General features: G+C 32.8%; 1 protein-coding gene and 1 long non-coding RNA gene across 2 annotated transcripts; one reads left to right on the top strand and one right to left on the bottom strand.

Moving 5' to 3' along the window:
• Positions 1 to 12,153: 12,153 nt before the first annotated feature.
• LOC109123503 (uncharacterized) lies at positions 12,154 to 15,410 on the bottom strand. Its single transcript, XM_059741237.1, has 3 exons — positions 15,142 to 15,410; positions 12,525 to 13,313; positions 12,154 to 12,417 (listed from the first exon to the last, which is right to left on the bottom strand). The coding sequence occupies exons 1-3, from the start codon at positions 15,149 to 15,151 to the stop codon at positions 12,383 to 12,385; spliced, it is 834 nt and encodes a 277-aa protein (XP_059597220.1). The 5' UTR covers positions 15,152 to 15,410; the 3' UTR covers positions 12,154 to 12,382.
• A 22,753-nt stretch (positions 15,411 to 38,163) lies between these two features.
• LOC104881035 (uncharacterized) lies at positions 38,164 to 41,357 on the top strand. Its single transcript, XR_787078.3, has 2 exons — positions 38,164 to 38,709; positions 40,977 to 41,357. It is a non-coding gene; the product is annotated as an uncharacterized LOC104881035 (long non-coding RNA).
• The last annotated feature ends 30,732 nt before the right edge of the window (positions 41,358 to 72,089 follow it).

Genomic DNA, 72,089 nt, shown 5'->3' on the forward strand with positions numbered 1-72,089 from the left:
CAAAATCTGATAGTGTTGAAACACCTTGTGGTTAATTAATCAGAATGCATATGTCACCATAAGTACCTCTGCGATTACAGGATGCCTCCCTTCACCATTGACCAATTCAAGCAATTGAAGCTTGGATAATCAGTAGACTCTAGAAAGTAAGAGGAGGTTGAGTCCTGGTGACCAACAGAAAATTGAAATGAGAAGTGTGAGCTCTTCTTCCTTGCTGGGCTTCCATGGACAAACAATACAAGGAAGTCCACCGTAGGGAAGCAAAATTGAAGGGAAGTTAATTTTTGCAAGGTAGCCACCTCCTCCGTAACAATCTTTAAAACTTGACAAGGTTGAAATATTTATATGCATCTTCAAACTCATTTACATTGCAAGTGGGTTCTGACTGGAATCCTCTATTCCAATAGGAAATTTTTGAAATGAGATATCCGCTGTTGGGGCCTCTATTTCCTGCATGGCTGCAAAGACAAAAGGATTTGATGGGTCTAGACATATCTATTGAGGCCTCGCGTCCCTGGTGATCTACGTAGTTGCCAAATGGATGGACGCACGATCTCAACCAATATAGGTTCTTGATTCAGTCCTTCTACCTGCAAAAGGCGTTCGGACAGGGTGTCCGGACGCACCCTCCGATGGTTTTGTCAGCCATGGTTAGAGAGAGATAAATCAGTTGGCCTTTTACTAGGTACCTCAAGCTTACCTTCCTCTTTGTGTGAAGGTTCGTATATATAGTATCAGAAGCTTTGTTCTCCTCTTTAATGGTGGGGAGATATTTTGTGTTGTCATGATGACACTAGGTGGTGGCAGGCCATCATCACCCTACGGGCGGCTGACAGAGATCGTGGTAGGTGATGCAGTTGTCAGAGATCGTGGTAGGTGATCGTGGGAAGTGACTTGTTGTCACTTCATCTTGTCCTTTCACTCTGCAGGTGGCGGAACGTGGGCCATGACAGGCTGTTGTGATAACGTGCAAGACTTGCTTACTTCAGTCAATGATCTGGGCAACGTATCCGGATGGCCTGTGTTTAGTCGTCCGGGTGCATTTGTGGAAGTCGTCAGGATGTCATGCTTATGAGTGTCGTGTGCTTCTCCTTGAGGTAGTCCGGATAGGAGAAGCGCGCCACGTGTACTCTTGGGGAAATCCGGATGGGGTTGACCCCGGATGAGAATGTGTGCCACGTGTTATCAGGGGGAGGGGTCCCTACAATATCCAGAGCAGGAATCAAAGATGCCATCCCATCTTGGTTCTGGAGTCTGAATTTTGACTACATGAATCTAGCCTACAACCTGATGTATGGCACTGTTCCAAGCTTAACAGCTGCATATCAGATCCATCTTGGTTCAAACAAATTCAGTGGCCCACTGCCCCGTATCTCTTCCAAGACATTTTCATTAGATCTTTCCCGTAACTCATTTAATGGATCCCTTTCACCCATCTTGTGTCAACAGAACAATGAAGTGAACACTTTGAGGAGAACTTTCCGGAAACATTCACTCATTTAATGGACCTCCCCGGAAACATTCTATCAGGAGAACTTCCTGACTGTTGGGCGTCCTGGACACTACTCATGGTGTTGAGATCAAGAAATAATAATCTGACTGGACATCTACCGAGCTCAATGGGTTCCCTACTTTGGCTAAGATCATTGCACTTGCGCAACAACAGTCTCTCTGATACTTTACCGTGTTCCATGCAAGGTTGCGAAAGTTTAACAGTTGTAGACCTCAGTGAGAATGAATTCTCTAGAAGCATAACGATGTGAGTGGGGAAGAATCTGTCCAGTCTTATGGTTCTTGTCCTACGATCAAATAAATTTACTGGGAGTATTCCTATGGAATTCTGTCACCTCGAGTCCCTTCAAGTCTTAGACCTTGCAAACAACATCACTGGTTGTAAAGAGAACAGAATATGAGTACAGTGGTTCTCTTCCCCTTCTAACTGGAATAGGCCTCTCATGCAACAACTTGTCAGGGGAGATACCAAAAGAACTTACCAGTCTCCAAGGTTTGATGTTCTTGAACCTCTCTGTAAATCATCTTGAAGGACAACTTCCTATGGAGATCAGCGCCATGACATCGTTGGGGTCCCTTGATATCTCCAGGAACAAACTTTCGGGTGTTATTCCACAAATCCTTGCAGGTATATCATTGTTGAGCCATTTATATGTGTCGTACAGCAACTTCTCAGGCAGAATTCCATCAGGCACTCAAATCCAAGGCTTTAATTCGAGCTGTTTTATTGGTAATCTTGAGCTCTGTGGGCCTCCTCTTACAGAGACTTGTGTTGGAGATGATCTCCCAGAGGTTCCAATTCCAGGGCCTGCTGATGAAGAGGACAATGATGATTGGATCGAAATGAAGTGGTTCTATATGAGCATGCCACTGGGGTTTGTGGTTGGTTCTTGGGCTGTTTTGGTTCCATTGGCAATCAAAAAGGCATGGAGGGATGCCTTTTTCCAGTTCTTGGATAACATGAAATGCAAACTGTTTGGCTGCTCTCAGTATGGAGAGCAGTATTTGTGTTCCTTGAATACAAATATAAGCGTCCTTTTGGCTGTAGGCTCATCACACACGCCTAACCATTCATTGATGTTTCATGTGAGCTCCTTTTGGTTGCCGAGAAAACCTAGTCCAATGGGACAAAGTATGCTGGGAAAGTGCGTTATTCATGGTAACTTCAAGGAGAGTCCAGATCAACCCTTAGGGCCACTAAGAGAAGAGCAGGAGAATCAAGGGAATTAAGAATGAAGTGTTTTTAAGGAAGTAGTAGATTGAAAGGAAGATCGATTATCTTGCTCTTGGATTTATTGACCTATGTGAAAGAGGGAGATGACCATGTAATAAACACACAATACCTTCATAAACTGAAAAAAATCTGTTTTTCATATTTAAATTCTCAAAGAGAATTTCATTCCTAAAAACAATTAAGAATTATTTTTAAAATTATTATAAAAAACTATTGTTTGAAAAATATTTTAGAAAGCATTGTTAAACAGACCCCTAGTTGTTGATTTTCTATAAACACCAAAAGGACAAGCAATTATCCACAAACATTAGACACAATTCATCACTTCAATTAAATAGCCAAAAAGTATCAAGGCTGAAGGACTTACAGGGGACAGTTATAAACGGGAAGAATACCTAGGACATGTCCAAACACAAGACTCCTAAAGACTAAGCTATGAGGAGGAAAAAAAACCCCAAAATCATGTCAATAGAACAGAAGAGCAAAATTGCATACTTAAAATACTTTACACAATTTAGAGGAGAGAACTCAGTACTCCCATTTCCTATTCTCCATGCCATCAGGAGGGCTTCCCTCAACCTTCTTCGATCGAACTTCCTTCCAGTTTGTCCACAGCACTGTCCTGTTTTACTCCACAAGTTAAAAAATAGCCCCAAGAAAAACAATGTCACCTTTGAATCCATTAATTTGCTAATTTCCCTTTTATAATCCCATACTCAATTAGAATGATATCCTATGTAACTCCGGTTTTGAAGTCTTACAAAAGATTTTTGCATGGCCATTCTTGTGTCTTCATCTGCATCTGGGTAAATGTCCCGGAAAAATCTGTTCAGAGCTGCATCTCCATCCAGCTTTTCTTCTTTCTCCTGAAATTCAAACCACCAAAGAGTTGATCGCCATATAAAATTCCGATAATGAAAACCAAAGTAACAGCATCTAGACTGCAGGCAAACCTCCTTCTTGACTTGTGCTTCCAGCTTATCCCAATCTACCATTTTAGTCTTAGAGGACGGGTAAGTGGGCCTTTGAGATGCAACACCTGCAACTAGAAAAAGGAAATAAGCTTATTAGCATGAAAAGAAACTTTATGCTGAAAAATGGTAATAGGCTCATGATTTTCAAGCAAACAAATGCTCTGTAGGTAAACATATTAATAATCGATCACTCAATGTCCTCTGTTCTTCCAAAATGTTACAATCTTGGAGAAGCATCAACAGATTGATATGAAAGCAAAAGAAATACCAAATCTATTGTTGAGTTTGCCACGTTGAGTTTTGTCACTGCTGCACATATCACACAGCAATTCTTTTATGTGCTCTTCTCCAATTGTAACACTATATAAAAACAAAAATTGTATTTTGAGGATGCTGTTTATTAGTGATAGCAGTAAGTGAAGACTGCAACCTCAAAACTGCATTATGAGGAAGCAGCCTACCCTTGCTAGCAATCAAGTGAAGACTGATGATCCAGAAGTTGTGAAACAGATGATCCTGGATGTGAGCTTAACAAGGATGGACACACAAGTATAAGAACATCCTCACTAAATGCATTGGATAGATATCATGTCCAATGGGTTTTTATTTCCATGTAGATATAGAATAGTATTTTCAGGCTTATATCGAGGAGCAGTATGACACTGGTAGTGCAAATAACAGAGAAAGAAAATATAAAGTTTTTCTTTTCTTCAAGTATGGCATGATTTGTATCATGTATGAGCTGTGAATAGAATAAATAAAATTTAGATCACCTCTACCTTTGAAGAGAAAAAGAATGAAAAAACAACCTGACTGTTGAGATGGATTTCTCTCTTGCTTGGGAGCTAGAAGCTGATTGCCAATTTCCACTGAGTCATCAAATCAGCATCTGATTTAATGGGGACAAATATAGAATCCAGCTTATGTGTTAGAACTGATGTACGCCACTTCAATGCCCTCCACCAGTCGGCCTCTCCTATAATCACCTTCAAATTATTACTAGAAACTTCCATGATAGAAAGAGCTTCAATTCTTGGGCAATTATAGAAGCTCATCCATTCCAAGTCTGGTGCAATGTGTAGACCACTAGAAATGCTGCCCAATTTAGGTAAGTAATGAAGTGGTATCTTCTTCAACTTTGGAAGGTATGTTTTGAGCAGCGTATGTTCTGCAGGGACTTCACGAGTCACCAAGCTGTTTATTTTGGGGCAGTTTTCAACCACAAGCTCCTCTAAAAGGTCGAGATTTTCAAGCAAAGCCAAAGTAAAAGTGGTCTTCAATTGGGGGCATGCATACAATTCCAGAGACTTGAGACTGGATAGACAACCCTTCCTGATGGCCCCTTCCATATACTGCCTAAATTCTTCATGTAGTGAAGCCTCAAGTATCAGAGTGATCCAAGTATGATTTCTTGATGAACGTCTCCATCGTCTTTCCTTGTCTATAAGTTTCTGCTCTATCCACAAGGGTTTGAATCTTGCTACATTGCCCCATTACACAAAATTATAGTTTCATTATGTGAGTGTTTAGCTAGGTTGATAATTCCGGACAAAATACTTAAGTGTCCCCTAACTCGGCTTTCCAATTCCTATTTGGACTACTTGACTTTGAAGACTAAAACTTTGCTAAAAGGCCAAGGTATGTAGCCGAGTGTGTGGTGATTGGATGTGAATCAACCCAGTTTTTAATCTTTAAATGTGTTAGAAAGTTGGGAGAAATGGTTTTTGGTGAAAGGCTTTCATTCCCCTGTTTCTGGATCGATCCAAGTATAGGGGTGGATTGATCCAACTAATTTTTTTTTAGATCAAATCTCAACCATTAGATTAAGGGTTTCTTTTTACACTTTAAAAAGCAATCTTCTCTCATTTTTCTGAGATGTGACTGTAGAAAATGTGGAGAGAGCAGCCACACTCCTTGCATTCTTCATTTTCTCATTTTGTTTTCCTAATTTGGGGTTTTTGATTGCAAAGAAAATCCACTTCTCTTAATGTTTTCCAAACTAGTTTTTAATGGATTTTCTTGAGCAATAAATGGGTTGATTCATTCCTTCATTCACATCTCAATCTCTCATTCTACTTGGGTTTGGGTACATGCCCATTTTCTTTTTGTGTGGATTCAAGAAGAGGCCGGGATTGAGCTTGGTGCGGACTCCAAGTGTGCTCCGAAAGAAGAAGGTGAGAAGCTGAAAATGAAGGTACTAGTCAAGTAGTCCGGGAAGGATTGGTTGGCTTGATTTAGGTAAAACCTTGTACTCAGTTTTTATTCTTCATAGTGGAGTTTTTCAATCGATGATAGGCCTGTGGTTTTTGATATTCGGAGGTTTTCCATGTTAAAAATCTGATGTTCATTGTCTCTTTCTCTCACTCTACATTTTGATTTATTTTCTGTTTTTGATATCATTGATTACTTAGGCATACTTGTTGAATGGAAGAAATATGAAGTGATTTAAGTGTGATTATCCATTGAATGTCTTTAATAATTCTTCTGTTCACTTTGTTTAATGAGATCATGGAATCAATTGTTATGAGTTGAGGAGATAATTGTTCTTTTGATTTATTTTTGAGGAGTGTTGAAGCATTTGCATGTGTTTTGCATTGATAAATTGTTGAGAGAGTGTTGATGCATATATTCTTACTTGTGGATGTTATGCTTTGTTGAAAAATTGTTGGAAGAAAAGTTTCTTGACATTGAGATAGTCTAAATGTTTGTTGGGAGAATTTTTAAATTGTTCTAGAACACCTATTCACCCCCCCCCCCCCTCCTCTAGGTGTAGTCCATTATTGAGATTCACATTTTCGCATTATATTTTCAATCCCAAAGACAGCTTGGTAAGAGTTAAATGGCGTTCCAAAAGCAGACCGGTAGCATGCTGGAGTACCTTCTCAATTTCCGTTGGGACACTATTACCATTGACATACTTCAAGCCTTTTTTTTGCTGTTCAAATTTATTTGCAATTTCTGGTGGTAGTCGAGATACAAAGTGTTTGTGATGCCTGCCAATAGTAAACCTGAAATTCATCAATAAGAGGTTTATCACTGATGTTCCACTCCTCATGAACTCATTCACAAGTATAACCTCTGGCAAGTACAGTTTAAGAGTCTCAATGTGTTTGAAGCTGTGAACTTCCTTAACAATATCTTCCACGATCACATCCCATCACTGATCATCTGGATTCACATGTATGCCTAATTCTTCCAATTGAGTGAGTTCTGATATTGTGTTCGGGGGAATCACTGTGTCCAACGACTGGTCATTTTGTCCAGTGTGGTTACTGTACCCATAGAAGGACACTTTCAGGCACTTGAGGTTGGTCAGTCTTCTGATATTCACAGGTAGGTTTATAATTTCGGTCCCTTCAAGATCGAGCACCTCAAGATTTCTAAGTTCTCCAACATCAAGTGGTAACTCCATGAGAAGTTGACATCCTCTTGGAAGGAAAATTCTGAGTTGGACCAATTTAAAAAGAGATGGTGGTAACAATCTGATTCCAGTGTTGGACAAGTCTAAGATTTGTAGGACAGGCATGCCTTCAAAGAACATCGGATGAATAACTCTCAGACCATTATTGGCTTATAAGAACAGTGCCCTGAGTTGAGGGCAATCTGGACTTTTTGGTAGCTCAGATAGTTTATTGTTCATCAAGTGCACCTCACTGGCTTTTTCCCATTCCTCATCTCTTGGTGGCTCGGTTAATCCCTTTCCACCTAGCCAAAGATATAGTGACTCTCTTTCAAGTTCTAACAAATTTAGCAAGACCTCATGGATTTCATCCCGCATTTTGACAAGAACAGAATGTTCATTCCAAGAACTCTCGAACAAGAAGGCGTCAAGAAGATCCCGAACCATCTCTTCTCCTTCATCCACTTTTCTAATTACGCTGCCTGTAATCCACCTGCCAATCAAATCTACTTTCTCTAACTCTGTCCAGCGTCCCATGTGTACAAAGAACTTCAAACAATACATTGCTGAGCCCAAACGCCCACAGATGAATGCTAAGGAATTAAATAAGACATCGTTGTCTCTCAGCCAAGAAGTGGGTTGCAAGGCCAGTGCATGAGATGCATATTCCCATGTGTGAACCTCATTGACATCTCTCAAGGCTCTAGCCATTAGAACAATGGCAAGCAAATGACCCTCGCACTCTTTGACCGCACTCATTGCTAGGCATTGGATGCCTGAAGAATGCACAACATTGCCAACATCCAAGTTAACAGATGATCCTCCAACCTAATCTCCAAATCCACTTCTGTGTGATTAATTCTCCTTCCCATAGAGCTAATTGTACAAACCATCTTTTGAAACGTCTGAGTTCCACGAATTGGTCCCCACTTCGTTCGGATTCGTTGATGAAGCGACGTCAACACCATCAAGAAGGATCAAAAAGTTTTTGATTTTCAGCAATCCATCCACTTCCTGTCTGCTGGATGTTGAGAGACCCAGTTCTGTTGCAATGCCATCTTCAATATCTCCAGTAGTCTTACAAGACGAAGCCTTAACGTGAATGACAAGATCAAACATTCCCTTTTCTTGCTGTGGATTCTTCAATCTTGACATGAGGAACGCTGCATTATCTATGCCGAAGATATAAATCCTCTGAAATTCTGGAGTTTCTATATCTTGTATAATTTGGCGAATAGCAAAATCAATAGCCAAACTGTACACTTTTTGTAGTAGGTGTTCTACCCCATATAGTCGTCCTTTGCATCTCCTCAATGATGTGTGGTGGAACATAAGCTTCAATATCGTGGATTGAATGAGCAAGCAGTAGACTGATTCTAGAAAGAGCTCTGAAACATTGATTACTTTCTCCCTGTAAACTGCTTCTCTTAGTTTCTGATTAATCGCCAAAACATCAAGAATCCAACCTGTGACTTTCTTGTAAGCAATTCATAATGCATATAAACAATCTTAATTTGTAACTTATGCCATACTTACCTCCAGCCATTGTTGGGTTGCAAGTCTTTGGTTTCCAAAACTCTATCTCTCCTTATGGATGGTGTAGTTTCTGAAGATTTTCAGCAGCATGAGAGAGGAGCTCGGGACCAAGACCGATATTTAAAATACAAAGAAAACGTGGCTTCCCATCAAAGCCACGTTTCTCTGATTTGCCACACGATGAGCAGTTGAGAGAAACGTGCTCCTTAACAGCAGCTACATGATGAAGGACGTGGCCAAGTGTTGGACCACTTCAGGGCAGCGGAACGTGGGTGATTTGATAACATTCTCCCACTTGGTCCACACTTTTAACCTCATGTCCTATCTTAGATCATCATTTTTCCGCATTAAGTAACAAATATATGAATCATGGCGATAAGTCCTCTATATAACGAGTGTTATCTTCCATGTATTACAATGTATTCATTTCTTAACATTTTACTTTATGTGGCAATATTGCTTAATGAATAAACCCTATGTTCATTCTTGGTCCAATGAAGTTGAATTTTCTCAAAATTAAATAAAGGTGCACATCAATATGAGAAAACATCATAATAAGAGTTTGTACAATAAAACTACATAAGGGAACTAAGTCCCATGTTCATTACATGATCCTTGAATTTCAACGGTGGCATGCCCTTAGTCAAAGGATCAGCAATCATCAATTCAGTGCTAATGTGCTCAATAACCACTTTCTTTTCTTTAACACGTTCGCTTATGGCTAGATACTTAATGTCGATGTGTTTGCTTCGACTTCCACTTTTATTGTTCTTTGCCATAAAGACTGCAGCTGAATTGTCGCAATATATACTCAATGGCCTAGATATTGAATCCATAACTCTAAGCCCGGAAATGAAACTCTTAAGCCATACACCATGTGAAGTAGCCTCAAAACAAGAAATGAACTCAGCTTCCATAGTAGAAGTAGCAGTCATGGTCTGCTTAACGCTCCTCCAAGATATAGCTCCACCGGCCAATATAAAAATGTATCCAGATGTTGATTTACGTGAATCAACACAGCCAGCAAAGTCTGAATCTGAGTAGCCAACTACCTCTAAATTGCTTGTTCGTCTGTACATAAACTTGTAATATTTGGTTCCTTGAAGATATGTCATCACTTTCTTTGCAGCTTTCCAGTGGTCTATACCTGGGTTACTCTGATATCGTCCTAACATTCCAACAGCAAATGCAATGTCAGGCCTTGTGCAGACCTGAGCATACATCAAACTTCCGACTGCAGAAGCATATGGAATGTTCTTCATTTGTTCCCTCTCAAGATCGTTTTTCGGGCATTGGTTCAGATTGAACCTATCACCCTTCACTATAGGAGAAACACTAGGTGAACAATTCTTCATCCGAAATCTCTCTAAAACTTTATTGATATAGGTTTCTTGAGACAAACCTAAGATACCTTTAAATCTGTCTCTATCGATCTTAATGCCAATGACATAAGATGCCTCACCCATATCCTTCATGTCGAAATTTTTAGAGAGGAATTGTTTCACCTCATGAAGTAAACCCTTATCATTGGTTGCAAGTAAGATGTCATCCACGTATAAAACAAGAAAACAAACTTTACTCCCACTGACCTTAAGGTATATGCATTGATCCATAACATTTTCAACAAAACCAAATGAAGAAATTATGTTATGGAATTTTAAATACCATTGGCGGGATGCTTGTTTTAAACCGTATATGGATTTCTTAAGCTTACAAACCAATTGCTCACCATCACTAGAGGGGAATCCTTCAGGTTGTTTCATGTAAACCTCCTCCTCTAGCTCTCCATTAAGAAATGCAGTTTTCACATCCATTTGTTGCAATTCTAAATCAAAGTGGGCTACTAATGCCAATATAATGCGCAAGGAATCTTTCTTAGATACAGGAGAAAAGGTTTCCGTGTAATCGATTCCTTCTTTCTGAGTGAACCCCTTTGCAACAAGTCTGGCCTTGTATCTCTCAATGTTGCCTAATGAGTCTTTCTTTGTCTTAAAAACCCATTTACAACCAATGTTTTTCACACCATTAGGCAACTCAACAAGGTCCCAAACACCGTTGCACTTCATGGAACTCATCTCATCCTTCATGGCATTGTACCACAATTCAGATTCTTTGCAACTCATGGCTTGTGAAAATGATTCGGGATCATTTTCGGCTCCTATATTATAGTCAGATTCTTGTAGATACACTACATAATCACTAGGAATTGCTGACCTCTTAGTTCGAGCAGACCTTCTTAAGGTTGTACCAATATCTTCCGAGGAAGTATGAGGTTCAACTTGTTGTTCAGAAGTGTTAGGCAACTCCTGATCAACTTGGTCTACTGGAATGTTGTCAACAACTTGTGGAACTTCAATGACTGGTTGAACTTCATCGATTGTTCGTTCAACACCCGTTTGTACTTGAGGGGTGTTATGAACAATAAACAATCTATCGCTTGAAGTGGAAGGTTGAGACTCTGTATGATCAATATCAGAAACTATGTTCCTAAATTGATCGCTCCCACTGACCAAGTCATATTCAAGAAATTTAGCATTTCTTGATTCCACAATCCTAATGCTGTGAGATGGACAGTAAAATCTGTATCCCTTAGACTTTTCAGCATATCCAATGAAATACCCACTAATAGTCCTTGGGTCCAGTTTCTTCTCCTGTGGATTATAAATTCTCACTTCAGACGAGCATCCCCAAACGCGCATATGTCGCAAACTCGGTTTCCAACCTTTCAATAACTCAAATGGCGTCTTTGGGACAGCCTTGGTTGGAACTCGGTTTAATATATACACAGCTGTCTTAAGTGCTTCAGTCCACAAGAATTTAGGAAGTTTTGAGCTGCTAAGCATACTCCTCACCATGTCCAATAAAGTTCGGTTTCTTCTTTCTGCTACACCATTTTGGTCTGGAGAACCAGGCATGGTGTATTGGGCAACAATCCCATGCTCTTGAAGAAACTTCGCAAATGGCCCAGGTGATTGTCCATCTTCCAAGTATCTACCATAATATTCTCCACCTCTATCTGATCTCACAATCTTAATTTGTTTACCATATTGTTTCTCTACTTCTGCCTTGAAGACTTTAAAGGCATCTAAAGCTTCATTTTTATTATGAAGTATGTAGAGATACATGTATCGTGAGAAATCATCTATGAAAGAGATGAAGTATTTCTGACCATGAGAGTCCATGTCAAGACTACATATATCAGTATGTATGATCTCTAGTATGGTGGAACTCCTAGTAGCACCTCTCTTTGACTTATTGGTCTGCTTACCCTTAATGCAGTCCACACAAGTCTCAAAGTCAGTAAAATCTAGAGTACTAAGTACCCCATCATTCACCAATCTTTTGATTCTATCTATGGAGATATGACCTAATCTCCGGTGCCACAATGTAGAGGAATCCTCTTTTACAACACATCTCTTAATGCCAGTTTGGACATGCAATGAATTATAAGCGGTATCATTTTTTAAGAATATACAATAAAGACCATCAGACAAGATACCATTCCCAACACATTCAGATTTATAAATCAAACTGAAAGATGTTTCTGAAAAATGAAAGGAATATCCAAACGGTACAAGTCTAGAAACTGAAATCAAGTTTCGTGAGAAACTTGGTACATAAAAAGTCTTTTGCAATTCTAAAACAAAACCACTATTTAAAGTTAAATAACATATCCCTATTGCTTCCACATGCGAGCCCATCTTGTTTCCGAATAAGATGAATTGCTCACTTGTCACTGGCTTCCTTAGGTTTTGCATACCCTGCAAGGAATTTGAAATGTGGATTGTAGATCCAGAATCAATCCACCATGTGTTGGTGTTTACATTAACCATATTAGATTCATAGCAAACAAATGAGGTAGGGTTACCTTTCTTCTCAAGCCAATTCTGAAATTTCAGACATTTCTTCTTCACGTGTCCTTTCTTTTTACAGAAAAAACACTTTTCGTCTTTCTTAATGTCAGATTTGGGAGGAATTTGTTGCTTCCCTTTCTGACTAGCTTGAGATTTTCCTTTCTTTCCTTTCCTTTGCGTCACCAGCATGGCACTTTCTCCTTGTTCCATCAATAACCTTCCTTCCTCTTGAACACACATGGTCATCAATTCATTGATAGACCACTTATCCTTATGTGTGTTGTAAGAGATTTTGAAAGGTCCATACTGAGGTGGAAGAGTGTTAAGAATAAAGTGCACCAAGAAAGATTCAGACATTTCTACCTCGAGTTTCTTCAATTGAGCCACAATGTCCCTCATCTCCATGATATGTTCACGCACACCTCTTACACCGGTGAGCTTCAGGGATGTGAACTTCATAATTAGGGTGCTTGCCAAGGCTTTATCTGAAGTGACGAATTGCTCGTCAATAGCCTTTAGCAATTCACGGACATTCTCATGTTGCTCGATTGAACCACGTATACCAGCACTGATTTTTGTCTTAATATACATCACGCTAAGGCGATTAGATTTCTCCCAGCGTTCGTACAATAAAATTTGTTCAGGTGTGCTGGTATCTGTGATCTTATGCGGTTCATCTTTCCTTATAGCATAATCTATGTCCATGCACCCTAATTGAAGAAGAATTCTCTCCTTCCATATCTTAAAGTTATCTCCTCTAAGTTCGGGAACCTCACAACGAATATCAGATATGCTAGGTAAAACTGCACAAAAGGATTAGAAGCTTATTAAAAATTTGAGGCTTTAATATAAATTCATGCTTTACCAATGTAGAACATGCTTAAAATTGAATCTAATTTTACTAAAAATTGCCTGTGGGCTAAATCTTTAATTCAATAAGATTCATTATCTTTATGATAAACTTTATCAAACTATTTTATTAAATCATGAAATTTATTCTAAATATAGTTTGATATTTTCTGTCTATAATCTTTATGATAAACTTATTAAATTAATTCTTCCTAACTCCTGTGGGTAAATTAGAAAAAATTAATTTTAATATTTTATCCTAATTAATTATATAAACATAATGAAAACCCTGTGGGGTAAAACATCATATTTATATAGTTAATTACAATTAATGTCCATAATGCGATCCTTATTAATATATAATTTTTTATATAATTAAGGATGCTGTGGCTATTCCTTAATTATTTAAAAAATCATATGGATTCACTAGACATTAAAATCATATGATATAATTTTAATATATCTAACTAAATTTTAGGCAACATTTGCATGCATACTATATGATATAATCTTAATATATCTAACTAAATTTAGTCAACAATGTCAACAATTGCATGCATACTATATGATATAATCTTAATATATCTAACTAACTTTAGTCAACAATGTCAACAATTAGGCTATATTTTTACACATACAAACATATAAATTAAAATAAATAATTTAATTTGCATGTATAAAAATCACACATAATTTAGAATAATTTAAAAGGAATTCATATTATGAAAGGGTGCCTAAATCCATATAAAAACAATTAATTCAAAACCAATAAAATAATTTATCAGATTTAACCCATGGCCCAATACACAAAGACCTTTAATAATTTTATTGGTCACTAATAAGCCTAATGGGTCCAAAAGTAAAAACCCAATATCTCTCTAGTTTTTATTTATTTATTAATTTATGTGTTCCAACATTCAGCACGTTGGCATCATAACCACCCTAGTCTCCTGCAGCCGCATCATCCGCGGCACCAAAACAACACCTCAAATGGCGCTTCTAGAACGCCCGAAAATGGTGCCTGCAGCGGCGCTTGACTAGCTCCTGAATGGCGCTTGCAGTGGTGCCTGAATGGCACTCGGAACAGGCACCTGCATTGGCGCTTGAACAGCGCCTGAATGGCGCTCGTAACGGGGGCTTGCAGCGGCGAAGATCAGCGCTTGAATGGCACTGAAATGAGTGCCTGAATGATGCTGGAATGAGTGCCTGAATGGCGCTCAGAATTGGGGCTGAATGATGCTCAGAATTGGCGCCTAAATGGCGTTTGGAAATGGCACTTGCAGCCCCTTTGACCAGCACCAGCAGCAGCGCTTTAATGTCGCTTGAATGTGGGGCCTGTAGTGGCTGAAACTGCAGCCCCAAAAGCACCGAAAATGGCTCTTTTGGAACGCCTTAAATGGTGCCTGCAGCGACGCTTTGAATAGCACCTGCAGTGGTGCTTAATGGTGCTCTAAATGGGGCTCGAAATGGCGCATGCAGTGAATATATATATATAATATATGTATGTAGATAGAGAAAGAAATGGGTTTTTATGGTGAAGAAAAAATCTAGATCAAAGACGTTGTAGTTGAATGGGTGGCATGGCTGTAGGTGGAAGTAAACCACAAAAGCTGAACCATTTCACCCAATTTCTTGTTCTATTTGATTTTATTTCCAGAAAGGAAACAATTATCTAAGCAACTAACACCAAGGCAGAGGCAAGATTGCAAGGCTCTGATACCAAATGTAAGCAATTCATAATGCATATAAACAATCTTAATTTGTAACTTATGCCATACTTACCTCCAGCCATTGTTGGGTTGCAAGTCTTTGGTTTCCAAAACTCTATCTCTCCTTATGGATGGTGTAGTTTCTGAAGATTTTCAGCAGCATGAGAGAGGAGCTCGGGACCAAGACCGATATTTAAAATACAAAGAAAACGTGGCTTCCCATCAAAGCCACGTTTCTCTGATTTGCCACACGATGAGCAGTTGAGAGAAACGTGCTCCTTAACAGCAGCTACATGATGAAGGACGTGGCCAAGTGTTGGACCACTTCAGGGCAGCGGAACGTGGGTGATTTGATAAATCTTTGATGACAAAATAAGGCGTATGATATCTTTCTTCCTGTTCAGTTCCAAAGTTTTGTCCGTGATTCTGTGTGTGGCAGAAACAAAGCAAAATCATCGTCAGAGGATTAGTTTAGACCTGTAAAAGTTAGCCACTTATCATAAGTATATATAGAAACACAAAGACAAGAATCTCTTCAGAATCCATAAAGAACTAAAAATTTATTGTATTCCAACACTCTTTATGAATATTCACAGTTAATAAAATAAAAACTCTTAATAATGAATATGTAAACCTTATAAGATTTGACAACTCAAAAATAAAAACTAAAATAATCACTCAAAATCAAAAAGAAAAACCCTACCAAAACGAGAAAACCAACTGTAAAACTGCCTCCACATTGCTTCATACCAGAAATTATCAAAGACCTATTTCTAGAAAAAAGCAAAAACATACCTCCAAACTCTCAAATTCAACAAACAGAGGGCACTGACTGCGATCCCAAGAGACCCACTTCAGAAAAATGGAAAAAGAACGCCCTCAAAGCTTCAGACAAGCAAGAACTCAACTACTGCAACAGAAAAGATTAAAGTAGCAGGTTTTTTTTATCTTTTTTGTTTGGTTTCAGAGAAAAAACTCAGAAAAGTGAGAATGCGAGTGGGACAGATGTTGAAGATGGGTAGAAAAAATTTCTCAGAATTTTCCATAAATAAGAAAGGGAATCGGATTATTATGGAAGAGATCCATCTCATAAAGTGCTCTTTATTAAGCATTCTAAGAGTTTGTTTCTTTAGCAAATCTATAAAAAAGAATAAATAAATAAATAATAAATATATTTTCATGCCTTTTAAAAAATATTATAAATAAATAATTTTGATCCATGGGTTAATTATTCTTTAGAAGTATTTTTTTCCTTAGAAAATAAAAAATAAATAAAAATATTAAATTTGTTTTTTAAGAAAGTAGTATAAATAAATAAATAAAAAGTTACTTAATTGTTTGCAATTTTCTTTTTTTTTTTTTAATTAAAATTGTTTTTTAAGATATTGTTTTATAAAGTGATAAGTATTTTTAAATAAAATTTTTGTTTCTAATTTATGATAGTAATTTTTTTTAATTTAAAAAATTAAATAATATCCAAACTTTTTGTAAGTTTTCATGTTGTAGAGTGGATTTTGAAAAAAAATTAGAGAATATAAAGTAAAAGAGAATTTATGTACTTTTAAAATAAATAGTATAAATATTGTGTATCAATTTAAATAGGAAGGAATTTAAGGATTAAAATAAAATGAACATTTTTATGTTAAATTCTTTAAAAATTCTACTTTTCTTATTGGAAGAGTGAGTTTTTGGGGTATGGAAATGGATGGAAAATTTTCATTTTGATGAAAAAAAAAAAGACACCTTTAAATGACATATCTTGCATCAACCCAAGTGACATTTAGAAGGATAATAGGAAGAACTTTTTTCGGTACCTATTCCATTCCTCCCCTAATAGGAAGAGTTTGGAATAAAGATAAATCAGTTGGGGAGTGGTGTTTGGAAAGTTTTTAAAAACGCAAGACATGTTTGGATGAGTTTGAGTATTATTTTGTCTAGTTTTGTCTTGAATATATGTAATTTTAAATAAAAATTTAAATGGAACGTGGTGAGGTTGGTATGAGAGTTTTTCATATTTGTTCCACCCCATCCCTTTTTATTTAATATTTTTTTATATTTAATGAATTTCCGATGGGGAAGAAAAATGAGATGCTTGAAAGAGGAAAAAAATTAAGCGACAAAGGGAAGAAAAGAATAAGGTAGAGGAAAAGAAAGTGACAAAAAAAAAAAAAAAACACTAAGGGAATGACTTTTGGGTTAGTGTGAGAAAAAGAGAAATATTAGAGTTATGTTTGGTTTTTAAAAATGTTAAGAAAAGAAAAATATTGTTACAGAAAATATTTTCTCTTATTTGATCATATTTTGAAAAATACCAAAAAAATAAAATATAATTAAAATTAATAACAAACTTATGTATTTTTAAATATTTCATCTTTATATCCAAAAGTTAAAATAAGTTTAAAGTAGCATATAAAAAAAATTATTGATTTTAAATTTATTTTATTTTTTATTTACTTTTCCTTTTTTTTTTTCCCCTTTGTATTTTTCCTTAAATTTCTTAGGAGCCAAACATAACCTAGAGATTTAACATAGTTTGATGTGTTTATATTATATTATTAAAAAAATATTTAAAAAATAATACAAAATTATATATTTGGAAGGGAAAAAGGTGAGGTTGAAATAAACCCCCACCTATTTGTCTTACTCAATATGTCTTTATTTACTTTTCAAAGTCTTACTGTTTTTTTTTATATAATTATTAAGTATAGTGCTTATATGCAATATTTCTTTTAATTATTGTTGTAAGAATAATATATATATTTTTAGTAGATAATATTAAGCCCTAATCACTATTTTCAAATCATTTCTTTTATCTTGCTTTTAGATTAGTTGTTTCACTTTGATTTAGTGTCATAAATCAAGTCGATGCAAAGGTAATGAATGGATTTCCATATTATCTATTTAATCAACATGATGAAATAGATAAGATATAAATGATTGATGTCATATAATTTATTCTATTGAATCTGACATAATTTGGGGTTAATGATAGACATAATTTGAGGTTAATGATAGAAAAGATTTTTTTTTTCAAATGAAAGACCTTATATTTTGTATATGGGGTTTGCCCTTGTGGTTTAATAACGATATGATTTAGGTTTTGGTAAAAAGATTCTCTTGAAGCAAACTAACTCGTATATTTTACACAAGGCTTATACTATTGTTGGAATGAACATGAATTTGGTTAGAGGAGAGTTATGCCTCGGACAAACAAAATTTAGAAAATAAAATTTGGATACTTTGTATATGAGGTTTGCCCTTATGGTTTAAAGAACGATTTTTGATAAAAAGATTCTCTTGAAGCAAATTAACTCATATATTTTACATGAGGTTTATACTATGGTTGGAATGAACATGAATTTGGTTAGAGGAGAGTTAGAAATGCCTCGAACAAACAAAACTTAGAAGATAAAATTTGGCAGAAGCATGGTGTACTAAAATTATGTTGCATCATATTATAAATGACTAATAATATTTCATTGTCTCCTACAATTCAATTCAATTTTTATTGGTGAAAGAAAACAAGAAAATTCTTTCAAATAACTTATGAATTTCATTGAATTGCATGTACTATATAGAAGTCATCAAACACTTTCTTTGGATCTCTTGTTTAAGAAAGAATTGCCAAATTTTACTTATGATAATGTTATGTTTGGTTTTCAAACGTTTGAGGGGAGAAAAATTTTTAGTTGTTCATGAAAAAGTCGAAAAAAGCAACTTATATTTATGAAAATGCATTTTTCCTAATTTTATTTTCAAATTTGATCAATTATCATTTTAATATTAAATGAATTTTCAAATACCAACTATTATAAAATGTTACATATTATATCATTCATATATTATAATATATAATATGTGTATTATTATTTCTTATATCATTTTTAGGAAGTTTCCAATATTTTCATAAAATTTGATTAGTTTTTATTCTATCGATATTTTGTGTTAAAATATCCACCAATATTTCCCAATATATCCGTAAAATTAAGTTATCGATAGATTCCACCGATATTTTGTGTTAAAATTAAGTAAAACACTTTTGGTAATGGATTATGCAAATTCTCCATTTTTAGCCTTAGAATTCTTTTGGTAATGGATTATGCAAATTCTACCTTCTTAGTTTTTTAATAATTCCTTTTATAAGGAAGTCTAGACTAGAACTCTGGACTTCAAACCTTCTAATAATTACTTAATAATTTTATAAGTTACAATTTTATTTTTGCACAGAATCGTTAAACTTTAGCAAGAATCTTGTTTAGCTTTTGTAGGGAATCTTGTTAAAACTTTTTAGGGTTTTTTGTTCAACTTTTGTAAGGAATCTTGTTAAAACTTTTCAGGGTTTAATTTTGTTCAGCTTTTATAGCGAATAAAATTTTACAATGTATTAAGCTTTTGCAAGGAATCTTTTAGCTTTTGTAAGGAATCTTTCAACTTTTGTAAGAAATCTTATTCAATTTTTCATTCAAATTATAGGCTTGTTATTTGGTCCTCTACACAATCTTCCTAGTAATCCAAGTTATCAAAATCTTCATTGTCTTAATACAAATGAGTGCATCCTATCCATGGTTGAATAAGTACTCTATAGATATACCTTATTAACCAAAATTCATTTTTTATTTAATCTAAAAACTATAAATTTTCATAAGCTTCCTCTTGATAGTTTTGCATGTGATATGTATGGGTTGAAAATAACTGTTCAATGGATAGGGCTATGCCTTGTTCTCCTCTATGGCTATGATTGCATAAGGGAATAAGGATAGGGGTCTTGCCCTATAATTCATTAAGCCTCAAGATGAGGATGACCTCTCAAACAATCCTATGGCTTGTAATAATTTTCCTTCTATGATGGAAAAAACTACTTTAAGCAACCCTTTTTTTCTATTGCTTTATGCTATTATTGACCTTAATTAAGATTTCCATGGGGAAGAATATTATGATGTACCATGCTACTATGTATATAAATAGATTTGCTTCTTTTTGTTGTGAAAATGTGGAGTGTTTCCCATGGATGTTCTAGGTTTGGATTAAGAGAAATGCCCTTGTCCAAGATGGTCGTGTATACTCTAAAAAGTGTATTTCTAAGGATGAGAATGAGATAGGTTTTTTCAAGTACCCACCCCACCTCTAGTGAGATGGGTTTGAATTTAAATAAATGAATTTAGGATGAGATTGAGATTTTTTAAAAACCCAAGACAAGTTCAGGTATTGTCTTGTCCCGCCTCAATTATATATAAAATTTAATTTCAAAAATTAAATTAATTTCATTTTTATTTTCCTATTTTTAATATATATAATAAAATACTTTTAAAATAAGTCATGGAAAAATATAATATTTTAATTATTCATAAATATGTTTATTTTAATGTAATTTAAAAATTTTAAAATATTTAATTTTTTTTATAAAAAAAGGACAAACAATTTAAACGAGGCGACTATGAAAATTTCTCATACCCACCGCGCTTTGTTTAATTTTTTAAATGGGATGGAGATGAGAAATATTTTGAATAAATAGGACGGGTTGGGGATAGGGGGAACCTGTCTAGAACTCGCACTATTGTCATCCCTAAGTATTTTCTATAATATGATGGAACTTTGGAATAGGAAAATGGCTTCACTCCTACTAAAATGTCTTGAAAGTACTTCATTTGGTCTTATCATAAGATATCACCAAACCTGATATTCAAACTATCCCATGTACATATAGGGTTGAATACCTGAAAATGAGCACTCTACATATAGTCTATCCCAATTTCACATTTCTCGAGTTATTTCAGATACTTCAAAGCAAATGTGTTATTCCATAGATTTACCATGCAATGATCAACTTAGGATGACATGTTGACATATACATTCTTATATTTCTTCTTTATATAAGAATAATCATCTACCTCTTACAAAAATATTATTGAGGAACAAGGAAGGCTGAAGGTTGATTTCCTTTGGGAATTAATACTTGTTTCCTACAAGGTCAACCTAATATATAAACAAAAGTTTACTCATAATACTCATAAAATAAAACTCATATTAATCATGGATGGTCAACTATAAAAGAATAAGCATAGAAAGACAAGCTATTAAGGTGTCATTTGGATACACTATCTTTTTTCTATTTTTAAAAAAATTTAAAGTAATAATAACTTATATATAAAACATAATATATCTTATGCAAAATATATAAACTAATGTTATTTTCTTAAAAATTAATTTCAAAATTCTTGAAATTCGAGGTAGTATTTTCTTTTAAAAATCTAGTATATCCAAATCATGACTAAATTAAAACAAAAGAGCTAGAAATTATTCATAAGATAGATGGTACCAATTCATAAATATGCCCTTTCACAATTTGTTAACATTAAAAAGGGTTTTCTTAATAATTGATTATTTTTTCTCCTAAAACAAGAATTCTAACTATAGGCTATGATTTTCTAATGACTAGGTCATTTTTTTTTGTTCAATTGCTTCCAAAGAACTTTTCATGCAGACTTATACAAAGATAGAGAAAATTAGAAGCTTTGCAACTTATATGAAGTAAAGGAGATTTTTATTAATTTAATGTATTTTACATTTATTAACTCCATAAAACCAGAGTAATCATTTTACCTCAAAACTTAATCAATCTTATTGATTCCCAAAACAAGTATTTTTGATAAATATAGAATATGATATTATAATCAATATTTGCTTTAATATCTTTTCAATTTGGTTACTCAATGCCCTTTTTCAAGATTATACTCGTACACTTTCGTTAATTATATCATGCTTTGAATTTTTTTTTTTTGTGGAGAAAATTTATATTTAGACAATACGTTTAATTCACTAATTATGAAGTATCTAATTATCAAGTGCATCAATAGAAATATTTGTTTTTTTTTTTATTTGAACCAAAATTTATTTTTTGGACCCTTGTCATCAACAAGAAATTCCATTACTTTCTAAATTATCATTTGGGTGTTCCTTAGGCCCATCGATAACACCACCTAAGAGGATTGTTTGATATTTGAATGATCTCCTACATTCCAAACTAAGGAATAAAATATTGGAAAAAAAATTCTAGAGAAACTTTTAATGGAATAAAAATTGATCAAAACGTGTAAAAATATTGAAAAAACTAAAAATAATGATATGTGCTTCATAATTTTTTTCATATTTTTAAGACATAAATCATAAGAAAAGTATCAATTTTCTTGAAGAAAAACATCAAAAGAAATGAAGACATACCCATCATTATTTTTAATTTGTATTTTTAACACAAGAACCATAACAAAAGTTACCATTCTTCTCTGCCATTTGTCCATGAGTTGTTCATCTTCCTTGCTACATCTTTGGAAAATCAACCAAATATGGTGGAGGATTCCTCTCCATAACCCATATTTGGTTGAAAAGAAAAAACAAAACAAGAAAAACGGAAAACTTTATTGAAACTAAGAATGACGATGTTATCTCCTAAAATGCATATGAATCCTCTCCCAATGGTAAACAAAAGGTTAATAAATAACTTTCATGCCTAACCCGAATTGGAAAACACAAAAACATCGCAAAAAATGGCAAAGAAACCTTAAAAAAAAAAATCAAGTGTCATAATAAAATTGACAAAGTTAATTTAACTTTAATTTAAAAAAATTATAAAAAAATGGTGTTTAATTTAATTTACCCTTTTGACTTATGGGGTCCGAAAACAGTACTATTGGTGGGGAAGGTTGATGAAGAGTTGACTTTTGAAAAGACCCATAAGAACAAATTTTCATATGATGAGAGCATAGATATTAATGAGGGTTAAAATGGATATATAAACAATAAAAAGGAGGCATACAACAAATAATATGAACTACCTGTATTAGGCTCCACCCACAGCTTGTCAACTTCCTATAAGAGTAAGGCATGATTGAGAAGCGAAAAACAACCATTGGGATTTCAGTGGAGAATGCCAGTGATTTCGACACTAATGATCTCAAGGCAAATCCAATCCTAGGGAGATCAATGTGGTTACCGGCCCATGTCAGTATATATTTAGCTTGAATAGTTAAAATTTTGAAAAATGTACAAACCTCAATTTATTATTATTATTATTATTTTTTAAATCTTTTGAGTTATAATTTTAAATTTTTATAATTTGAAGAGTAAAAAATTTCAATTTTAAGCATTAAAATCTTATCAGACCAATCTAACTAGCTTTGAACCATTGCATGTGACTCAATTTAAGTTCCTTTGATTAGAAAAGCATCATGTTATTTTGAAAGAAAACCTAAAAATATCTAGATTTCATGTTCGGATCTTATTACTATATAACCCAAACGAGTTATAATCAAGCTTCAAGCTCTAAAGTTATGCTAATACATAATTAAATTTATGTTATAATTAAAACTACAACTTGGACGGATTAATGACTAACCCAAATCCAACCTGAATTAAGAAACAATTAATCTGAACTCAACCCAACTTGAAATCTAACCCGAGATACTCAATCTAAGCCCAACCTAACTTCAATTTTTTGAGTTCGGGTTGTTCAAGTTAGACTTGGGGTTGATCGGGTTAGATTCAGGTTGATCAAATTGAATAATTTAAAACCCATTTAAAATATTTTTAAAAAAACTTTTATGTTATTTTATTTAATTTAAATGGAGAATTGTGTATATTTTACAATATTATTAACAATTGAGAAAGGATTATTTAATTGTAAGTGCCAAAAAATTATTCTTACGTCAAAGAAAACATCTTCAAGGTTTATAAACTTTAAACTTGACCTTATTTGATAAACAACTTTTATCAATATTTGTTCATTGAAGTCACATCTAAAATATTTAAGAAAGTGAAGTTTACTTTTTATTTGAAAATTATATTATCTTTTTTGACAAATATTTTTGAAATAACTCAACTACTTGATCATTCAATTCATGATATTGAAGCTTATATTCTACCTTATGTGATTAAGGAGATGCAAAAGGAGACTCTTGAGAGTAGAACTCCTAAAAAGGAAGTGTATAATTTGGCTATTAATTTTGCTACTCCCCAAATTTTAGAATATATAAAAATTCTCAAATTTCGGAGAAATGAGATTTTAGGAGTGCTAGATGACACAAGACCATTGTCGAAATTGAAGATAGTATCATAAGAGAATTGGGACTCGCAAAATGGAGCACACAATAAGGAATGGATAAATTATTGCAAAATAAAAGCTTTTTAATCCTTCTAAGTAACGTTGATTTTTGATGATTTAAAAGATACTTTCTACATATACACTTCATACAGGCTGTGACAAACGATTGGATTTGGAGATTAGGTTGAAGGTTCCTCCCTTTGGGGTCTAAAAACAATACAACTGGTTGGAAAGGTAGATGAAGAGTTGACTTCTAAAAAGACCCATATGCCCCTTGAAAAAATTCTCATATGATGAGAGCATAGAAATTTATGAGGGTTCAAATGGAGATATAAACAACAAAACGGAGGTATGCAATAAATAATATGAACTACCTATATTAGGCTAGGCTCCACACAAAGCTTCTTGTAGAGGTGAGGCATGAATAGCATGAATAGGAAGCGAAAAACGACTCTTGTTTCAGTGGAGGATGCCAGCCACCGTAAAGCCGAAGTCAATCCTGACCCGACCATGTAAGCATATATTTAGCTTGTATGGTTAAAATTTTGAAAAATGTATAAATTTTTTTTTTTTTTTTTTTAAGTCTTTTGAGTTGTAATTCTAAATTCATGTAATTTTAAGGATCGATTTGTTCAATTTTAAGTATTAAAATCTAATTGAACCAATCTAATTGATTTGTAACCATTGCATGTGACTAGGTTTAAGTTCCTCTAATTAGAAAATTGACTATTTTATGTTATTTTGAAATATAACCTAAAATAGCTAGATTTTATGTTAGAATAATTTATACACAAACATAAAAAGTATTGTATCTTGTTTGGCATCTAATACAATGAGTTTGAGAAAAATATAAACAAGTTTGTAAATCTTTTTATCAAAGGAGGATTTGAGTTTGATTTTATCTCGTCCTGATTATATAAATAAAAAATTATTTTAATTTTTTTTCATTTTAATTTTTTAAAAATATATTAAATATTACTTTTCATAAAAATAAATTATGAATATTTATTAATTTTATTTTTTTTAATATAATTTAAAATGAAAAACAAAACTAAGAGTTTTGAAAAAAAATATAAAAAGCTAAATGGGGCAAGAGAATTCTCCCACCTTACATGTTTAAATTCAGTTTTTTGGATAGAGATGAGAATGTATATAAATAAAAAAAAGGTTGGGATGGGGTGACCCGTCTTTCGCCTCTTATCATCCATAAAAAATTATTTTTGAAAGGAAATAATATATACAAGACACTCGTGTCCATATTTCTATATGAATAATCATCAGGTTGATTTTATTTTATTTTATTTTATTTAGTTTTTATAATGGAATACCACAAATATGATATTTTACACTTTAAATTGAAGAGTTGTATTTTACAATATTATTAACAAGTTTATGTCTTTGAGAAAGGAGTATTTAATTGAAAGTGACAAAAAATTATTCCTACATTAAAAAAACATCCCCTAGGTTTATGAACTTTAGATTTGACCTTATTTGATAAACAACTTTTGTCAATTTTTGTTCATTGAAGTCACATCTAAAATATTTAGGAAAGTGAAATTTACTTTTTAGTTTTTATTTGAAAATTATATTATCTCTTCTAAGAAATAATTTTTAGAAAGCATTTCCCAAGAGTAATATATATATATATATATATATATATATATATATATATATATATATATATATATATATATATATATATATATATATATATATATATATATATATATATATATCGCCACTACTATCTAGTTGATTAATATCATCTTCATTATCTGAATCAGTCCTTGATTCAGAATCTGAGGAGCTTAACATTACCTTACAAAGCATATTTTTTAGGTCATCTGAGACACTTAAGTTATTAATCTTTTGCTTAACTCTACAATCTTTCTTATAATGGCCAACTTTGCCACATTTAAAACAGATCATTGGCTTAACATCTAAAGGAGTTTCTACCTTTTTCTGGGCATCCTTGCTTATTCTCCTTTGGACGTGTCTTGAATGCTTGGTTTCATTCATCCTATAATTACCATGAGTACCTCTTTTACTATGGTAAAATTTATCTTTGCTAGGTTTCCTGTTGGTTTGTTGCTTAGAGGGAGGCTTAGTTTCCTTTTGGCTGAAACCAAACTGGCTACAGAATGATCCAAATTCATTCTTGTAGATTTTCTGTTCATTCTTCATTTGTTGCTTGAGCTTGAAGTCATTGCACAACTTAATCCCTTCAGCTGTGACAATGCTTATAATCTCACCATAGGTTAGCTTATCATAAGGGATTTGTCCATTATACTGTTCCCTTATCTTGATCCTAATTCTCTCAGAGATGAATTTTTCTGAGATGAATTTTTCTTTCCAAAAAGACTGGTTACAGTCTGACCTTAGCATGACTTTGGTTAGGAAGACTTCCTTATACCACCTAAAATCATGAAGCTTGGGACACTTAAGGTTGGTTAAGAGATCTGCAGTTTTATCCTTAATTTTTGCACGATCTCCAATGAAGTGCTTGGATATTGAGTAGATAAGAGTAGCCACTGCATCCTCTATATCTTGGCCATCTTCGTCCTTAACAACTTCATTATTTTCATTAATCTTATAGGCTTTTAGGATACTATTTCTATCCTCAAAAGTGAGATAATTATCCCACCAACCCTTAAGCTGACCCGTAAACCCAGCAACAATGGTCTGAGCTACAGCATGATCTGGCAGTCTATTGTTTAACTTATAGGCTGTACTTACCATGGTCATTTCTTGAAGCTTAGTGAGTATGTTATACTCGGTCATACCGTCTATGTTCCATTCATAGATAGTACCACTGGTGTATGAGGCTTGAGTATACTGATTTCTTTCCTCAAACTGCATGTTAGGAAAAGTAGGCCTAGGATAGTAATTCCTAGTCTTAAAGGCTTCCAAGTTGTTAATAATTTGATTATGGGGTTCCTCAAACATCTTAATTAGTTCATCAGCTTCTTCTTCTGAACTAATATCACCTTTAACCATATTGATTCTCTTATCAGGTTGAACAGTCAAAAGGGCAACAAGATTATCCTTAATCTTCTGATTAATCCTATCAACAAAAGCCTGGTTGATTTGGGGATTTTCCTCGAATTCCTTAGAAAATTCAAAGGACTTAGTTTTATCAGTGCTCTTAGTGTTGTTAATACGCTTACAAGGATAATATGGATATTCCTCTTGTTTGAAGAGTTCAAACCAAATCCAAAACTTAATATTTTTCTTTTCTTGTCTTAAGTAAGCATAGAATTCTTCTTGGTAAATGGTTCTAATGACCTTAGGGACAGTGCTAAAGAACCAATCATTTCTTTGCTTATTGATTTCAGAATAGAAGTCCTTTCTTAAGAGATCCTTGTTGATCTCAAAGTCCTCATCGCTTAGGCTTATTGTGTTAATCATCTGGGAATAGGTAGGAGACATAACAGGGGACTCATCCTGTTGGGATTCCTGAGTAGACTCATTTTCTTCACTGTAAAATGGTCTAGCCACGTTGATGTGACTTCTAACACCTGTTAGCTTAATGTTCTTAGGGTTTCCTGAGCTGGATCCTTCTTCTTCCCTAGTGGTTCTAACTGGGATGGAAGAGCTTGAAGCTCTAGAGGGTTCATAAACAGAAACTCTAGGGCTGCTTGAGTGTCTGAAAGATTTGGAGAAGACCAGTTCTCCTCCTCCATCTGGATATTGAACTATTTGTTCAATACTTTCAGAACGCTGTGCTATGGCTGGAACAACATTAGCAAAATGCCAATTTTCAGGGAAATCAACATCTTTCCACAAGATCTTCTTGGGGATGATGAAATCTGACTTATCTAGCATATCTGAGTGAAAATAGGTGGTCTCACCTTTAGGACTGGTACAAAGAGCCCCAGATCCAACGCTTGTGTTCATGCTCTTATAGGCAAACCTGGTTATGATAGAAACAGGATTGTTTCCTAGTTTGATCTTAAAGCCATGAGTCTTAATATGCAGGACAACGGAATCTAAGATGTCTGCATCTCTTATTCTAACTGTGAAGTTAGGATAGCACTGGAAATAAACCGGGCCATCATTCAGTCCAGCTTCGACTGCGCCTATAATAGAATCTCGATATTTCAGATGCCTATTATCCCTTAAACACATGGCAATAGAGGTGTTTAAACCTAATCTTGTCAAAGGCTTAGCTGCTACTTGAATCATACCAAAGTGTATGAAATTATAGCCATCTTTCTTATGCTTATCAATGGATCTGTTATCTAGAAGTCTTATGACTTGGTCATCTTGTTCTAAGCTGACTGACATTTCAGAGGTCTTAATGGTATAATCTGTGAAGAACTTAAAGGTTCATTTCTTATAAATTTCTTGATTAGACACCTTGGGTAACTTCCAATCATCTAAATCATTTTGAATCTTAGGATAATTGATCTCTTCACTGTTTACAACAGTATCTTGAGAATCGCTGGATCTCTTAGACATGGTTCTGAAAATTGAACTCATTTTAGGGTTTTTGAAATAGGGCCTAATAGCAGATTGACAGACCTTATGAGACGTCACCCCAACCCTCTTACAGCCTAACAAACGCCTATCCACGGCTAACAACGGCTCAACCGGCAGGGCTCGCGCTCCTAGGCACACTGCTACCTATCCTAGGATAGGCCAAGAACACCCAAAACAAGACCCAACTTCCCTCCCACATGGCTCTGATACCATAGACACCCAGGACAAGGTCATATGCAATGAAAACAGGAATTATGCCATGATTCAAAACAAAGAAGAGGGTTAGAAAATACAAAAGATATCCAACAATGAAATTTAAAGAGAAGAAACCAAAAACTTGTTAGTTCATAATAAGCTTAAAACCGACCATGTAGGCGGTATAAAATAAAAACATAAACTTAAAAACAAAGCTTAATTAAAACCGACCATGTAGGCGGTACAAGATGAAAACATAAAATTAAAATAAAAGCTTAATTAAAACCATCCATATAGGAGGTAATCAAAACATACTTATATTATACATAAGGAGAAATATGTTACAATGGACAAAGGTAGGAAAGCTTGAAGAAAGCTTGAAAACTTGAAGGGCTCACATGATGAGAGAGAAAGAAGAGAGAAGGGAGAGCATAAGCTTGGGAGAGAAACAGAACTAAAATTAAGCGTGCTTACAAATGGGGACCGAGCCTCCTTAAATAGGCAAAAAAGGAATGTTGAATAGTAACCATGAATAGTAGACCCGTGCTTGAATAGTGAATAGTGAATATTGAATAGTAAGATTCACTTTTATACCGAAATCCCCCGAAAAACCATCTTTCGGCTGAAAAGACCTCTGGCAGGCTGCTTTAAACTGTGTATACATATGCTTGCTGCTTTTTGGAATAGAAACTGCAAAGCTTGAAATATTCTTGTTGACCGGCCATCATGAGTAATCCTTACGATGTTCTTCAAGAAGCTTGATATCTTCAGTAATAGTCATAGCTGGAAGAGGGTCTAACTTCTTGCCACAGAAAATTTGATGACAAGAATCTGCAGCAATGAGATATCCCATATTTCTTGGAAAAGCCTCAAAATCTCTGCAAATAATTCTGGCTCTCCAGTGATTGATTTGCTTAATAATGGGTTCAGCACAAATATCAGAAAATAGCAGAGGGTTAGACAGACGAGTAGGTCTCCTATTCTGATAGTGAAGAGAAACAATGTGCTGAGCTGGAATAAGCTTGCCACTAGAAACCCACTCAGGAGCTTTGCTGATGATGATGGCGTTCGCGAATTTCTTGTTTATTTTAAATCCTTGGGTTAGGCCAAGAGCAATTTTTCTTCCAAACTGGGAAACTTAGTTGAGATCAGAACAGATGATTTGATGAACCAGACCATGGTCCAAAAGCTTTTCTGGAGTTAATAGTAAATCTTCACCCTTGAATTTGATGCTGATTGGCGAATAGTATTGCAAGTCCAAGCAAACACGACTGATTGTGAAATTTCTGTTGCAGTTGCAAATCATTTTCTTAATGCCTTTTTGGTACTGGAAATGATCTTCAATCATTCTGCAAATTTTTGAATCATCAACTTCCTTATCAGTAACCAAGCTTAAACCTGGGACCTTAAGACCAATATTGGTAGAAAGATAGAGATGAAGATCCTGAAAGTATGAAGAGATGAAGCTCTGTCTTTCTTCTGCTGAGGACTTAGCCTTTTCCAAAATTAGGAGACGTAGATCTGGCTTAAGAGAGTATAGATTCTCTGTCTTATGATGATACATTCTTAGCATACGGTAACCCAACTCTTCCTCACTCAATTTATCATTCACCAGTGGGGTAGAATGCTTATTCTCACCATTTTCCAGTGGGGAAAATGAGGCTTGAGCTTTTAACATGAGCTTATGAAAGTCAACTAATTCAAGTTTTCTTTCAAGAGTCTCATACCTTCCCTGCCATTCAAAAATGCAATTGATATAATCAGATAAAGTGTTAGTATTGTTAAAAGATGGATTTGTGGGGAAGGAATCTTCCACAAAAGGTAGAGATTCCGAGCTTGAATCTATATCCCTGCTAGGGGATGCTGAAGGAATGTGATGATTGAAGTGGCTGGAAGAACCTGCTACTTCAAAATGGTCATAATAAGATGGCATGAATTTCTCAGAAAGAGCTGAATGGGGATTCTTAGAATCTGTAGGTTTAATGGACCTAAAAGGTTGTTTGTCTTTCTTGGGTGCCATGTTCATGTGAATCCTGCAAATTCCATGAGTTGAGTGATTAGGAATGGAACTTTCTCCTTTAATAAGCTTAATTTGAAAATTAGGGTTTAAAATAATCCAATCAATTAAATTATGCTTAAAAGCTATATACTTAATTGTTTTCTCAGATGTGAAAACAACTTTTAAAATTCCTTGATTCAAAATATCAGTTTGATATTTTGAAATACATAAATGAATGCTTAAAATATCATTTATAATGAGCTTATGAATGCATTGGGTACCTAACATCTTAGGTGGATCATCAATCTTAACAAGATTAATTTCTTGATCACAAGGAGTGATGCTTTCAACAGGATTAACAAATTCAAAAAGAATTTCCTTATCAAAAAGCTTAGTTCTTATACCTTGGTTATCTACCCACAATGGATAAATAGAACTTAAGAAGGGTATTCCTAGAAGGGCTTTTTCCTTAAGATCCTTAACAAGGATAAAGGTTTGCTTAATACAGACGTCATGGTTATGGATATGAACATCTGTTAATTTATACTTAATGGCAAGTCTTTTGCCATTGGCTCCAAATAGAGACATACTAGTCTCTTCGCATAAAGGAATAGGTACAAGACCTTCTTGAAGGCAATTTTCAGTTGCGCCTGAATCAATCAGAGCAATAATATCAAAGACAAATTTATCTTTGACTACTATAGTAAGGGAGACTTCCCACCTCTGGAAGATAACCCTACTCACAGTATTCAAAAAAGTATCTGTCTCATTATCATTAACATGAGAAGATTCTGGAATATCCATATGGATTTCTTGGTTGCCAATTCTATTGATTTGATCTTGGAGATCGGAGAGACCTAGACTTATGAATTGTCTTAACTCCTTAATCTCCTTTTTATGCTGTTTAACTTTTTCATGAAGTTCCTTAATGCTGACTTCCTTGGGAGACTGTTGGTCAAACCTGTTTAAGATATCATTAAGGTTGTAAGGATTAACAGTCTTCTTGGCTTCTACTTTAACAACAGATTTCTTAAAAACTTCATAAAGATTTTGCTTAGTCTTTTCATCTTCAACTTTTCTTAAAGTATCTAGGATAAATTCCTGATCTTGGCTTATGACATTTATAGTATTAGGACGACAATTACAATTACCTTTAATACATTCTGCTTGGTCACTAGAAGATTGGCTAGAAACTTCACCACTACTGTCTAGTTGATTAATGTCATCTTCATTATCTGAATCAGTCCTTGATTCAGAATCTGAGTTTAACATTACCTTACAAAGCATATTTTTTAGGTCATCTGAGACACTTAAGTTATTAATTTTTTGCTTAACTCTACAATCTTTTTTATAATGGCCAACTTTGCCACATTTAAAACAAATAATTGGCTTGACGTCTAAAGGAGTTTCTATCTTTTTCTGGGTATCTTTGTTGACCCTTCTTTGGACGTGCCTTGACTGCTTAGTATCATTCATCCTATAGTTGTCATAGGTACCTCTCTTACTATGGTAAAACTTATCTTTGCTAGGCTTCCTGCTTGGTTTTTGCTTAGAGGGAGGCATAGTTTCTTTTTGGCTGAAACCAAACTGGCTACAGAATGATCCAAATTCATTCTTGTAGATTTTCTGTTCATTCTTCATTTGTTGCTTAAGCTTGAAGTCATTGCACAACTTAATCCCTTCAGCTGTGACAATGCTTATAATCTCACCATAGGTTAGCTTATCATAAGGAATTTGACCATTATACTGTTCCCTTATCTTGATCCTAATTCTCTCAGAGAAAAGCTTGGGTAATCCTGAGATGAACTTTTCTTTCCAAAAAGACTGGTTACAATCTGATCTTAACATGACTTTGGTTAGGAAGACTTCCTTATACCACCTAAAATCATGAAGCTTGGGACACTTAAGGTTGGTTAAGAGATCTGCAGTTTTATCCTTAATTTTTGCACGATCTCCAATGAAGTGCTTGGATATTGAGTAGATTAAAGTAGCCACTGCATCCTCAATATCTTGGCCATCTTCGTCCTTAACAACTTCATTACTTTCATTAATCCTATAGGCTTTAAGGATACTATTCCTATCATCAAAAGTGAGATAATTATCCCACCAACCCTTAAGCTGACCTGTAAACCCAGCAACAATGGTCTGAGCTACAGCATGATCTGGCAGTCTATTGTTTAATTTATAGGCTATACTTACCATGGTCATCTCTTGAAGCTTAGTGAGTATGTTATACTCGGTCATACCATCTATGTTCCATTCATAGATAGTACCACTGGTGTATGAGGCTTGAGTATACTGATTTCTTTCCTCAAACTGCATGTCAGGAAAAGTAGGTCTAGGATAGTAATTCCTAGTCTTAAAAGCTTCCAAGTTGTTAATAATTTGATTATGGGATTCCTCAAACATCTTAATTAGTTCATCAGCTTCTTCTTCTGAACTAATATCACCTTTAACCATATTGATTCTCTTATCAGGCTAAACAATCAAAGGGTCAACAAGATTATCCTTAATCTTATGATTAATCCTATCAACAAAAGCCTGGTTGATTTGGGGATTTTCCTGGAATTCCTTAGAAAATTCAAAGGTCTTAGTTTTATCAGTGCTCTTAGTGTGGTTAATACGCTTACAAGGATAATATGGATATTCCTCTTGTTTGAAGAGTTCAAACCAAATCCAAAACTTAATATTTTTCTTTTCTTGTCTTAAGTAAGCATAGAATTCTTCTTGGTAAATGGATCTAATGACCTTAGGGATAGTGCTAAAGAACCAATCATTTCTTTGCTTATTGACTTTAGAATAGAAGTCCTTTCTTAAGAGATCCTTGTTGATCTCAAAGTCCTCATCACTTAGGCTTATAGTGTCAATCATCTGGGAATAGGTAGGAGACATAACAGGGGACTCATCCTGTTAGGATTCCTGAGTAGACTCATTTTCTTCACTGTAAAATGGTCTAGCCACGTTGATGTGACTTCCAACACCTGTTAGCTTAATGTTCTTAGGGTTTCCTGAGCTGGATCCTTCTTCTTCCCTAGTGGTTCTAACTGGGATGGAAGAGCTTGAAGCTCTAGAGGGTTCATAAACAGAAACTCTAGGGCTGCTGGAGTGTCTGAAAGATTTGGAGAAGACCAGTTCTCCTCCTCCATCTGGATATTGAACTATTTGTTCAATACTTTCAGAACGCTGTGCTATGGCAGGAACAACATTAGCAAAATGCCAATTTTCAGGGAAATCAACATCTTTCCACAAGATCTTCTTGGGAATGATGAAATCTAACTTATCTAGCATATCTGAGTGAAAATAGGTGGTCTCACCTTTAGGACTGGTACAAAGAGCCCCAGATCCAACGCTTGTGTTCATGGTCTTATAGGCAAACCTGGTTATGATAGAAACAGGACTGTTTCCTGGTTTGATCTTAAAGCCATGAGTCTTAATATGCAGAACAACGGAATCTAAGATGTCTGCATCTCTTATTCTAACTGTGAAGTTAGGATAGCACTGGAAATAAACTGGGTCATCATTCAGTCCAGCTTGGACTGCGCCTATAATAGAATCTCGATATTCGAGATGCCTATTATCCCTTAAACACATGACAATAGAGGTGTTTAAACCTAATCTTGTTAAAGGCTTAGCTGCTACTTGAATCATACCAAAGTGTATGAAATTATAGCCATCTTTCTTATGCTTATCAATGGATCTGTTATCTAGAAGTCTTATGACTTGGTCATCTTGTTCTAAGCTGACTGACATTTCAGAGGTCTTAATGGTATAATCTGTGAAGAACTTAAAGGTTCCTTTCTTATAAATTTCTTGATTAGACACCTTGGGTAACTTCCAATCATCTAAATCATTTTGAATCTTAGGATAATTGATCTCTTCACTGTTTACAACAGTATCTTGAGAATCGCTGGATCTCCTAGACATGGTTCTGAAAATTGAACTCATTTTAGGGTTTTTGAACTAGAGCCTAATTGTAGATTGACAGACCTTATGAGACGTCACCCCAACCCTCTTACAGCCTAACAAACGCCTATCCACAGCTAACAACGGCTCAACCGGCAGGGCTCACGCTCCCAGGCACACTGCTACCTATCCTAGGATAGGCCAAGAACACCCAAAACAAGACCCAACTTCCCTCCCACATGGCTCTGATACCATAGACACCCAATAAGAAAATCTAAGTAATCATCAGCCTTTTGTCTTCCATCAAGAATATTTTACAAGCTTTGCAGTTTCTACACCAAAAGCAGCAAGCATGTGTCTACTCAGTATAAAGCATCATGCAAGAAGTCTTCTCAGCCGAAAAAGGGTTTTTCGGGGGATTTCGGTATAAAAGTGAATCTTACTATTCACTATTCACTATTCAAGCACGGGTCTACTATTCATGGTTACTATTCAAGATTCCTTTTTTGCCTATTTAAGGAGGCTCGGTCCTCATTTGTAAGCACGCTTAATTTTAGTTCTGTTTCTCTCCCAAGCTTATGCTCTCCCTTCTCTCTTCTTTCTCTCTCATCATGTAAGCCCTTCAAGCTTTCAAGCTTTCTTCAAGCTTTCCTACCCCTGTCCATTGTAAAGATATTTCTCCTTATGTATAATACAAGTATGTTTTGATTACCTCCTATATGGATGGTTTTTATTTAAATTTTGTTTTTCATTTTATTTTATGTTCTTGTACCGCCTACATGGTCGGTTTTAATTAAGTTTTATTTCTAAGTTTATGTTTTTTATTTTGTACCGCCTACATGGTCGGTTTTAAGCTTATTATGAACTAACAAGTTTTTGGTTCCTTCTCTTTAAATTTCATTGTTGGATATCTTTTGTATTTTCTAACCCTCTTCTTTGTTTTGAATCATGGCATAATTCTTGTTTTCATTGCATATGACCTTGTCCTGGGTGTCTATGGTATCAGAGCCATGTGGGAGGGAAGTTGGGTCTTGTTTTGGGTGTTCTTGGCCTATCCTAGGATAGGTAGCAGTGTGCCTAGGAGCGCAAGCCCTGCCGGTTGAGCCGTTGTTAGCCGTGGATAGGCGTTTGTTAGGCTGTAAGAGGGTTGGGGTGACGTCTCATAAGGTCTGTCAATCTGCTATTAGGCCCTATTTCAAAAACCCTAAAATGAGTTCAATTTTCAGAACCATGTCTAGGAGATCCAGTGATTCTCAAGATACTGTTGTAAACAGTGAAGAGATCAATTATCCTAAGATTCAAAATGATTTAGATGATTGGAAGTTACCCAAGGTGTCTAATCAAGAAATTTATAAGAAAAGAACCTTTAAGTTCTTCATAGATTATACCATTAAGACCTCTGAAATGTCAGTCAGCTTAGAACAAGATGACCAAGTCATAAGACTTCTAGATAACAGATCCATTGATAAGCATAAGAAAGATGGCTATAATTTCATACACTTTGGTATGATTTAAGTAGCAGCTAAGCCTTTGACAAGATTAGGTTTAAACACCTCTATTGTCATGTGTTTAAGGGATAATAGGTACCTCGAATATCGAGATTCTATTATAGGCGCAGTCCAAGCTGGACTGAATGATGGCCCAGTTTATTTCCAGTGCTATCCTAACTTCACAGTTAGAATAAAGTCACCATGATGTAATTTTAAGTTAGTTATACTTTAATTTAGATGGTTTGTTTTTTAATTGAATAAAAAAATCAAAATATTTGACTTTTTTTCTATTCAGATAAAAATAATCTATTAATATTAATTAATATAATTAAAAGTGAACTTGTTATTAATAGATTCAGTTTAGTTATATTAGTTGATATAAATAAGTTATTTTTATCTGAATAGAAAAAGCTCATATCCAAATAACAAACACCACTTTAGTCTCTCAATTTTTATTTTTTTTTAAACAATGTTACCTTGAAATTATGCCTAAATATTAAATATGTAATTTTGTTAAAAAAAAAAAAAAACCATATGAGAAGCACATATATATTGTTATTGGTTTTATGTGGTATGTTTGGATAAACTTAATCTATCCATATGTTTGTTAGGTGTATACACAATTGAGTCTAATTTTGAGTATTAAAATTACTATTGAACCATCTAATTGATTTTCATCTAGTCAGAACTAAGCAAACTAGAATTACGAAACCCGGTGGTCCAACAATCATAATAACTTGTCTAAATTGGTGTACTTCACTTTGATTTGGTATAATTTGATTTAATATTAAGAACTATTTTTTTTTTATTAATTTGGGTGAAAACCCAATAGCTTACAATTCAATATCATGGGTTAAAGAACTTAAATAATACTACTATAAGAAGTTGTCTTAAGAACTATTCAAATCATATCATTAGATTCATTACAACTCATACTAGTAATTTTTTTTTAATATCTCAAAATTTTAAATAATTTGTAAAATTATTACTTTTTTCTATAAGAGTTTTTATGTCTTATATAAAAGTTATTGCTATTATCTAATTTTAAAATTAAAAAACAAAAAACATATACAAATTCAATAAAAATATATTTATTGAGTTCTATGTTTTAAAAAAAAAAATTCTTTTACTTTTCCTTCTTCAATTTTTATCCTTATTTTCTCTCCATTGTACATTCTCTTAAACATATTTAAATTCGAACAAAGTTTTAATCTTCCTCCATCTTCATCTCATTTTATGTTAAGTAGTGATTTGTGGTTGGTGACAAAGCTACTTCAGAGATCCCTCTTGAAACATTTTTCAAATACAAAAATTCAGTATCTTTTCCCGAATTTGTGAATTAGCCAAGATTCTTTTATACACGATAATAAGTAGCACATAAATTTTATTATAAATGCGAAATACTTATCAAGTAAAAATGCAAGGTCATTTCTCTGCTTGGCTAGTGAAGCATGGGCTAGTTCATAGATCTTTGGGCTTTGATTATCAGTATAAAAATGGTTTTACCTTAACACTTCTATCGATTGCATTTCTATTAGATCATATACATAAAAAAAAATAGTTAGTGTTTAAATGTAAATAAAAAACTATTTTCAAAGTGTCATTGATACTAAAAAAAACAAACTAAAATAAATATATGAAGTGCAAATCTAAGAATTGGGTGATTCTTTAGGTTTTTACTAATTTTAATCATATTTGATTTTATTTACTATTTTTCATAGTAAGATTAAATAGAAGAAAATTATTTTCCTTCATAATACATATATATTTTTTTTACTTTTTTTTAGTACATTTTAGGAACCAAATATAGCATTAATGGGGTATTTGTAATTTCATCTTCTCAAATATTTTTTTACCACTTTTAGGAGGTTTTGGCAGCAAGCTTTAAGATGGTGGGCTGGAGCAGTGATCTTCTCTTAAAGCAAGCAGCATGTGACGACAGGTGGCATCGGATACTTTTCTTGAAGCAACCCGCATGTGACAGGTGGTATGGGATTCAGAGGCCGTTGGGAGTAAGCTTGGGCAGTAAGAAATCTGAGCCGGAGGGTGAGAAAAACAGAGAGGAGCGGATGCATTGTTTTTTTTACAGAGAACAGGGTGAGAGGTAAGGATTCTGGACAGAAAACCATGGTAAGCTGAGCTTAGACCATGGGTGAGCTGTAAGAGTGAGAGAGAACGGAGGAGAAGGGTTTTCTAGAGAGAGCTAAAACAGAGGAAGAAAAATGAAGTGAGAGCAAGGAGGAGAGAGTGAGCTGGGGAAGACATCTGAAACAAGAGGAGCTATAGGGAGGTGATTTTGAGCTGAGCAGGGGAGTGAGTTGGATTTTGAGAGGGTTTGAGGCTGTGAAAATGAGCTGAACAGTGAGAGGGGCAGAGGAGAGAAAGGGAGTGGGTTTGCTGCGGTTTTGATGTAAGCTTAGGAGAAGAAGCAGAGCAGCTTGAAGCCCAGTTAGTTCCGCTGGAGGGGAGCATTTCCAGGTACGTTTGCTAGACCACGTATTGATTGCAGTTGATTTTCTTTGGGTTGCTGTGACTGTGTTATAATAAATCCATGCTTGGTTCTTTATGTGAAATTTGTTTAAGAGTGATCTAGCTCATTTTTAGCTTTCCTTTGAGCGTCCGAGTCATATTTTCGATCTTATTTTCTCCTGGTTTTTCCCACCCACACATAAGCCCATCGACTTCAATATGAGAAGGGGCTCGGTTTAATGTCTTCTTTGGCTCATTTGATGCTCTGTTTTTCCCTGAAAATTTACCATGAGTGGGTTCTACATTTCATGTGCACCAAAAAGGTGCTTATGTTTTTCTCTAGTTTCTGAGTTTCTGAGCGCCCAAACAGTAAAAATGCAGAATTAGTTCTATCGTTTTTGGTGTTTTTTTCACTTTATTCATGAAATTTCTGATTGTATATTGAAATTGTATATTATTACATTGTTTTTGGTTGGATGCTTCCTTTAAATGCTTGAAATCTTCATTTTTTTTATTGCCCGGAATGGAATTTTTGGTCATATTTGATGATATATGAGTGCATAACAAATGTTTGCATGTCCAAATTTACAATATTTTATAAATTTACACCTGCAACTTAGGTTGTGCCTCATTTTTCTTTGGTGCTCCTTGGGTGTTGTCCCTTGCAGTTTAGTCACTAGGAGTCTTCTGCACCTTGTGCCTTTCATATTTCATTGCAATCCTATTTAGGGAAAATAACACTAACTTGCCTTGAGGTTTGTTGTTAGAATTATAGTGACCTCCCCTCACATTTGAAAAAAGATGCTATTCTCACTCAAGGTTTGATATAACTAAAGCAGTGATAAACACAACAGACATGTAATGTGGTCCGGTTCCTTTTTTACAATCGTAATTCTCAGAGGATTTCTTCACCAATGAGGGGTTTTTCTTTGATTATGTAGGAGTTTAGCTTTAAGTATTCCTACAGTGGATGAGTCTTTTTAATTGGTCTTGTGGCTGAGATATGCATCTGTTATTTCCTTAGATTACTTTTTCCATTCGGTTGATTGGGAGGAACGTTTCCAAATGTGTCCTAGTGCATTTTTCTTAGACCACTTTCTGATCATTTCTTTTTACTGTGGTGGGGCTAGGATTTGGAGATGGAGATGTTCTTTCAGGTTGGAGAACATGAGGCTTCGAGTGCATACAGTGCATGAGTTTGGAGTTGTTAAAAATTGGTAGTTTACCTATCAGTTTACGGGTCTCTCCAGTTTTGTCCTTTGCTAGAAAGTTGAAGGCTCTGAAAGATGATCTGAAACATGGACTAGAGAGGTATTTGACACTGTTCCCTTTCATAAAGTTTGTGTCTTGGAGTGAATTAGCTTTTAGGATTGTAAGGGTGGGTATAAGCTTTATTTGGATGATAACCACTTAGCAGTGTGGGAAGAGAGGTCTGAGTGATGGAAGTCAAGAGGTGTTCTGTGCATGCTATTCATTAACATGCACATTTGTCCCAACCACTAAAACATATTAAACTACATGTTCAATATCCACTTCTACCCAATGCTGAAACCTGTGTTCCAACACAAGTAGCCCTGTACTCTGTTCACAGTCCATGGCTATGCCTGATCAAGGGACGTTGGTGTCTTTTTGTGCCAAAATGTTTTGACATCGTGAAATTCATAATCATTATTTCAAAGTTAAAAATATAATTATAAAAAATTAATGAAGGAAACAAAATATTTTGTAGTTATACTTGATTGTACTTGAGATGCAAACCATCAAGACCAAATGACTCTTATATTAAAATATGTGGACATTTGAACAGCTCTTCTACACGTAGATTAATATTTTTAGAATTTTTAAAAGTTGATGATGCATATACTAAGTGGTTGTCATAACCTCAATCTGATTTTTTTTTTTTTTTTGATTAAGTAATAAGATTTATATAATAATAATATTAAAAGTAAAAGAATATTTTCAGAATTTTTAAAAGTTGATGCATATACCAAGGGATTGTCATAAACTCAATCTGAAAAATAAATAAACAAATTTTAGATTAAATTATATTTGCATAAGTAATAAGAGGTCTTATTTATATCTTCATTTATTTATTTATTGCCTTAGGCCACATTTCTTGTTGAGCCTCCCTTTGTGTCTTTTGTTTTGTTTTCTTCCCTCCCCTGCCCCCTTTTTTAAGCATTTGATCCCCATTATCGTTCATCTAAGTTATTGTTTTGAATTTGAATTCTTTTTTTTTTCAATTGATATTCTGACTTCAATGTTGTTGGTACCAGAAGGATGGCCTTAGAAGCAGCAGCAGTGGAAGCAGCAGTGACTGATGTATATAGAGATGGGCGAAGCTTATTAAGTTGGTATGGTCGTAAATTTGGTTATTGGAAGAATCTAAAAAGAAACAATGAAGATTTAATGCAGAAAGCTAGAGAGCTTTGGGAACTGAGAAATGGCATAAGGGAAGGAATAAGCCAAAATAGAATCAGGCCAGACACAACAGCATGGCTGAGATGAATGAAAGTGAAGCGATAGAACTAGACACCAAATACAATGATAGAAAAAACCACCCATGGAAATTGTTTCGTTTTTGGAAGGGTGCTAGTCTTAGCAAAGACATGGCTGAGAAGTGCAAGCAAGTTCTTAGTCTTTGGGAAGAGGGAAAACGTAAAAGAGGAGTGTTGGATGCGGAGCTGCCAAAGCGTGTCGTGGGAATACGTCCAGCCAAAATAGAATATAATTGAAAACTTGAACACTCATGACAATATTAACAAAATGTTTGATATTGTCACCGGGTAACTGTCCCAAAGGAGTGGAGCGAGGTAGGGTTGCAACAGAGTAGGCTAAATTTGAATATGGGAGGCCCTACTGACATTGAGGAAAATACACAGATAATATTCGAAGAGTTGAAGGAAAAGAAGTGTTTGATTCTTTTAGATGAAGTTTGTAACTCAATAGGGAGTTACAAACTTCATCTAAAAGAATCAAACACTTCTTTTCCTTCAACTCTTCGAATATTATCTGTGTGTTTTCCTCGATGTCAGTAGGACCTCCCATATTCAAATTTAGCCTACGCATGATTTTCTGATGCAACCCTACCTCGCTCCACTCCTTTGGGACAGTTACCTGAATGACGATATCAAACATTTTGTTAATATTGTCATGAGTGTTCAAGTTTTCAATTATTGTGGTCTTCCCGGTTCCCACCATTCCCCAGATTCCTATTCTTTTTATTTCCGGATCCTCTAGAAAAAGCACTAGAATATCTTTTTATTTCAATTATTGTTGACTTATTCTTATATGTTTATCATAAGTTCTATATATATACTAAGAATTGCAAAGTCTTTAGAATATCTTATTTCTCAACTCGGTACTAGAGCAGCTCAGTCACGACAATGGCTACCTCTTTTCAAAGTAATCAATGATCAAGCTTGGTATGTCGATAGTAGAGCCACTGATCACATCACAACCAATCTGAGCACACTTTCTCAAAAGACAGTGTACAAAGGTAAAGAGAAGCTGGTTGTAGGAAATGGTCAACAATTTTAAACCATTATTCATGAATCATGTTCTACATGCCCCTTACAGTTTACTAAAACAATAATGTTTGCTGAAATTTACAATAATCCATCAAAGAAATTTAGTATTTGGCATAGCTAACTTGGCCACCCATGTGTACCAATTCTAAAATATGTTATGAATACAATTGGTATTTCGAATAATTTTGAACTTGATTTTTGCACTACTTGTTAACTTGGAAAGTCTCACCAAATTTCTTTTTCAAAGTCGACAAATGTATCATCTTATCCTCTTGAACTAATTCACTTAGACATATGGGGTCCAACACCCGGCAGCTCAAAGGAAGGATACAAATATTACATACATTTCATAGATTACTACACAAAATACACTCACTACAAAAAACCACCCTTTTGATGTTTTCAATAATGCAAAATATTTATGCTACAACAATTTGTCATCACAACAAATATGCATTTGCTAAAAATATTTCTATAATAAATTTATTATTTTAGTTATAATAATGTTATGATTAAAGATTTATTTTTAATTACAATTATATATCATGAAATAAAAATTTATTTTTGATTATTGCATTTATATGTATTTATATAGTCAAACTAAACTTTAACTATAATTACATATCACCAGGAAAATTTTATAAATCTTCAATGGTCTTGAACAAGTGCATTTTATTGGTGGTACATGATTATCCCCAAAAAGTATAAAAATGTATTTTTTATATAATTATTACATAAGAAATAGATAAAGTAAATGTTATCACCAAAAAGAATAAAAGTGTATCTTTTATATAATTATTACACATTACAATAAAAATAGATATAAGAAATATATAAAAGTAATTATAGATGGAATGTCGCCTGCCACCAACTGCAAGAAAACAAATAAAATAATAATTAAATTATTATTGCAAAAAGAAACACACAGCACACACAAAAATAAATAATATTAAAAATTAAGAAAAAAGAAATCATAAATATTTAAGATTAGCTTCTATTCATTCGTATATATTCAATAGGATTAAAAAAAATGAAGAGCATTATTTAAAAAAAAAGAAGAAATATTAAATAAAATTTTTGCATAAAAACAGAAATCCAAGTGAAGGAAAAATTTAAATACCGATTGTTTTTTCAACCGTAGTCTTTCAAAGAGAACTCTCCCTTGAACACTTTGAAAGAAAAAGAAATGAAGAAAACTTCAGCAAATAAAAAAAATCAAATAACTCTGTTGAAAAAAAAAAGTTTTTTCTAAATGGAAATAAATAATAGTAGGATAAAATCTCTCTAAAATAATATTTATATAGAAAGTCTTTTTATTCATCTTTGACATGGCAAAATTTTAAAATAAGCCTATGAGTTGACATGGTGCCCCAATTAAGAGTAGTACATATAGTGGGACTATTAAAATTCACCAAAGATAAGCTGGGACCAATGTTTTCAAAATCGGATCGGTCATCGAATCGGAAAAGTCATCGATTCACAGTTTATTGATTGGACTGGTGGTTGAATCGTTTTCAGAATTGGACCGGTCATAGAATCAGAAAAGTTATCGATTTACGGTTCATTGGTTGGACTGGTGGTTGAACAACGATCGAACCGGTGACGTCATAAATATGTAATTTATATATTATTAAAATTAAAAATAATTATAAAAATTTTAAAATATATATGAATAAATTAAAAATCAATAATATTATTTTATATCTTTAATATTATCAAATTAAATCATATTAATATTTTAAATTTTATTAAATGAAATATGTATAAAATTTAAATGTAAATATATTAAAAAATGAAAATTTAAAATAATTTTGCAATTTTTAAAAATATTATATGATTTTTATTTAATATTACAAAAAATTTTAAAATCCAATATATATTGTTTTGTTTGAAATATTAGATAACAAAAGGCATGTAGCTGAGTGGTGTCCTAGGTTGGTTACAGAACCTGAGGTTCAGGCTTCAAGCCTTGGATTTCCTCATTAGGGTCAAGGCGTCACCACGTGGGCTCAAGACTCAGCCTACAAAATGGTTGGGGGTGGGTGTGGGCTTTGTCATTATAAGACAGGGCCAGCATGGGCTTTTAACAAAAAATTTTATACAATGGAGCCTTCCATGCTTACAAAATGAGGGGGCAACTTCAACCGTTCGGTTCGTTTAAAGCAGTGGCTAGGACAAGCAAAAATAAAGCAAAAATAGGAGTGAGGCGGAAGCAAAGAGTGCAGATATCAAGCTGAGATGCCGGAGTAGTGCAACAGCAAGGCCTCTACTGCCTATAGTTCGACTCCTCATCATGAGCACTGCAGTCTGGCCTGCAACATAGACGCTTAGAAATCCCATAAACACCCACATAGCTAGTCGGTTTGCTTCGAAAACAGAAACGGGGCCTTGCATATACTTCACTCCAAGTACATAAATCAGGAGGGGAATGAAAAACCCTAAAGCAGCATCGAGTTGAACTGGGAAGCCTTGTCCACTATAGCTGCACACATGCACCACCAAATCATTAAAGTCAAGTGCCAAGCAAAAGGAAGAGCATATGTAGCTCCGCAGTCCAGGAAGACCAAAAAAACAAAGTGAAAAGTAGTTAAGAGTTAAGACAAGCTCCAACTAGCAAAAAAACAAAAGAAAAGATGTTGTTATAGCTAAAACTTTAATGAAAATAATATTAGTTAATAGTTCAAGAACATAAAGGTAAAACCATCTAGACGGATTAAGATATATAAGATTTAAAAATGATTTGACCAATCAATTATTTTTCTGACTCTTTCTATAAATGTTTTCCAACTCTTTCTATCTAAACACTGAATTACTTCACTCTTTCTGGTGTCTCCCCTTTTTTCTTCCATCTCCATCCATCATGCGTAATCTTGGAACATCCATCTTCATCTCATAACCTACTAATTAGAATTTGAGACACTTTCTACGAAAGAGAAGAAAAAAAGGTTACAGAAAGAGGTCATGGGAACAAGGGGACAAATTAACTCAACAAGTTCCGAACAAGAAAAACTGTACTGTCATATCTTCTTTCAACGGAAAGTTGGAAACTGATATGGCAACCATGCAGAGATGATTTCATTGTGGATGCATGATCAGAGGAAGACTGAGAATGAGAATGAGAATAAGAATAAGAAAACTGGGGAGAAAACGAAGACCATCAGCAAGCTAGAATGAAAATTTTAAAAATTTGATAAAATAATTTAAAGATTTGATAAAATTTCTTAATATAATAAAATGTTTGGTTTTGCTTGCTTTTTCTAGAACTAAACTTCTTAAACAATAATAAAGAAATATGGTAAGATCTTTTTAATAAAAGTTTTTTTTCTCTCTTTTGTTAACATTTGTCTTGACTACAACATAATTACTTTTCCCCTCGTAGTTGTAGAATACATGAGAATGAGAAATTAAATTAAATTTTATAATTATTAAATAAATATATAGTTTATTTAATATATTATTTTATAAACTCCACATAAAACTATATGCAATATATAACATTAAAAAAAAATCAACCTTTATTTTAGTGTTTTTAAAAATAAATTTTAAAATCTTAAAACTTTGATAAATATTTTACCAAAAAAATGATTTTAAAATATGGCAGACATAAAAAAAATGAAGATAATTTATTTATTTGTCTCAAATTTTAATAAATGAATTAACTTAAATTTTATAATAATTTTTAAAAATTATCCTAAATATAATATTTATATAGGAATGTTTTTACAAATTCAAGTATGAGATGAAGTGTAAACTTGCATATGCATTATTTTCATCTTTAATAAATTTTTATAAGAATTGTATGATTTTATTCTAAATATAAATTTTTTGATATATTCTATTACTAATTTAATTTATACATAAATATAGATATAATATATATTGTTGCTTCACTCATATTATATTGTCATTAAATGCAATCATTAAAAATCTTTAGAGGCAATAATATATTTGTGTCATGAAAAATAGGGTTTTAGTGACTACATTTCAAACATAGCTAAAATTGTTGTCACTAAAAGTCATTTTTCTTGTAGTGACTTGGATCCATCCCTTACGGTTGAAATCAAAATCCAAAACCAAAATTCTAAATCCTAGTTGAAAGACACTTTGATAGGAAAATCAAAATACTACAAACTAATTTCCCGTAGGGGGGGTGTTGGGGGGAGGGGGGGTGTGTGAATACCGCAATCTTAAACAATTTCTTGAACAATATGCATACAATTCAGACATCCATGCATATACACACACCAACTGTGCCCTTATCTTTCTTGTGGAAAGCCTTTAGCACAACAAGCTTTCTCATAAACCACCTACCGACTCTTGCCTTTCGCCTATCTTTCTCCAATTGAGGCCTTATTCTATCAAAAACTAGACTTTCAATTTTTAAAAACTTTCAGTTGTGCTTGCTATCCTCACTTAAGACCATATAATAATAAGAAGCCACAATTTAGATCCTCTAAGTGTGTATTTTTAGGTTATAGTACTTATCACAAAGGTTACAAGTGCCTACATCCCTCTAGAAGAATTTACATTGCTTGTAGTGTCTGCTTTGATGAAAATGATTTCCATTGTATTTGGTTTTCCATGTTCCAACTCACATCCAGATTACTCTTCCACTGAAAATTCATTTTCTCCTTGTCATCAGTGGATTCCTAAGTTTGATTGTCCAAGTCCAATTAATGTTGGCATGACAGTTTCTGGTGCACTTCAGATCTTAGAATCCACTACATCCTCACCAAGCTCTTTTGGTTCAAGTCAAAACAATAATCAAGGTAATAGTTCTGGTCTTTCTCTTACCAATAATATTGAAATTCCTTCCATTGATTTGTCTGAAGAACTCTTTTTTAAACCTATTGAGCAACATCAAGATCACATACAAAAACAACCCGAAATAGTCCATCCTATACCTTGTCAAACCTCAACTCACCTTATAACCACTAGATCCAAATCAGGCATTTCTAAACCCAAGCTCTACCTTACTAACACAAAACCCAAATCAGCATTTGTCTTAATTGAGAACTTAGAAGCAAGCCATGGATTAGGGATATGAGGCCTTAATGAAAAATAACACTTGGGTTTTGGTACCATATGAGGTTGGTATGAACATTGTTGACAATAAGTAGGTATTCAAGGTTAAGAGAAATTCAGATGGTACAATTCAAAGATATAAAGCCCAACTGGTTACCAAGGGCTTTCAACAAACACCGAGAGTTGACTACTTTGAAACATTCAGTCTAGAAGTGAAGGCTTCAACAATCTAGGTTGTTTTGACTTTGGCAGTAACAAAAAACAGGGATATACAACAACTTAATGTAAATAATACTTTTCTGAATGGAGAATTACAAGAGGAAGTGTATATGCACCAACCGGTAGGCTATATCAATCCATTCAAAGTAGAATTTGTTTGTAAACTCAAAAAGGCTCTCTATGGATTAAAACAGGCACCCTGAGCCTAGTTTGACAAGCTTAAGGTAGCATTAATCAGTCTTGGTTTTGTGAACTCCAAATCAAACAACTTTTTATTTGTGTTCAAGTCTACAAACGCAATTCTCCTATTGTTGGTATATGTTGATGATATCTTGATAACTGGGAATGATCAAGTGAAGATGAAAAAGATTATTGAAAGCTTGAATGCACAATTTGCCTTGAAGAATTTGGGATCATTGAGCTATATCCTAGGTTTTAAAGCACATTGAACAAAGTCTAGAATCTATCTCTGAAGAAATATATGATTGATCCATTGTACAACGCTAACATGTTGAATGTTGAAAGCAACCCAACACCTATGTGCCAAGGAACAAAAATTCACCTTACTGATAGTGATTTATTTGAACAACCAACTCTATATTGGAGCATCGTTGGAGCTTTGCAATACCTAACTCTAACCAGGCTAGACATATCATTTGTTGTAAACAAACTGAGTCAATATTTGCAGACACCAACAGTTAATCACTGGAAAGCTTGCAAATGCATCCTTAGATACTTAAATGACCCTTTTGACTATGGGCCTCTCTTCTCGCCAACAACATAAGTGACACTAGAAGGGTATGTTGATGCAAATTGGGCTAGTTCCTTGGATGATAGAAAATCTACAATAGGTTATTCTATTTATCTTGGTGGAAACTTAGTTGCATAGAACTCCAGAAAATAAAAGGCAGTATCTCGCTCAAGCACTGAACCACAATATTGTGCCCTTACTTAAGCTATAACTGAACTTGTTTGGTTGCAATCTCTATTATTTAAATTAGGAATTGAGATAAATAGGTGCCTTACACTCTGGTGTAACAATACTGGAGCTAAACAACTTTCTTCTAACTCAATCTTCTACTCAAGAACAAAACACATTGAGATTGATGTTCATTTTATCGAAGATAAGGTAATTGCAAAAGAACTGGAGATAAAATATGTGCCAACAGAAGATCAAACTGCTAATATCTTTACAAAGTTATTATCCATATCTCAATTCCACTTTCATAAAGGCAAGCTTGTTGTTGTTCAATCCCCACGGTCTCGTTTGAGGGAGCATGTTGAAGACTTTTTTGTATGTGGAAAATGACCTATCTTATCAAAATTAGTTATAGAGTCCCTCCAAACTCAAACTCTATCAGAGCTCTCTCGGACTCTTTCTCTTTCTGAGAAGCTCCATTCTCATCCTTATCTATTGGTTATGATAGGCTTTCCCTTATTCTTATCTGTTATCATAAGTTTTATATTCTATAAAACCACTCAAGTAAAGTTAAAATAGACTAAGAATTGCAAAGTCTTTCAAAGCTCCAGAATCTCCTATTTCTCAACTATATGATATCCAAAAACCTTTTTAATGTAGCAGTAGAATGAGCTATATATAAATTCAATTATTATAAAGTCAAACAAATAAAATAAAACTAGAAGATAAGACTTCATTTAAAATAAAACTAGAAGATAAGACTTGATTGAGTCTTATTATTCTGGGTTGTTTAGTTTGGAAAAGTCCTAGATTTTGAGGAGTTTGAATTTAAAATAACATCAGAAGATAAGGCTTGATAGAGTTCTATTATTCTAGGTTGTTTATTTTGGATGAGTCTTAGTGTATTTAAATTTGATTTTATTTCTAATTTGAATTAGAGAGAATATTTGAGTATGTTGGTTAGTTGCTAAATTTAGGGATTGCTTTGTTTATTTAAGTTCTTGATGTAAACCAAAATTTTTAATAAAGTGTTATCTAGTTTCTCTTCCAAATTCAATATGGTCTTAGATCTTTAGTGACTTTGCCTATAGAGAGCAGGTTACACGTAGGCAAGCAATCTAAAGCTATTCTGAAGAATGGAATAATGGCACTCCCTTTACCGGCCATTGGAAGAATGGAATAATGACACTCCTTTTACCGGCCACTGGTGAGAAAAAGCTATCAACAATTTTAATTTTATTACTCTCAAAACAAGGTTGATAAGAGTGAAAGAGAGTTATATCAAAGGTCATGTGATCAGATGCACCGAAGTTGATAATCCATGGGTTTGACTTCGAGAAAGCATTCAAGGCTCTAGAACATATACCTTTCTAGGCAATGGAACCAGATCCTATAGTGGAGGTACTTGAAGGATCACATGTGAGGAGTTTCTAAAGTAGCTCCATCCTTTCTCGGTTGAAAGGAGTTTTGTTGGCTGACTTATTGGATTGTGGTGGTTCATCATTGGTAGCACGATAACCTCAAGGTCCATTTTCATATGTTTTGTTACTTTTCCAATTGGGCAGCTTCCCATGAATTTTCCAACAAGTTTCTCAAGTGTTACCAACTCAATTACAATGATCACATCATGACCTATTGGATCTTCTTCATGAATCAAAGTGTTGAGAATTTGGTCCCTTGGTGGCTAGACTGATCCATCCTTGCTTAGAAAGGACAATGATGAGGTGTGATCCTTCATCATGACCTTCTTTTGTCTCTCTTCTTACCAAACATCAAAACACACTTCTTGAAGTAATGGGTGTGGTTTGGTGTTAAGAACCCTTTATTGGACTTCATTGAGATTCTTGTTGAGTCCAACCACCAAGAATGTGAAGATCCTTTATTTTGCCACAATTTTCTAATATTTGAGGCTATCACTAGTGCAATCTCATTCCAATTATTTGAACACGTTTAGTTTTTGACAATATTGGAAGAGAATGCTAAAGTATTAGGTCACACTAAGGTCCCTTTTCCATAATTCTAGAAGTTGGCGTTTGATTTTGAACATCTTTGCTATTCGAAAAAATCTCCTTGGTTGCATCCTAGATTTCTTTTGCTATCTTATAGAATAGGAATGTCTGGCCTACTTTCGTCTCCATGGAATTAGTAAGTCAAGACAAAATCATATTGTTCTCAAAAAACCAAGTTTTATAAGATGCATCGTTCTTTGTCAAGGTTGTCTTCAAGCCTGTGAAGTAATCATCTTTGTCTCTCCCACATATATACATTATTACTAATTGAGACCGTTGGAGATAATTTTTGCCATTTAATTTGTAGTGAACAAAATTCTCAAAACCACCATTACTACCCAAATTGACAAGAGTAGAATCAGAGATCACCTCCAAAAATCTTGTTGGATGTTCGCCAACCATTGTAGTTTTCACCATATTTAAGTTTAGATCTTAGGCTTTGATACCAAAATTTAGGTAACATAATAATTGATACTAATTTGACTATATTAAATGACTTGGATGTTCCTATTGCATTTTGGAAAGGGGTTAGATTGTGTACCACACATCCCATTGTTGATTTTGTTTCCTCTCAAAGATTATCTCCACAATTTCGAGCATTTACTACTAATCTTTCTAAAGGTGATATACCCAAGGATGTTCATGAGGCATTACAACAACTAAATTGGAAGACAGCTACACATGATGAGATTAAAGCTCTTAGGAAAAATGGAACCTAGGAATAGACCAAATTGCCTTTGGGAAAATCTATTGTAGGATGCAAGTGGATTTTCAATGTGAAATATAAATCTGATGGGAATATTGATAGAGACAAGGCAAGATTGGTGGCTTTCAATGTGAAATATATGTCAAGGCAAGATTGGTGGCTAAGGGGTTTGCGTGGGATTTACGCAAAAGTATGGAATAGATTATTAGGAAACATTTGCTCCAATTGTGAAACTTAACATTCTCTAAGTTCTACTCTCCATTGCAATCAACAATGATTGACCTCTTCATCAATTAGATATAAAAAATGCATTTCTAAATGGTGATCTCAATGAAGAAGTTTACATGGAAATTCCACCAAGATTCAAAGACGTTAAAAAAAGGATCAAGTGTGCAAACAATCACCTAGGGTTTGGTTTGAATGTTTTAATTCAATTGTTAAGAAAGTTAGGTACAGTTAGGAACAATCAGACCAGATGATGTTTTTTAAACATTCATTAGATAGGAAGATCATCATTCTTATCATCTATGTTGATAACATAATTCTTACAATTGATGATGAAACAAAAATGATAAATTTGAAAAACACCTTCTCTCGAGAATTTGAAATCAAGGACTTGGGAGCTCTTAGGTACTTCCTTGGCATTGAGGTGGCTCGAATTTCAAAGTGGAATATTAGTCTCTCAATGGAAACATGTCCTTGATCTTCTGAAGGAAACTAGTATGGTCAGATGTAGACTAGTGGAAACACCTGCGGAGCATAATGGCAAGCTTAATGATGAAGAAGAAAGCCCTTTTATTGACAAAGGTCAATACCAGAGACCTGTTGGGAAGTTGATCATCTATTTATCCCATAATAGGCTAGACATAGACTTTCCTATTCATGTGGTTATTCAGTTCATGCACAGTCCCATTGAAGAACATCTTAGTGTAGTTCACATAATTCTTCGATACTTGAAAATGACACTTGGAAAGGGGTTATTTTTCTGGCTAAAGTATTAGGAAAGGAATCAAAGTATATTCTAACATAAATTGAGTAGATTCCGTGAATGATAGAAGGTCCACCTCAAACTACTATACCTACGTATGGGAACTTGGTCACTTAGAGATGTAAAAAGCAATCCATAGTAGCTCGAAGTAGTGGAGAAGCTAAGTTTCAGGCTATTGCACTTGGTGTATGTGAAGGACTATGGCTAAAATGTGTGATGGAGGAGTTGAAGATTTCAAATGAGTTTTTGATGAAATTGTTTTGTGATAATCAAGTAGCCATCAACATCTCCCATAATCAGGTTCATCATGACAAAACCAAGCATGTGGAAATAAACTAACATTCCATTAAGAAGAAAGTTGACAATGGAGAGTTTTTACTGTAGTACATGCCTACCACTGCAAACATTCTTACAAGAGCTCTACCAAGATAACATTTCAATTCTCTTATAAGCAAACTGGAAATGATCAATATTTATTCCTTAGTTTGAGGAATGTTGAAATCGTGAGTTTTTTAGGAGTATGAATTTAAAACAAAACCAGAAGATAAGGTTTGATTGAGTCCTATTATTCTGGGTTGTCAAGTTTAGATAAGTCTTAATGTGTTTAAATTTGATTTTATTTCTAGTTTGAATTAGAGAGATTATCGAATGATATTTTGCAGGTTGGTTAGTTGATAAATTTAGGGATTCCTTCATTTATTTAAGCTTTGGATGTAAACTAAATTTTTTAATAAAGTATTATCCAGTTTCTCTTCCAAATTCACCTATTGCAAGTGGAGACACCTACTCTATTGGATGTTAAATATTACCTACTTGTTTTCTCATTATTAGATTCATATAATTTGTTACTGCTTTTATAATGATGATAATCACACAAACATATTTTTAGATATATAGTTAATATGATTCCACATAAATTATGATTCCACATCCATTTATGATATACTTGTCGACTATTTTATGTTTACCTATTATTTTAATTTTTTTAGATGAAGATGTTGGATTAAAAGACCTCAAGTGGAGAGGTTTTGTAGTCACCTTAAAAAGACAATAAGCATGTCAGTTCAAGGCTCTGGCTAATCAATGTGTCAACTACTGCTAGAACAATTTTTTATTTTTTTTTAGTCCATCTTTTGCTTAGAATTTTCTACTATTTACAATTGATATTGTGGCTTTAGTTGTATTCAAGGGGTTTTTTTTTTAAATTTTTTTTTATTTATTTTTTAAAAAGTTATGTTTGATTTCTAGAAAGCATTGAGAAAAGGAAAAGAAATATTGAAAAAAAATTATCAAAAATGTTTGGATTCTATAAAAAGAGATAAGGTTGCAATTTGACCAAATTGGGTGAATTGGTCAGAACAAAAAGCCTATAATGGAATCGGCAAGTTATGTTTGATTCCCAAAATGTTTGAGGGAAAGAAAATAGACAACAAAATATAATGAAAGAGTTTAGGAAAATTTATAATATTTTTTTTTCTCGTTTGAATGTTCATGTTTTATTAAAAAAAAAATTAAATTCTGAAGTATCTAGATCATCATGGTTGTAGCTTTGGTTAGATGTAAAATATATCAAATATCAATAAATGAGAACACTTACATTTCCATTTTCTTTAAGGCAGTTGTGGCCACAAATGCAAGGGCCTTCATGAAGCCACCAGAACCTGTCACTCATAGACAAACAGCCAACAAAACAAACCAAATATTAGACAGTGAATTTCGAAGGGCACATGGAGTTGGAAATTAGTATTTCCCCACCCTGTTTTTAAGTATGCAAATGAGTTAGAATACCCATCTTAAGTGTTAGAAATTGGAATCTAATGTCCATATGAGAATACCTGATCCAAACCTTAGGGGAGTCGGATAAATGAGTTATACATTCAGTGATATATATAGATACACAAACATCCCAATAGATGGCAGTATATCACCGCTAGTGCAAGTGTGCATATACCTTTTCCAGCAAAAGAGTAAATATTTTTTTAACAAAAACCAGCAACATGTGCACATGCTTTTTTCGATTCAACCTGAAAATCTGTGTATCCTACTGGATCATTTATGTCAAAGAATAGATCCAAAATGCAATGAATTAGGCAATGTACATACCAGTTATAAATAAAGTGAATAAAATGGAGATCACATCTATCTATGGAAAGGAAAAAAAGACATGAAAAATAACCTAACCTGACTGTTGAGAAGGCTTTCTTTCTTGCCTCTCAGCTTCACCTGACTGTTGAGAAGGCTTTCTCTCTTGCCTCTCAGCTTCACCTGACTGTTGAGAAGGCTTTCTTTCTTGCCTCTCAGCAAGAAGCTGATTCTCAATTTCTTCTATCTGAGTCGCCAAATCTGCATCACTTTTAATGGGGACAAATACATTATGCCACTGAGCAAGTCCAAAATATGAACTCATCTTCAATGTACTCCACCAGTCTTCCTCTCCTATGATCACCTTTATACCATGACAACAGACTTCCATATCAGACAGAGTTTCAAGGCGTGGACAGTTATAGAAGCTCATCCATTCTAATTTTGGTGCAATGCGTAAACCACTTGAAATGTTGACCAATTTAGGCATGTAATGAAGTGATATCTTCCTCAAATTAGGGAGATATGTTCTCAAGGGGAATGGTCTATGTTCAGCAGGATCTTCAAGGGTCACTATGCTGTTGATTTCAGGGCACCATTCAGCCACAAGCTCCTCTAAGCTGTTGAGATTTTCAAGCAAACCCAAAGTAAAAATGGTAGTCAGCTGTGGGCATTCATGCAATGCCAAGGACTTTAGACTAGATAGACAACCCCTCCAAACTGGTCCCTTCCAGATGCTCACTAAATTCTTCATATAATGAAGCCTTAAGAATTGTAGAGACCCAAGTATATTTTCTCCATAAACATCTCCATCATCTTCTTGTTGTTTACAATTTTCTGCTTCATCCACAATGGTTTCAATCTTGTAACATTCCCCCAATACACAAAATTCTAGCTTCTTCATATTTCCAATCCCAAATTCAGATAGCTTGGTGAGAGTTAAATGGCGATCCAGGAACAAAGCAGTGCAATGCTGGAGTAACTCCTTGATTTGACTTGGAATGCCTTCACCATTCACATACTTCAGGCTCTTTTCCTGGAGTTCAAATTTAACTGCAAGTTCATGTGGCAGTCGAGATATAATGCGGCTGTGATGGCTGCCAACAACAAATCTAAAGTGGACCAATGACAGGTATACCGACGAAGTTCCATCCTTCATAAAGTGATCAAGTGGTGCAACACGTGGCACGTAAAGTTTTAGAGCCTCCAACTGTTCTAAGCTGCACACTTCCTGTACAATATCTTCAATGGCCGCATTCCATCGTTCGTCATCAGGGTTCACATCTATGCTTAAATCTTGCAATTGAAACAATTCTTGTATCACATTCAGAGGAATCGGTGTAGATGACTGACTTTTTCTGTATCCATGAAAGGACAATTTCAAGAATTTTAACTTTTTTAGTCTTGAAACTTCTACAGGTAGTTTTATAATTTTAGTGCCTTCAAGATTGAGCACCTCAAGATTCCCGAGTTTTCCAACTTCAGGTGGCAGCTCCATTAAAAGTTCACAGCCTCTTAAAAAGAAAATTCGAAGTTCGAATAACTTAAAGAGAGATTGTGGTAAAGATCTGATTCTAGTGTAGGACAAGTCTAGAATTTGGAGGACAGGCAAGCCTTCAAAGAACATTGGAGGAATAGCTCTCAAATGGTGATTGGACTGCAAAAACAACACTTTGAGTTGTGAGCCATGAGGACTCGTTGGTAGCTCTGAAAGTTTATTATTCATCAAATGCATCTCACTGGCCTTTTCCCATGCCTCATCTTTTGGTGGTTCAGTTAGTCCCCATCCACCCAGCCTAAGAAAGGGTGAACATGATTCAAATCTTAAGAAGTTTAATAACTCCTCATGAATTTCGCTTCGCATTCGGACAAAATTAGAATCTCCATACTGAAAACTCTCTAACAAGAAGGCATTGACAAGATCCCCCACAATCTGTTCACCTTCATCAAATGTTCCTACCAAGCCGCTTGTGATCCACTCTTCAATCAAATGCACTTTATCCATCTGTCCCCAATTCTCCATGTCTACACAGTATTGTAAATACTTGTTTGTCGAACCTGAACGGCCCCACATGAATGCCAATGCATTAAATAAGACTCTATCTTTTGTCTGAGATCTGTGCTGCAATCCTAGTGTATAAGATGCATATTCCCAGATCAAAACATCAGTCACGTCTTTCAAAGCTCTTGCCATTATAACAACAGCGAGTAAATGGCCACAACACTTTTCAACCACATTTATGGCGAGGCGTTGGATCCCTGAAGAGTGCACAACTTCCCCAACATTCACACAGAACAATTCCCATGATAACAGATGATTCTCCATCCTGATCTCTACACCCACTGCTGTTACGTCATCAACATGCTGAGAATTAGTTGTATAAACTATTTTTTGAATTTTCTTTGAGTTCCACCAGTTGGTCCCCATGTCATAAAGATTTACCCTTTCACCAACCTCATGAAGAAGGATGAAGAAGTTTGTGCCTTTCAGTGTTTCATCTAATTTCCGTTCTCCTGATGTGGAGGGAAACAACTCCCCTTCAATTGAAAATCTAATCTCTTCAATGGTGGAACATCTTGAGACATCAACATCAATGACATGATCAAATATACAACATTCCTGTAGTTCGCCCCACAATTCTGAAATAACTGTTTCTCCATGGCTTCCTGAAATCCCAATCTTCCGAATTTTAGGGTATTCTATGTGTTGTAAAATTTCACGAATAGCAAAGTCTACTGCCAAATCATATATTCTTTTTGGCGTAGGCATTATTTGGCCATGCCTTTCTACATAAATCCCGCTGAAGCTCTTCGCAATCACAACTTGGGGAAATAGAGGTTCAATTTCATCCATGTAACGAGTCATCAGTGTACTGATTCGATTCTCTAACTTAAAAGCATCAATCTCTTTCTTTTTTGAAGGTGCTTCCATTTCTCTCACCACATCATTGATCTTCAAAATGTCCTGAACCCACTTATATTGATTCCGCTTGTAGCTTTCTTCGTTCACCAAGCTCATAGGAGGATAAGATATAATAAGGCACACAATATCCTTCATCCTGTTCAATATCTCAGCACTCTGCTTGATTCTTTCGTGGACACTCCTGTCATCTTCTAACCGTGTGGAAGGCCCAGTTATATTGATTTTGCTTCTGCAGAAATGGAAGGAAAAAACATTAGAGTGAGTTCAACTAGAAAGCAATTTCAGAGGACTATTTGTAGTTAACCTCTTATGAGTTGTGACAAGTATGCACAAATACAAGATTGTTGAGAAAAATCTCGAGCAAAACATAGTGGTAAAAGAAATATAGAAGCCATTTGCAGATAAAATGATACCCTTAAGTGATTTTTATAAGAATTGCTTTCAAAAATTGACTTTCTCATACGCCTCCAAGATGAATTCTTAATCCAATGTTTGCTTGGTGTAGGGCGCCTTGGTGAGAAGGACCTCAAATCCTAGAGTATACTAAAAAGAAGTGGGGCCATTTATTTTTTAACAGAAAATTTCTTTATATTTTTGTTTCCAAAAGCTTGCTTTTGAGAAGAGAAAGTTTTGGTTTATTTTGAGTGTTGTATCATAATAAATATTAGGAAGTGGTGGTTGATTATATTTTTTCGAGTTTCAAAAAGGAATTAAGTGTTTAGGAAGCCTCACGGTTCATTGGTTTTCTCATAGGTTACAAGTTGTTGGGTCACTCAAAAAATCTATGAAAATTGTTGAGTTAGTGGAAGCTTTAATGCAAATAATATTAGTTCAAGAACACAAAGATAAAAATAATTGACATAAAGAAACACAAGGTTTTAATATAGTTCGAACAATCATGCCTATATTTAGGGATGATAGAATAAGATACAAATATTGGGTTCCCAAAACATCCCATGTTTCCCCATTCCTTGTATCAATATCCTAAACCATGAGTGAGTCTCTCACTCCATTGAGTGTCATCTATTCTTCTTTACATTTCTATCCTCCTATGGTTTTTACAAGCTCATCTTCATCTCATGATTTTTCTCCTCATGACTTGAGATATTTATAGAGATATTCCTAATAGTTTTCCTTGTTCTATAAGAAAATCTAATTTTTAAAGAAGAAAAAAAGTAGGTTTTGACTCACTAATTTGAAAAAAATATAGAAAAAAACCTCAACTTTATAAATAAGTTTTATAGTCATTTATTTAAAAATATTTTAAAATACATGCACTTTTTCATATCTTAAATAATTATATCCTAAAATGACCCTATTACTTGTGATGTTAATAACACCTATTAACAATTTTTTTATTGTAAGAATCAATTTGACATTAATAAAATAAGAAATTTTAAAAATTAAAAATACAATTAAAACTAAAAAAATAAAATTTAAAGCTAAAAATATGAAAATAAAATATTATGCATCTTTAATTTTTTTTTTGTTTTTAATTGTATTTAATTATTATATATTTTAGTTTTAATTATTGATGTCAACTAACAAAATTTTTATTCAATTTTATTAAAAAAAATATGAGAGGATGAGAGGATTTATATAATATAGGACATAAAATCATTATTAATTAGGGGACTGGAAAGATTAGAAAAATTTTATTTATCACGAGGATGTTGGAGAATTTTTCCACAATGATTTGTATCTCATATTATATAATAAAAAATTTATAATATGTTTCATTGTAAAACATTTTTATCAAATTAAAATGATAAATCAATTTTGGATAATTTTATTTAATATTATCAAGTAAAAGGGTATTTTAGGAAATAATTATTTAACTTATGAAAAAGTACATGCATTTTAAAATATTTTTAATTGGATGAAAATAAAATTGATTTAAAAAATTTGAGTTTCTTTTTTCTATATATATTTAAATCAGTGAGTCAAAACCTATTTTTTTCTCTAAATAATATATCAACTTAGAAAATATATTATACAATATTTTTTACGAAATTGAATATATACTAATTAGGAATCTGGGACACTTTCCAACAATCTACATACCTTGGATCAAATTTTATTAAGTCAATCTATCATCTTTTTATGATAGACACTTTTTTGTTTGTATCACATCCCGATATTTAATCAACTCCACTTTCAACTAAAATTCTTTTTGCCATCATGTTTTGTACTCTATTCTCTTTGCCTTCTCCAAAAATCTTCAACCCAAAACTCTTATACCAATTTATTATGTTAATAAAGTTTTAATGCAAACAATGTTAGTCCAAAAATAAAATTGATTTAAAAAATTTGAGTTTCTTATATATATATATATATAAATCGGTGAGTCAAAACCTATTGTTTTTCTCTAAATAATATATCAACTTAGAAAATATACTATACAATATTTTTTACGAAATTGAATATATACTAATTAGGAATTTGGGACACTTTCCAACCATCTACACACCTTGGATCAAATTTCGTTAAGTCAATCGATCATCTTTTTATGATAGACGCTTTTTTGTTTGTATCACATCCTGATATCTAATCGACTCCACTTTCAACTAAAATTCTTTTTGCCGTCATGTTCTGTACTCTATTCTCTTTGCCTTCTCCAAAAATCTTCAACCCAAAACTCTTATACCAATTTATTATGTTAGTAAAAGTTTTAATGCAAACAATGTTAGTTAAAGAACACAAAGATAAAAGCAATATCCCACACAAAGGAACACGAGGTTTTGATGTGGTTCGGCCAACCATACCTACATTTATGGATAAAAAAGAATCATTCTACTGCAACATAGAAAATATTACAAAGGATAGAACCATTCTACTACATCATAGAGAACATTACAAAGGGCATAACTAGATACAAATATGAGGTTCTAAAACATTTTATGTTTCCTCACTTCTTGTATCAATACCCTAAACCATAAGTCTCTCATTCCATTGGGTGTCTCTTATTCTTTTTCACATCCCTGTCCGCCTTCCTCACTCCATTGAGTGTTTGTTATTTTTCCTTATATCTCTATCCACCTTATATAGTCTTTAAAAGCTCATCTTCATCTCATAATTTTTTCCCTCATAACCTAGAATATTTATAAAGTCATTCCTAACAACTTTCTTTATTTTATAAGGAAATTTAATATCACAATAATATATCAACTTAGAAAATATTCTATATAATATTCTTTACAAAAAGGAATCAATATTAATTAGGGACTTGAGACACTTTCTAACAAAAATCAATGTAATGGTGTGAGTATTTATCCAAATAAGCTAGTGTTATTTTTACAACGCATGGGATCGAATGGAGACTAAGTGTGTTTGGGAGTGTGTCTATTTGAACTCTTTTTAGTTAAAATACTTTTACTAAAATGTTTTTAAGATAATTACTTATCAAGTGCTTCTTTTAAAAACACAATAAGTGATTTTTCAACTTTTAAAATTTTTTCAAACAACAGATTTTTTTTCCAAAAGTACTTTTTATGCTAGAAGTATTCTAAAAAAGACAAGGAATAAAATATTAATGAAAAGTGGAGGAAAATATTAAAAGATTTTAGTTTCCATGTATGTATATTTTTTAACAATTTAATTTTCTTTTCCTCATTTTTTTCCGTGGATAACAAAAAAAAAAAGAGGTTATTTGATTAAAAGGGATCAAATTATCCACACTTTGTAAAACTAACCCTTCACCTTTTTTTCAACCTAAAAATACTTATTTTGGACAAAAATACCCTCATTTTTTTCTTACAAAAATAACATTTTTTAAAAACACACATGTAAATAATAGAAGCATTGAAGCACATTTATATCAAAATTGGGTTACAATTCAAGTTAAAAAAATGGGAGAAGTTAGTTTTATTTTATTTTTTTCTCTTTTTTTTTTTTTTTTCCCAACCGACCCTTTTTTTCCTATATTTTTATCTTCATTTTCATCTCTACCCACCCAACCCCCCATCCCACCTAAACTTTGTTTTTTTTTTCTTTTCATTTCTTTTATTTTTTTCACACTCAATTGTTTTTCATATTCTTCTTATATGTTAAAACAAAATAATTTCTTTACATAATAAATTATAAAATGATTTTTTCACCAAAAGTATATTATGTAAAATGATTTTATTATATTCAATGATTTAAATATATATATTTCTTTATTAAAAAAAATGAAAGTTATAAATCTTACCTGAAAATTGTCATCAAATGATTGAATTTCATTATTCATTGTATTTTGTATGTGATTCACAGCCTTAATCAACCAGAATTTAGGTTCAATATGTTGAGAGGAGATTAGAAAGAGTTCTTTATTAAAAAGGGTATATGTGGAAAAAATATATGATAAAAAAGTGTTACGTTTAGCAAAAGGGATGTTGCGAATAGCAACCCCTAAAAAATTATAACTTTTCTTTCTTTCCTTTTTTTCCTCCCTATTCTCTTTCAATCTGTTTCCAACCATCAAACATAGCCCAATGATTCTATATTTTGTCAATACTCTTGTTCACGTTTTCTTAATAGTTTTGTTATTACTAAATACCACCTTGCTTCAAAATTTATGATTTTATATATGTTTACGTCTATATGAGTTCCCTTATAAAGAAAAGAAACTCTTATTGTTAATTCATGCCAATTTTACCTTCATCCAATGCACCAATTTATTATTCTATCTTTACATGTTTCATATCATTTATTAATAAAGAAAAAAATATATTTAAATTATGAAAAAAAAATAAAAAATAAAAAAATAAATAAGCAAAGAAAAATAATCATATTGAATGGGAAAAAAAAATCAAGGAATGAAAACAAGTTTATTTAATAAAAAATAAAATAATTAAAAATGTTTTTTTTTTTTTTTTTAACTTCAATTTCCTCCAACATATCCTAAAAATGAAGGTAAAAAATTAGGGAAAAATGAGTTTTGACTCACCAATTTGAAAAATATAGAAAAAGAAGCCAACTTTTATAAATCAATTTTATCTTCATCTATTTAAAATTATTTTAAAATACATGCACTTTTTGACATAATTATTTCCTAAAATTTTACTTATGGGATAATTGTGTTTTGGGCCCAATTGGATCCAAAAATTAAGGTTTGGTCCATATAACTTACACAATTGATGGAAATGATATAAGATATCAAAAGACCAAAATATCCATTGACCTTTCACATAAGCTTTTTTGGTCTTTATTGCACCACTATTCATACAACCATAATAATTATATTTTAACCATTTGAAATTTTCATTGTTTTTTAAAACTTTTTTTTATATAAATAATTGAAAATCAACATTATTTTCTATTTTAAATTATAAATAAAGAAAAATTATGTTCAAAAACTATTTTAAAAAATGCTTTCTAAAAAAATGGTAATATGATTTATATTTTTTATATTTTCTTTTTGAAAAAACATTTAATTAAAAAATGAAAACTATTTTTAAAAATAAAAATTGAAAACCTTGTTTAGTACTAATTTTTATATGAAAATAATAAAAAGAATTAAATTTCATTCATTGATTATCTATTAAATTTTGTATGAAATTTTTTTATCCTTGCTTATAATAAGAGTAAAAAGATTCAATATCTTTAAAAAAGAAAAAAAAAATTAGAAATAAGTAATACTTAATAGGGAATGGAAAAGGGAAAAAACACAAAAAAAAAAAAAAAAAAAATAGAAATTTACACTTACTATATGCCTATATAGGGGTTAAGGGTATTTTAGAGATTAATGAAAGATAATATCTTTCAACTTAATTTTTACACTTTAGTTGGGTCTTGGGCTTAAATATGCATGATATATGGATTTTTGGTCAATTTTGAGCCTCATCTCACCTCAAAACACAATTCTCTCTTTACTTATTAGGTTAATCCAATTAACAATTTTTTTTTTACTGTGAAAATTGATTTGAGGTTTATAAAATAAGAAATTTTAAAAAATTAAAAATACAATTAAAACTAAAAAAAACTTTAAAGATAAAAATGTAAAAATAAAATATTAACTTTCACTTCATTAAATCACATTAGTAAAAAAATATAGATTTCACAAAAGAGTTGAGAATATTTTATTGTTGATGTCAACTATTAATAAGAGAATTAAAAAGATTTTATTTATCACTTTATGATCCTAGAGATTTTTTTCAAAATGACTTGTATTTTATATTATATTATAAAAAAATTATAATATATTTATTTGTAAGATGTTCTTATTAAATTAAAATGATAAATTTTTTTTTTTGATAATTTTATTTAATATTATCAAGTAAAAAGGTATTTCAGAAAATAATTATGACTTATGAAAAAATACATGTATTTTAAAATATTTTTAAATGAATAAAGATAAAAACTGATTTATAAAAGTTAGAGGTTACTTTTTCTATATTTTTTCAAATTATACCCTAAAAAATTTGTTGATAATAAGAATATTTTTTTAAAAAAAAAAGAAAATTAAAATAAAAGAAATCTTTAAAGGTAAAGAAATCTTGGAAAGAAAAAAAAAATGCACTTCAAGTAATTTAAATGACACTTTAAAAAAATAAAAGAAAGAAGAAAAGAAATAAAATTTATTTAAACATACTTCTTATTGATGGATGATGAAAGTAGATGAAAATTTTTTATTATTCTACCCAAACACAATAAAAAAAAGAAGTGATGAGTACCTAAGAAAATATGACAAAATGAAAATAATTTTCATTTTTCTCTAACATGATAAAAGATATAAATAGATTAGTTAATTTTGGATGGTTAACACTCCCTCACTAATCTCCAACTAAAAAGGATAGTAATAATAATAATAAGAAAAATATTATTATTATTGTTGAGAAAACAAAAACTATGCCTAGTTAAGAAAAACACCCAAAAGGGGGGGGGGGGGAGGGGGTGAATTGGGTTTTTAAAATCTTTTCAATCACAACAAATTCAAACACAATATAAGCAAAGTAAAGAGATAGAGTTTAGAGAAATCAAACTCGGGTTTATAGTGGTTCAACATTTCCTTGCCTACGTCCACTCTCTTCAACCTCTTAACCGAGTGAGGGTTCCACTAACTTGAAACTTCAACCAAGCTTCCAATCTTCTTACACTTGGATTCCGACTCCAATGGGCTCTTACACAACCTCTTCAAGATTCAAACCTCTTGAAGACTTTAATACTCAGATTTTTACAAGATATAATCCCTCAACCTAGCTTAAGGATAGCTCAAATACAAGACAAAGTTAGGATGACACATAAGAGTGCACTAAAGGATATGCAAGTGGTGATTTAATGCACTAAGAAAGAAATGAGAGCTTTTTGATTAAGAATAGGTAGGCAGACTATTGAATGCAAGTGTTCTCTTCTTAATAAATGAAGTGGAGCTCTCAATTTATAGGTTTCTAAGCTCGGGAGTCAAAAACAACAAAAGGTAACCTCGTTCGGTCGAGCTAGGGGTTGACCGGTTCACTAGCCGTTGGAGCATTTAATGCATGACAGGGTACCCGTTGCCTCAATCGGACCTCGATCGGTCCTCGACCGGTAAGAGAATCACCTCGATCGGGAAGAGAAGGCTACTGGGGGAGAGAGAAAGTTTTTGGCCTCCCTTGACCGGTCCTCAATCGGACGAGCACAACCGGTCGACCGGTTCCTCAACCGATTGAGCCGGTTGGCCATAACCTCGACCGGTTGAGCCTTTTTAGCCTCGAAAACCTATTTTTTGATTCTTTTCTTTTCTAACACTTAGGCAAGGTCTTTAAGTAAATTATTAAGCCAATTATAGAACATTTTTCCTAAGGTACATTAGTTAAAAACTCGGGTTTTAATGAAATCTAAGTTTTAAAGAATAAACCGAGTTTTCTAAGATGCATGAAACGTGTGAAAATCCTATGTGCACTCATGCATTCATCTTACATTAATTTCCTATGATCACAAGTCTTCCAAGCGTCTCGATCTTGTATCCATTTGGTCATTTGATGAATTTTCGAGTTTATACCTAAGATTCTTAATCATTAAACCAATTAGTCACTTAACCATGGTTTGTTATCATCAAAACCTGATTAGGAGAACCCTTGGGCTAACAATTATTATTATCTTATTGGTAAAACCTTCAAAAGAAGAAAAGTTGCTAAAATCAAGGAACTAAATCCTTTGAATTAAGCAACTAAAATTCAGAATTCAAAATTCAAATATTTTATCTTGTGACTTCTTTCAACAAAAGGGATGGGAAGAAATTCAAAAATAAGAAAAAATTGGAGAAAAAGTTTTAGCTTTCTAACTATTTAAAATTATTACATTTATAAATTTTAAATTGATTAACTAGGTTATAATTATAATAACAAGTTTAATACATTAAAATTGTGTTAATCGATTGAAATCATGTTAACAACTAAATGGATTAGAATCGTGTTAATGAGTTTATGAGTTATTCATGTCAATTCATACATAATCCATATTTGACTTATTTGTTAAATGGATAGTGTTTTGTTGCATGTAAAAAAAATTGATCATGTTCGTGTCAAGTCATTCAGATATGATTTATGTGGTATCCAAATTAAATAAATTTTTGCTATTTTTTTAGTTTAGTACAACATGAATTTTGACTCATTCGCCCATAAGAGACTCTCTCTCTCACAGAGTTATTTAATTAAAATGGATGAAATAATCCTCATTTGAAATAGACTTAAAAATATATATTTATAAAAATACCCACATATTTTTCTTATAAAAATAATATTTTCTTTTAAAATTTACATATAAATAACTAAAATATGGAATGAGATTTATGTCAAAAATGGATTGATTAAGGAGAGGGGGTTAATATATGTAAAGTTATTTGATTAAACGTTTGTGTTTTTTAAAATAGAGAATACTTTAGAAAAAAAAACATGGAAAACATGTTTCACAATCAGAAAAATAGAAAACAATTTCTTATTCTACAAAAAAAAATTCATAGAATATCTTTTAATTGTTTGTATTTATTTTGGCTTACTTTTTTAAGGTTATTTTAAAAAATAATTATACAAATATGAAAAATAAAAAACTGCATATAAAATTATTTTTAAAACATATTTAAAAAAAAAAAACATGTTAAAAATATTTTAAATTCTTAAACAAAAATTTGTTCTACAAAACATTTGGGAATTGTATTCAAAAACTATTTTGAAAAACAATTACCAACGTAACATTAACTCTTCATTTTTTTTAATTTTTTTTGACAAAAATAACCTCACTTTTATTTTTATAATATATTAAAGATGAAATTAATTTAGATGAAATACTTTTCAATTAAAAACATATTAAAAACATTGGATGAGTAGAGGAAAATTCTTACCGAATCAAATTTTGAGAGTGGGCAAACAATGCTCTCAATGCCTTTGCCTTCCTACCAAATTGAGCCTTCTTATCCAACTCCTTCAACCACTTCATCACCCTCTTCCGATGTTTCATACTGAGTCACAGTTTACAAATGAATTTACATGTGAATAAATTTGAAAAGGAAAAATTTTAAGTTTTTGATTTTTGAGCTTTTTGTAGAAAACAACTTATATTCAAATTTCAAAATGTTTATTTATTTTATTTTTTACATCTCACTTTAAATATATATATATATATATATATATATATATATATATATATATATTTAAAGTCTATATCTAGATACTTATAATGGTGAAGACATTTATGTTAAAGATGAATTACTTTTCAATAAAAAAAAACATCAATAAAAAACATTGAATGAGTAAAGGAGAATTCTTACTAAATCAAAATTTGAGAGTGAGCACATGATGCTCCTGATGCCTCAGCCTTCACATCAAATTGAGCCTTCTTATCCAACCGCTTCATCACCCTCTTCCAAAGATTCATTCTGAGTCATAGTTTTCAAATGAATTTACATGTGAATAAATTTGAAAAAATAAAATATTTAAGTGTTTGTTTTTTTTTTTTTTTAAAACTTTTTATTGAAAATAATTTACTTTCAAATTTCAAATATTTGATTTTTTTGTTTTTTTATCAACTTATTACTTAGTTTTTACATTCTTGATTGAAAATTAAAAACCAAATTATTTGACTTGTTTGAGTACTAAAAATAACTTGTTGGTTTTTTTTTTTTTTAATTTCTTAGTACTTAATAAAAATAAAATACTAAAAATAAAAAACAACTTAATATCTCACATTATTAAATATTATTTAGTTTTAAATTTCATTTAGAATTAAGTAAAAAAAAAAAAAAAACCAAACACAACCTTAGACTATGTTCGATTGATGAAGGAAAATGCGGGAAGAAAAAAAAAAAAAGTGAAAGAGAACAAAAAATAATATACTTCTACCTAATTTAACTTGCTTTAACCGATTAAATTATCTAAGTTACAAACCTATTTTAATTACATGATAAAATCATTATTTTTTAACATTTTTTTTTTCTAAGGAACCAAACCTACGTGGCCTCAGAACAGGGAATCACTTACGGATCGGGGTCCCCTTCGGAAGACAACGGCCACCGCCGTAGGAACCTCTGCGAGTCCTCACCCAGATCATTTCTAAATCTCACACTATGTGAAGACAACGGCCGCCTCCAAGGCAACTTCAGCCACTTCCAACGCTGATGAAGCTGCTCCTCCGGATCGTTACTAAATCCCAGAGTGTCGGAATGGGAATGGGAATCCGAATCTGAATTCATATCCCATTCCCAATCCGAATCTGAATCTGGATCTATAGCTTTTCCCAGTTGACTCGTACCCTCCACTGCCAAGTTTTGGCTGCTGCTCTGCTTCGGCTCCATCCCTCAGTCGGTTAGGTAGCTATGAATTTCCATCACCACGTTTAGCTGATTTTTCACCTGCATCAACTGAAAAACTGGTTGGTCTTTGAAGGCACATTTGGTTCCGTAGAAGTCAACACCGGACGCCTTCCTCCTCTACTCTAGAGAGGGTCCAAATTATATAATATAATATCAGGGTGATTTGATTACAACCATGTTTTTACTCTTTCTACCCGCCTATTGAACAAAAAGTGTGGAGCCGTTTCCTAATATTCCCTTTTTATTTATGAAAATTTAATTTTTTTTAAAAGTTAAGAGTTAGTTTATTTTTAAAAGAAAAAATAAAATAAAAAATAAATCTAACGCGACTCCTTATGTATTCAAAAGACATGTTTACAAAAACCAACTCCATTCGAGATTGGATTATCTATCGGAAAAGTACGATGATATACACCCCTCTTCTATAACTATGATCTCTACTAAATGAATGAAAGGAAATATGAAATTTAATAATTAATTAATCATAGATACCGAGAATGATACATACAAGTCATGGTAAAAATAAAATTACAAAAATAGATAAAATAAATAAGAAAAAAGAAAGACACAAATTGATTTATTAGGTTAATTAGAAAAAATATTTTATTATTTCAAATGGTACGACATGATTTTAAGAAAAATTGAAAGAATTTATTTGCATTCAAAATTTTTTTTTGAGTTGATGATGTCAATTTATTTATTTAGGAAAATTTTCAATTTATTTTCAATAAGTGATTTGATTTAATTTAATTTATATTCAATTCTCACGAAAGTTATTTACACATATTTTATCAAAAGAATTAAGAAAATTCAATTTGACAATAAAGATAATTTTTACTTGCTTTTACTGGAAAAAAAAATCAATAAGAGATTTTGATCTATGGGTGAGACCCTAAAGTGATTATATATTCTTATGAATTAGGTTACTATTGATGGAGATTGGTGATAATAAGTATTCTTAATAGAGACACCATAATATCCCATGGGTTGAGACAATATGTCTCTTTTGGTGATCCAAAGGACATGTGATCATGAAATTTGTAGCTACAATAATTCCTTTAGTGAAATTTGACATATGCTCCTTAGAGCTAAAGCATGTTAGTTGATCACATAATAAGCGAGATCTGTAACTCAAGAATTTGAGATATAATCTTAATAGGTGATAACATTACCTTGTTAGATTATAAACATTAATTCATAAGGAGTTTGCATGTAATGGATAGTACGTTATGGACCCGAGCTTCATTTTGTTATTATTTAGATAGGGTACTGGAGTATAGTTGATTCTCTTTAATGAAATGCTTAATTAACTTCATAATTGGATTCTCAGGGAGTCAGTACTCCTATGGGTTCTAATAGACCCCCACTCTGAGCTCATATACCATAATGACATAGGAGAAAATGAACAAAGTCTCTGAATTGGGCTAATTGATTAATTAGATGATCTTATGTAGTTAATTAATTAGTTACGACTCATTTTAGGCTAGATTAAGTGACACAAGCCTTGATGGGCTCAAATCAATTAAGCCTAGTGGACAACCCTATAAATCAACCCCTTAAAGGTTTAGTTTCCTAATGACTTCAGTTAATTGTCTTCTACTTCCAGAGAGAGAGAGAGCCAAAGCTTCTTCCCTTCCATTGCCCACACTTTATAGTGCTAAGATCATGGTTCGAGTCATCGGGAGGAAGATCTTGGGTATGCAAGATCTCCTGACTATTTAGACATGTTCTTCATCACAAGGAATTAATATGGGAACATCTAGATCCCAGTATGAGGTTCATATCTCTAGATCTTTATTCTAAAATGGTTTTAAATCCATTTTATTCCATTGCGATAGATTTAGAGATGCCTAGGGATAGCTGCATGCATCTTACTAGATCCAAGGCATCAAAACGGAGTAATCCAAGGTTCTTAACAGTATGGTCTTGTGATGCAAAATCTGGATGTATGATAGAAACTCTAGAGTTATAAAGGTGTCCATTGTGAGATGACTACAAATGGGACTAAAGAATTTCTATTAATAATCTAGAAAATGAAAGAGGTGTGAAGAATGACACTATCACACGATCAATATTCCATCTTTAACTAGATATGATGAAAAAAACCTGGATCTCTCTCTATTTCCCAATCATAAATCAAGTTAGGAACATGCAAAACTATCCTAGACTTTTCTAAATCCTATCGATAACTGAAAAAAAAAAAAAATTTTTAAACTTTATACAAAGTTAGAATATGCTAATGAAAACCATAGCTAAGATTTAGATGTTTCCAAATTGATTCAACCCAATAAAGACAATGAACGAAGTCATTGGAAGTCTCGTAAACATGAAGTCCTCTGCCCAATGACTTGAATCTTGATTTTGACACACTTCTAGTGAGGATGGAAGCTATGGCCCTTTAGAAAAAACCTATCGAAACTCTAACCCTAAGGAGGTATTTATAGGGTTCCCCACTAGGCTTAAGTGACTTAAGCTCACTAAGAATTTAGGTCACTTAATCTAGCCTAAAAAGAGTCTTAATTGATTAATTAACCCAATAAGGCCTACTAATTAATCAATTAGCTCAATCTAGATACTTTATTCACTTATCCCTATGCAACTTTATATAATTACCAAAATGCCTTTATGTACAAAAATGAATCTAGAATTAATGCGACCCCTATTTAACTTTGTAATCTCATGAGAAATAATGAAGACGTTGTGTCTACATTGTTAGATGATTTGATTGTAATATCTCATACAGAATAGGAAACGGAAATTTTGGTACTATATATATATTGGACTCCTTTTAACTATGTAGATGACTTTTAACTTGAAGACTCATTGGGTTTAATATAAACAACATTTATATAGTAAAAATATGATAAATGAATGTTCGATAAATTAATAACCTCACTTAAATAATAAAATCTTCTTCTGATCCCAACTCGAGTCATATACCAAATTAATTAATAACCTTGCTAAATACATAAGGTAATAATATTTTTAGAAATCCTTAAAAGCCCAAAAATCTCATGTTACATAATTTATTGCTAACTCTCAAATTTCTATTCCAAGACTTTGGTCTTTTATTTATTTATTTTGGGATAGATAAGATATAACAAGGTAAAAATATTTTAAAAAAATTATGATTAAGTTCTACTTTATTTATTTTTAATGCAAAAGGCCAAAATACATTTTATTTAATATAAGGAGATTAGTTACCAAAAATTACATTTATAATCTTTTATTAAATAATTAAAAACGATTTTATAAAAATAAAATGCCACATAAACAAATAAATTATCAAGAATTAATTAATCTACCGATATTATTTATAAAGTCCTCTCCCCATCCTCTTCTCAAAAACTATATGCCATTGATGTGTCTTCACAAAACCATATTCTATTGATATGTCTTCATCCTAATTTCCAATTTCCAATCTTCAAACCTACCTTCACTTTTATAACATTTCTTTATCTCTTTTGAGTAACATTTTTACATCAAAATCAACTAATTTTTGCTATTTTATGAATGTTACTTTTGTGGGTACTTTAATTCATATATTTTTAAAAGTATTTATTTATTTTTATTTGATTTGGTTTCTGATCGTGACTAGTGTTGAAAAACTAAAATGATGTGGGGAGCTCTTTCTTGTCCACATGCATATGGATTAGAATTGTGTAGTGACATCCTCAACCATAATAACTTTGGGCAAAAAGAAAAGGTATTGGTACTCACATGTATTTTCTAAATGATAATTTAGTGCCAAAAGGGTAATGGTGATGCATGTGATTAGAATTGTGTAGTGACATCCTCAACCATAATAACTTTGGGCAAAAAGAAAAGGTATTGGTACTCACATGTATTTTCTAAATGATAATTTAGTGCCAAAAGGGTAATGGTGGTCATTATACATATGCATATGATATTTTAAGGTAGTATATCTAATGAGATATATTATATTATATTATATTTTTATTTAATTTGTGAAATGAATAAAAAAAATATATATATTATTTTTAATATTTAAAATAAAAATTATATTTCATTCCAATATTTTCTGTTTAAAAATAAATAAAATTTCTCTTATATTTAACAATATTCATGTATAAAATATTTAAATTTTATAAATAATTTTTTTATATTATGTTATCTAATATATAAAAATAATTTATAGATCAAATATTAATATTATTTTATTTTATAAATAATTTTTAGTTTTTTTTTAATCATAAATTTAA

This window comes from Vitis vinifera, chromosome 12, assembly GCF_030704535.1.
Source record: "Vitis vinifera cultivar Pinot Noir 40024 chromosome 12, ASM3070453v1".
In the NCBI taxonomy this organism is placed as follows: Eukaryota; Viridiplantae; Streptophyta; class Magnoliopsida; order Vitales; family Vitaceae; genus Vitis; species Vitis vinifera.

Excerpts from the sequence above, each read along its gene's own strand:
- LOC109123503 (XM_059741237.1), bottom strand. Across the intron at positions 12,418-12,524 it reads GAATTGGCTTGAGAAGAAAG|GGTATGCAAAACCTAAGGAA; the intron begins GTAACCCTACCT and ends AATTCCTTGCAG.